Source organism: Miscanthus floridulus, chromosome 2 (assembly GCF_019320115.1).
Source record: "Miscanthus floridulus cultivar M001 chromosome 2, ASM1932011v1, whole genome shotgun sequence".
NCBI lineage: Eukaryota > Viridiplantae > Streptophyta > Magnoliopsida > Poales > Poaceae > Miscanthus > Miscanthus floridulus.
The window spans coordinates 29923473-29995561 of record NC_089581.1 but is presented as its reverse complement, the minus strand read 5'-3'; the positions used below and the strand labels follow the sequence as shown (position 1 = coordinate 29995561).

At 43.5% G+C, this 72089-nt stretch overlaps 2 protein-coding genes across 4 annotated transcripts; one reads left to right on the top strand and one right to left on the bottom strand.

The window, feature by feature from the left end:
* The first annotated feature begins 33767 nt into the window (after positions 1-33767).
* On the top strand, positions 33768-36729 carry LOC136538324 (cyanate hydratase). The gene is made up of 4 exons (XM_066530306.1): positions 33768-34271; positions 35625-35696; positions 36159-36267; positions 36511-36729. The coding sequence occupies exons 1-4, from the start codon at positions 33997-33999 to the stop codon at positions 36553-36555; spliced, it is 501 nt and encodes a 166-aa protein (XP_066386403.1). The 5' UTR covers positions 33768-33996; the 3' UTR covers positions 36556-36729.
* Positions 36730-40680: 3951 nt separating this feature from the next.
* LOC136520881 (DExH-box ATP-dependent RNA helicase DExH1-like) lies at positions 40681-51584 on the bottom strand. 3 transcript variants are annotated; one of them, XM_066514561.1, is made up of 16 exons: positions 51039-51386; positions 50237-50382; positions 49919-50018; positions 49630-49833; positions 49440-49535; positions 48695-48970; positions 47699-47902; positions 47456-47608; positions 47130-47222; positions 46092-46306; positions 45116-45275; positions 44753-45026; positions 44458-44650; positions 42509-42695; positions 41587-41955; positions 40681-41048 (listed from the first exon to the last, which is right to left on the bottom strand). In XM_066514561.1, exons 1-16 carry the CDS (start codon positions 51348-51350, stop codon positions 40884-40886), a joined length of 3147 nt encoding a protein of 1048 aa, XP_066370658.1. In that variant the 5' UTR covers positions 51351-51386; the 3' UTR covers positions 40681-40883. The 3 variants fall into 3 exon arrangements, with proteins under 3 accessions (XP_066370658.1, XP_066370668.1, XP_066370665.1); XM_066514571.1 differs by lacking the exon at positions 51039-51386 and adding an exon at positions 51425-51584 and having other exon boundaries at positions 40682-41048; positions 49919-50022; XM_066514568.1 differs by having other exon boundaries at positions 40682-41048; positions 49919-50022; positions 51039-51171.
* Between the last annotated feature and the right edge of the window lie 20505 nt (positions 51585-72089).

Sequence of the window (72089 nt, the reverse complement as noted above, 5' to 3'; positions counted from 1 at the left end):
CAAAGTCTTCAGATTTTTGTAGTTCATTAGTTTCCTGTATTTTTTTTTTATAAATCTTATTGCACCAATTGCATGTATGAGTAGAGGTTTCTGTGACTCTGTCCCCTGATGACCGATGAGGAGTATATATACTTGGTTAAACCATGGGCCATTCCGCCAGAAACGTCTAGCCGTCTAGGCCGCCGTCACTTAATTAGAGCAAGTATAGTAAACAGTACAAGTAGACTATATGCTGAGGTGGAGAAGAGAGAATAGAAACAGACTGTAAGTTTACAGTCAACTTAGACACTAAACCATGAAACTTTGTGAGAGACAAGTGAACTATGAATTAATAGTGAAGAAGTAACTACTATATGGGTGGTTAGCTGAGAGATGGGCTGCAAAGATCCATAAAGCCAGCAGCATGCTATATTATTAGCCTTGCTCTTAGATGTGTACTGTGATCCGGCTGGTTGCATTCAACCAAAACTTTAACAGCAGAGAAATTCTAGTGTTACAAACATCCGTAGAACACACATGCATTATATGCGTACTTTGTCTCAAAATAAATGCATATCTTGTTTTTGGGGAATCTACTAATTTTAAGTTTGACTAGATTTATAAAAAAATAGTATCAATATTTGTATATCTAAATAAATTCACTATGAAAATATATTGTGTGATTAGTCTAATGATGCTTATTTGGTATCATGAGTATTAATATTTTTTATTTATTTGCTCAAACTTGAGATAGGTTGAGTCCTCTAAATGCGATATGTGTACTTATTTTAAGACGGAAGGCGCGAGTACTCCCTTTGTCCTAAAATAAGTATATAGATAAGTCAACTAATTTTAAATTTAACTAGTTTATGAAAAAATATTATAAACATTTGTATATCTAAATAGGTTTACTATGAAATATATGGCATGATTGATCTAATGATATTTTAAAACATAATTAGTATTTATAATATATTTGGTTAAACTTTAGACTAGTGAACTTCTTAGAATCTTCAAAATATGAGATATGCATTTGTTTTTGGGACAGATGAATTACTCCATCATCCACAGGAATGCAATTGTGGGATCTATGATAGTCAAACTAACTCAAGTTTAATCAAATTTATAGTAAATAGTATTAACATTTATGTCTTTAAATAAAATTATTATAAAAATATGTTCTATAACTAATCTAATGGTATTTATTTTATATTATGAATGTTACTACTTTTTTATACAAATTTAGTTAAAGTTCAAATTGTTTGACTTCTCTAAAAGCGAGAATTGCATTATTTTGTGGATGGATGGAGTATATAGGAAGTTTCTTCTTACGCTATACTCCCTCTGTCGCATAAAAGTGTAATTCTCGTTTTACGAGAAGTCAAATATTTTTTTACTTTGACCAAATATATGTTAAAAATATTAATATTTGTGATACATAATTAGTATTATTAGATAGATTGTTAAATATATTTTCATAAAAACTTATTTAGAGATATAAAATATTGCTAATATTTCCTACAAACCTACTCAAACTTAAGAAAATTTGACCAATACGAATCTCGGGATCCTTTTCATGACACGGAGTAGTACAATGCAAATACACTGTTGAAAGGATGATCCATGAGAGCCCACAGCTGTTGCCAACGGAGCACCAACCACTGAGCATTCCTACAACGCCAGCAATGGCGATAGAAATGGCCGGAATACGCGTCCAGTCGCAGACCGGAGTACGCGTCCAATCTGCGATTCGTGATCCCAAACACACAGCCGTACGTGGGAGTGGGAGTAATGGGGGATGCTGCGGTGCTGCACTGCTGCCCAACCGAAATACGAAACCGATGCCAGCATTATGGGGCTTGGTTGGAGACCTAGAGAACTTGCATGATAAAAAATGTTGTCCGGAAAGTTGATGATTTTTGTCTAGCCAGACAAGTCTGAAGAAGATCTGTTTGGTTGAAAACCTGTGCCTGAAAAGACTAATAAAAGATACAATACATATTTAAAAGTTAATAAAAGATATAATACTATATTTAAACTTATACGGTTATGGTTATAAATAATAATAAATAAATAAATAAAAGCATCCATATTTTCTCAATTAATAATATATTTGAAATTACAATTACAAATAAAGTTAATAGATTTCCTGTTGCCTGTAGAACAACAACAAGAGCAGTAGGTCTGCCGTACTGTCTTTTACGATTTTATAGAAAAAAATATAAATAAGATGACTAGCTTAGCACTGTAACCAACGTCCAGGCCAGGCAACTGAGAGCCAGGCGCTCATTTTTTTATCGCCTGGGAGTGGACTGGATTGCCTGGGTCAGGAAAGTCACCAGGGTCTAATCAAACATGTCACAAGCAGCTTCCAGAAACCTCCTTTCCCAGGCAAAATCTTCCCAGGCTCCAAACCAAACGAGCCCTAGGGTCCCATTCGGATGGGATGGTCCTGAAGGAATTTGAATGGTTTGAAAGAATTCTGAAGGAATTTATAAGAGAAAAATATTGTTCTGAATAAAAAAAAGAAACGAATCAAGTCGGGTTTAAGGCACGCGAACGGGGCTATATGTTTTCACTCGCCGGGTCGACGGGTCCAAGAACACAGGTCCAAGAACCATGACCAGTGGCCAAACTCAACCGTTGCCCGTGCTAGCGCTAGGCAGTCCAGTAACGCAGAGGAAGCAGCCAGTCGCCAGACATGGAATCTGAACCTACCGTACTAGTAGTACTAGTACTGGTACTTGTACAAGTAAACATCATCAGCATCTGCATTTGCATTTACCACGTCACAACTTACAAATATATGGCCCCGTTCGCGTGTCCTTAAATCCGGCTTGATCCGTTTTTTTTTTCATCTAGAACGGTATTTTCCTCTCACAAATTTCTCCAGATTGATTTAAATTCATCCAGATTCTTCTAAATTCCTTCGAGCGAACGGGGCCATAACGACGACTGTCGTTCTCACCCGGCACCAATCGTGGACCTCACTAGGATTTTATAAAAACATGCAATTCCATAAACTCTATTTAGCAACTCAATAAATAGTTATAAAATGTGCTCCACGACACAACCTATAGTGCTGCTCGCTAATACAAGTACGTATAATAACTGTGCACTCTGAATATGTGACACCTGGGTTGGTGCCTCTCGTTGTATTTTTTGTGGGTGGAGGGAGCCATGTTCTGTTGCACTACTTAAACAGTATTTTTCAATGAACAAAATAAATCAGTATAAGCTAAATTTCAGCCAAACAAACAGGACCATACGTCGTCGTCGCTGGTCGGCGAGGCATGCGTATCCATGTGCGTGGAGTTTGCAGCTGGGGTTAGGGGGTCCGGTATACACCATCAGCAATCAGCATCGGATAGGATGCCGCCGGTTAGAGATCTCAGGGAAGAGCAGCGGACGCAACGCCCCAGCCACAAGCCACTAAAGCGAATTTTTCCGGTGCATGCGGACTGCATGCATGATCATCGTCGCAACGCCATCTGCACTCTGCAATTCTGCAGCATCACATCAATCAGCACCAAAACACTAGGAATATCGTTTTTACTATTTCCATGTACTACTAGTAACAGCTAGCCTACCACCGAAATAGTTGTTGAATTGAGCGCGAAACTGAAAAAATTGTTGTTAGCTTGTGCGTGCAGATAATTAAACTGCAACTTTTCACATATGAATTGAGCGCCTAACCGAAAAAATCGAACTGAATGGCCATGTTCGCTTGTTCGAACTGAATGGCCATGTTCGCTTGTCTTATAATATGTACTTTTCAGCTTATTTTTTCAGCCAGAACAACGTTTTTCTCTCACTACAAATCAGCCGGAACAGTTTTTCGACTTATTTTTTTCGGCGAAGCAAACCAAGCCAATGAAGTTACAAACTACAGTACCATCCGTCCACAAAATATCAGCTACAGACTACAGTACGATGCAGGTCAGTATCCTGGCTTCCCAACGAGATCAGCAGGACCACGGTCGCGAACTGCAACAAACGCTCACATCACATGCTACCCGAGAGGCCTCAATTAGTATTACTGTATTAGTAGAGTATTTCGAGTCCACAATCATGCATTTACGGCATTTGTTGCGCCGAGGAGGGACCAAGCTCCCGATTTGCCCATACACACGCTACACCGAGACAGCAAGCTTCTTCGATGCTCCTTGCCGCCCACCGTCACAAAATTCACAAGAGTGCCTCCTCTGAAACAGAAACAGTGGACAGGACAGTCGTGCTGGCAGTGGCAGGACATGAGTACGCGTCCTGTCAGTCGCGCAACGCGGCTGCCCGCCTCAACTAGTCAACTGCGCACGCGGTTCCCGTTGCTCCTGGAAAGTAAGCGGAGCAGGATCCGTCTCTAGTCTCTCCGTATAGCTTGAAGCGAAGGCACTGTAGAACTGTGCGGTTTGGTGCTTCACCGCCGGGCTCCTCGGTAAGGAGTCGTTTGGTTCGATTCTAAATTTAGTCCATTTAATCACTTTTTTTTATCAAACGCCTTGATTAAATGGGGCTAAATGTTATTTAGTCAACTAGTCACCCAAACCTTGCTAGAGGGGACTAAAAGCCCATCCTGGACAAGGGGTGCCCCTCATCATTGCCCTGTCCGAGCCGCTCCACCCTATCCCTTCACTCTCGCTCACTCTCAGCTCGCTCACTCTCTCCCTCTCGCGCTCGTTCTCATCTGCTCCCCCCCCCCCCGCCGCCGCCGCCACTACGCTCCACGCCGCCCCCGCTCCTCCCAACGCCTCCGCCGTCGTACATGCTCCTCCGCTCACTGCTTCCGCCATGGACGGCCACGGGGCCGAGTATCCAGACTATTACTCGCAGTCTTCTTCTCCGGTGGATCCTAATGCCTTTATTCCGTCGTCCCCCCTCCCCCCCAACGCCGACGACTTCGGCCTCTTCTCCCAAGCACCCTCGTATGGTGCGGGCTCCTCTGCTCGGCGCGCCATATGAAAGCATCTAGGCCCCTAGTTGGGTTTCGGTGATTAATGACAATACGAGATTACTATGACTAATGTGTGTTTTACAGAAGCAATTAAGTTAGGTCATGATAATGACAATTGATTGAGCAATCATGGTTGTCATGCCCCTACGATAGAAATCATTTCGGCTTTCAAAGGATGGATGACAAGGTTAAGGATGGACTAGTTCTAAGTGTCGTTTGGTGTTGAAGAGACACTTAGAGTAGTTTAGGACTTTGTTTTTTCCTTTGGCCGTACTATTAAGGGGTATGAACTAGTAGTTTGACCTAGATGAGTCTAGCGAGTTAGGTGTGGTGCACACTTGTTAAATCTAGCACTAGGTAGCTCCAGAGTAGCCCTAAGATCAATTGGAGCAAACTTTATTCACATATGATTTTGAGTTGGAAGTGAATGGAGGGTCAAATGACTGACCAGACGCTGGTCTGGCTGTGACCGGATGCTGAAGGGTGAGTCCGGTCAGTTCATTTGATCAACTGGAGCCGTCTGGTTGTGACCGAATGCTGAGTTAAAAGTGACCGGACGCTGGGTGCCTGCGTCCGGTCAACTCCAGAGAGGTTCCAGAGAGGGAGATTCCTGATCGGACGCGTCCGATCAGTGCTGACCGGACATTGGTCAGGATCCGGTAACTGACCGGACGCTGAACAGCGAAGTGACCGGACTCTGAGCGCCAGCGTCCGGTCAATATCAGTAAGGTTCTGAGAGCAGTTTTTGTGACCGAACGCGTCCGATCAGTGCTGACCGGATGCAGGTCAGAGTCCGGTCAGAACTTCATGGCTCTTTCTGACACAGTGACGAGGATAACTGACCGGAGCGTCCGGTCACCCCGCAGAGTGATGACTCAGCCTCCAAACGTTATGTTTTGAATGAGGGTGTATAAATACTTACTCTACTCGTCCAAGGGAGGTCTCTTGCCTATTTGTTCAGCTGAGAAACGCCCTTGAGAGTGCAAAGAAGAGCAAGAGCCTAGTGAGGTGATTGAGATTTGAGAATCCAAGATTAAGGCCTCATTAGTGCAAGGTGAGTAGCACATGTGCATCCACCCTTCTCATTAGGCTTGTTGTGGTCAAGTGAGAGTTTGTGCTTGTTACTCTTGGTGATCGTCATCACCTAGATGGCTCGGTGGTGATCAGGAGTTTGGTGATCATCTGGCGGAGCTTGTGGATGACCCAACTCAAGTTGTGAGCGGTTGTGGGCGATTCACCGTGATGGAGTATCGAAGAATCAGCCCGTAGAGAGCACTTGATCCTTGCGCGGATCAAGAGGGAGCTACACCCTTGCTCGGGTGTTCCAACGAGGACTAGTGGGGAGTGGCGACTCTCTGATACCTCGGCAAAACATCACCGAGTTCCTTCTCCTCTCTTTACTTTAAGCATTTACATTTGTGCAATTCATTTCTTGTCTTTATATTCTTAGAATTGCCATGCTAGAGTAGGATTGGAACCTAGGATGCAAAACTTTTGTATGGTAGAACAATAGGAACACATTCTAGGCATAAGGGGTGAAGTGGGCTAAGTATAGGGTTTAATTATCACAAAGAATTTTAAAATTAGCCCAATTCACCCCCCCTCTTGGGCATCTTGATTCTTTCAATTAGTATCAGAGCCTCGTGCTCACTAAATTAGGCTTAACTGCCTAGAGAAAGATGTCCCACGGGGATGGACCTTCTCCTATATTTGAGAGAAATAATTTTCCTTATTAGAAAATCTGCATGGAGGCTTATTTAGAAGCTCTAGATGTTGGAATTCTTAGAGCCGCCTCTCAAGGTTTTCCAAAACATAAGGATCCCACACACCTTCAAGGCGATGAAGTCAATTATGAGAAATGGAATGCAAAGGCTAGAAACACCATCTTTAGAGGCCTTTGCAAAGATGTGTTTAACCATGTGCGGAACCACAAGGATGTCCATGCACTATGGTCGGATATTTGTGCGCTCTATGAAGGAACAAAGAGTGAGCGTGAGGAACGCTATCATCTAGTTATGAAAAAGCTTAATTCATTTGAGATGCTTCCTAAAGAAAGTGCTAATAAGATGTACTCACGCTTGAATGTTCTTATAGAGGAAGTCAATGGGCTAGGACTTACACAAATGCAACCCTCCGATGTTGTAAGAAAAATCTTGAGTGTCCTCCCCATTGACAAATATGGGCATACTGTGACTATGCTTCATCAAGGTGATCTTTCCACCGCTACACCAACTCAAATATTGGGAAAGATCAATGTACATGAGATGTATATGCATATCACACCACAAGATGGCTCTTCTTCCACCAAGAAGAAAGACTTAGCATTCAAGGCTAGCCAAGAGAACAATGGCAAAGCAAGAGTTGAATATGAGAGCTCAAGTGATAATGAAATTGATGATGCAAGTCTTGCTCTCCTGGTGAGAAGAACCACCACTATGCTTAAGAAGCTCAACAAGAACGGTGTCAAGTTTGATGGCAAAAAGAAGTTCTTCACTAGCAATAGAAGGAAGCCAATCTCTAAGATGAATTGCTATAATTGTAGAGAACTTGGTCATCTAGCTCATCAATGCCCCAAGCCCAAGAAAGACAAGTACAAGAAGAAGTACAAGGGCAAGAAAGATGACTCAAGTGATGAAGTAATGATGAGAAGAAGAAAAACAAGCCATACAAGAAGAAGGATGGCAAGAAGAAGGATTTCCATAAGAAGAAGAAGAATGGCAAGGCATACATCATCGGTGATTGGCTCACAGATATTGATTCATCAAGTTGCTCATCCGATGATGATAGTGAGAACAAGAAGATGGCCACTATTATGATTGACTCTTCACTATCTTCACCGACACCACTGCCATCATCCTCTACACACCTATGCCTTATGGCCAAGGGTGAACGAAAGGTACAAAGTAATGATGAAAGTAGTGGTGATGATCATGCTAGCAATGATGATAGTGATAGTGATGATGAATTTGAATCACCTTCTTATGATGATCTTGTCAAGTTGCTAAACCAATATACTAAAATTATTAGAAAGACAAGAGCTAAAAATGAAAAGCTAGAACTTAAGAATGACTCACTTTTAGCTAAATGTGACAATGGAAAAAGCTAGTGTTGAGCTTAGAGAAGAAAATGAAGCTATGTCATCCAAACTCAAGGAGCTCAAATTTTCTAAAAAGGAGCTTAAAGAAAAACATGATAAACTTGAGGGGATACATAATGAGCTCATCACTAGCTACAATATGCTAAAAGAAGAATATACCAACCTCAAGGTTAATCATGACAATCTTGTTATCTCTCATGAATTTTTATCCCATGAGCCACATGATGCTACTAACCATGTTGTTAAGATTGATATAGCTACATCATGTGATGATTTGATTATTGAGATCATTGAGCAAGGTTCTAGTAGTAAAGACAAACAAGTGGTTGAGTCCGACACCTATGATGAGTATGTCAAGATCAAGAATGAGAATGAGAAGCTCAAGAAAGATCTTGAAAAGCTATCAACCACCAACACCATCGTGATAGAGAACCTTGACCATGATTGTGATCTAGCTCTTGAGAATGAGAAGCTTAAAAAGAGAACAAGAAACTCAAGTTGGAAAAAGAACATCTCAAGACCGGCTTAAGCAAGTTCATAAGAGGTCAACATCTTCAAAGTGAGCTACTCATGAATACCATAATAAAGATGGATAGAAGTGGTATTGGGTACATGACACATCAAGAGAAGAAGGCTCAAGTTCAACACCATCAACAACACAAGTCAAAGCCAAAGCCAAAGAGGTGTTTTGAGTGTGGACAAGGTCACTTTGCTCATGAGTGTCAAACTCCACCACCACAACCCTTGCCCAAGCATGCTAGACCCTTTGCATTCAATGCTCATTACATGCTTAGAAAGGATTCTAATGGAAAAATGAAAGTCATGTTCTTAGGACCTCCCAACAAGAATAGGCCTAAGAAAATTTGGGTTGCAAAGTCACTTGTTGAGAAATTCAAGGGCCCTCAACAAGTTTGGGTCCCTAAACAAGCTTGATCTCTTGTGTGTAGGTGAACTATAAGACCGGTGGAAATCATTGGGTAATTGATAGTGGTTGCACTCAACATATGACCGGTGATTCTCGTATGTTCACCTCACTAGATGAAGAAGTAGATGGCCAAGAAAGGATAACATTTGGTGATAATTCAAAGGGCAAAGTCCAAAGATTGGGCAAAGTGGCAATATCAAATGATCATTCAATTTCAAATGTGCTATATGTCACTTCATTGAGCTTCAACTTGCTATCCGTTGGTCAATTGTGTGATCTTGGTTTTCAATGCTTGTTCACTGAGAAGGAAGTAGTTGTATCTAAGAAAGATGATGATCAAGTTATATTCAAGGGATTTAGATACAACAACCTATATATAGTGGATTTCACCTCCGAAGATGCTAACTTGAAGACATGCCTATTCACCAAAACATCACTTGGGTGGCTATGGCATAGAAGACTTGCTCATGTTGGGATGAGCTCACTCAAGAAGCCTATAAAGAATGAATTGGTGAGAGGGTTGAAGGATGTGAAATTTGAGAAGGACAAGCTTTGTAGTGCATGTCAAGCTGGCAAACAAGTTGCAAACACTCATCCTACAAAAGCTTACATGTCAACAACAAGAGTGTAGAGATCCTTTACATGGATCTATTTGGACCAACAACCTACAAGAGCTTGGGAGGAAATCTCTATTGTCTTGTGATAGTTGATGACTACTCTAGATATGCATGGGTATTCTTCCTTCATGACAAGACCGAAGTGGCTTCATGTTTTAAGAAGTTTACCAAGAGAGCACAAAATGAGTTTGAAGTGAAGCTCAAGAAGATTAGAAGTGATAATGGAAAAGAGTTTGACAACACAAACATTGAAGCTTATTGTGATGAAGTTGGAATCAAGCATGAGGTCTCCGCAACATATACTCCTCAACAAAATGGTGTAGTTGAGAGAAAGAACTGAACACTTATCACACTTGCAAGAACAATGCTTGATGAGTACAATACACCCAAAGCTCTATGGGCGGAAGCTATCAACACCGCATGTTATGCATCCAACCGCCTATTCCTTTAAAAGTTTCTTGGCAAGACACCTTATGAGTTGCTCAATGGGAAGAAGCCAGACGTCTCATTCTTCTAGGTATTTGGTTGCAAATGCTACATCTACAAGAAGCGGCAACACCTTGGGAAGTTTCAAAGACATTGTGATATTGGCTTTCTTATTGGTTACTCATCAAAGTCCAAAGCATATCGAGTATTTAATCATGACATCGGCTTGGTTGAAGAAATATATGATGTGGAATTTGATGAATCTAACAGCTCCCAAGGAGCACATGAGAATCTTGATGATATAGGTGATGAACCATTGAGGGAGGCTATGAAGAACATTCTGGTTAGAGACATCAAGCCTAAAGATGATAAAGATGATGTACAAGTGATTGATCCACCTTCTTCATCAAATGTGCCACAAGATGATGATAAAGATGGGAGAGTAGAAAATGAAGATACTATCGGTGCGAAAACATGTCAATCGTGTCGAGCACATGAGCAAGCCAGAAGGGTCTGCTCGATGGAGCTAGAGATCCACCTAGCTTCAACGCAGGGATGATCGATCCTGCATACTCCTCCTGAGATGTGCTAGTCAATTTGACCCTGCAATTGACAAGGAGAGAAAGTTTATCAGTAATTTAAGGTGGAACATGCCGGTCTGTGCCCAGACAGTTCCAAGTGTGCCGCTTTAGGGGCAGCCATACAGGAAAAAGCTCCAAGGTTGCCGCCGGTCCTCTTGCTAGTGGTGACTCACAAGTCACACTCTCCCACGTGGAGTGCTTACCACAAGCCCTAGCACTTGACCCAGCCAGACCACCTGTAGCCCTTTGTGTCTCGCTTTACTAGAGTTGCTCTTTGTGGCTCCCGCGGGGCGAGCACAATGCCCCTCACAAAGCTCTTCTCTAGAGCATCGCACAAGCTTCTTACGGGCTTCAACGGAGATAACCACCAAGCCATCTAGGAGGTGGCAACCTCCAAGAGTAACAAGCACCACCTGCTTGCAACTCGATCACCTAGTGCCACTCGATGCAACCACACGATGCAATCATACTAGAATCGCTCTCTCACACAATCGAATGATCACTATCAAGCATATGTGAGATGGAGGGCTCCTAAGCACTCTCAAGCATGGACACAAAGTCCCCCAAGGTGCTCAACACCAGCCATGGCCGAGACACCCTTCTATTTATAGCCCCACGGGCTAAAATAGCTGTTACCCCTTCACTGGGCATTTTTCGGGATGACTGGACGCGCAAGTCGTTTGCACCGGACACGTCCGGTGGTGACCGGACGTGTCCGGTCGTAGCTGACCCACCATGTGTCCCATTCAAACTAGCCATTGCCACCAATGGCTCTCTCTAACATGTCACATCGGACACGCTATTAGGAAATGACGGACGCTGACCCGCAGCGTCTGGTCGAGTCCAGTAAGCTCCTAGGGCCGATCGGACACGTTTGGTCACTCCGGATCGGACGCTCCCAGTGTCCGATCAATTATAGCACTGAAACTTGAGACTGCTGAGTCATACCAGACACGTCTGGTATGGCGACCGGACGCGTCCGGTCACCGTCTGTGAACCTACCTCAGGTTATGTCTCTTTGACCAGACGCTGAACAGTAACTCCTCAGCGTTCGGTCACTCCTCTGAGCTAGAGTTCGGTCACTTTCAGTTAGTCGCTCACCTCGGGTCAAAATATCGGACATGTCCGGTAGCCACACCGGACGTGTCCGGTCACTCCTGTCATACTACCTGAAGTCTAGATAACATACCGGACACATCCGGTATCCACATCGGACGCGTCCAGTCACTCTGTGACCAACGCGACTAACTTCTTTTCTTCACCAACTTCTTCTCCTTTGCAAATGTGCCAACACCACCAAGTGTACACCACCATGTGTATGTGTGTTAGCTTTTCACAAACATTTTCCAAAGGATTAGCCACTCAACTTGCCATGCCACGCGATCCTAGCGATGATGCAAAGTTAGATCACTCGAGTGGCACTAGATGACCGATATGCAATCAAGTTTGCCCCTCTTGATAGTATGGCCATCTATCATAAACCCGGTCATCAACTTCACTACACACCTATGACCGATGAAATGAAATGCCCTAGGTTATACCTTTGCCTTGCACATTCCATTCCATCTCCTCCAATGTCGATGCAACACATGCACTAACACAATCAACAATGATATGATCCACTTCATATCATCAAGTGATCATATTGGTCCATCGATCTTGACTTCACTTGCTTTTCACCGTTGCCTTCGTCCATCGGTGCCAAGTCTTGCTCAAGCTTCACCGCCACACGGTCCATCGCTCCAAAGCCTCCGACTTGCCCTTCACACTTACAATCGGTCCATCAAGCCAAGTCTTGCCTTGATCTTCTCCACCTTGATCACATGACTCAATGTCATGTCTCATGTGCAATGAGCTCCTTCATCATCACATGTATGAGCATTGCAATGTCTCCGAGCCATTTCCACCTTCATGGCATATGTTGCTCACACACATGTATCTGTGGACTAATCACCTGTGTATCTCACATAAACACAATTAGTCCACCTAGGTTGTCACTCAATTACCAAAACCACATAGGGACCTTTCAATCTCCCCATTTTTGGTAATTAATGACAACTCTACAAAGATATGAAAATTAAGCTCTTTTGGATTCATGTTGCTTGCCCAAACAATTTTACCATGTGTAAATGATTTTGGACAAGTACCACAAACCCAAAATGGTAGTATTAGCTCCCCCTACATATGTGCTAGAGTGTTTGGTTTGAAGTTCGCACATATGCATAGATTAGAAATATGGGAGAGTAATTACTACCAAATGATGCTAAGGTGTATAGAGTAAACCTTTAAAGTGTGATACCAATCGGAGTTGTACCTTTAAGTTCATCCTTAGCACCATGGTTAGCTATATAACACTTGGAAATAAAAAGCACTAGATACCTCATGAGATCAACATTAAAAGTAAGGTACTAGCATTACTTGAAAAGCATACCAAGTGTCTAGCTATCATCCTATGCATGCTAGTTTTTATTTCATCAATCAAATTCTACAACTAGCACACATCACACAAGCATGCATATTGAATTTAAGAACTTATGCAATGCAAGCAATCACATGAATATGCACATATCAAATGCAATTAATCAAAGTTCATGAGCTTGCTCCCCCTACTTGTGTGCTTCTCTTGTCCAAGAATTTTGATCCATCTCTTTTCTTCAATGTTGCTCCCTCTTTGTCCATGTCCATGTCCAACCTCTACTTAGCTTTCATATCTTATCTCTCCCCCTTGTACAATCTCAATCTCAAAGCTTTCATATCTTTGTACAATCTCTTCCCCTTTGTCATCAATTTACATAAAAGGTGTGCTTCTCATTGATGCAAAGGTATGCATTTAGGGTAGATGGTTGAGGCCTGAATCTTGCATTTTTTGTGGACATCACTTGATTGTTGGAATGACACCACTTGTAGATACCACTTGTAACTTGTACCACTTGTATCTTGTGTAGGGCTTCTTGAGATACCACACATAGGATCTTTGATCTTGATATCAATTTATGGGACACCTCCCCCTATGTGATAGCATGGGTCATCCATTTGATGCACTTGAGCTCTTGTAGGTGAGGGATGCATTCTTCATTTGATGATCACTTAAAGTTGAGGATCACTTTGTGGAACCATCGTCTTGCATGATTGATACCATGTGTAGATGTGATACCACTTGAAAGAATCTTCTAGTATGGAACCACTTATTAGATTTATCAATTAAAACCATTTCTTGAACATTTGTTATCTTTATGAGTACCACTTATAGGATATCACTTGTCAGTTGATCTAGACATCACTTATGAATTCTTGATGAAATACTTGAGTCTAGATACCACTTGAAACAAACAAACTAGATATCTATTTGCATTATTGTCTTGTGCTTGTACTCTTGTTACTTATCATGAGCTTCTAAGTTGACTTGAACTAAATTGATTTGTCTAAGCTTCCAAGTCCAGTTTGAACCAATGACAAGCTTCTTCACACCTTTCATAAGGGTTATCTTGTCAATGTTGTACTTGTCACTTATTAGCAATCCAAATTAAATCAAGTACTTGGGTTTACTTAGCTCATGAACAAATTCATATACTAACCACTAGATCAAGTAATCATTTAAGCAATAGTGGTAGGTTATGAATTTTAAAACTTTTATTTGTTATGCATGATCCTATGAGGCATGTACTATATGCACTAACCGCATACTAGTAAGGGATGAAATGATCATACACATTACAATGATACCTTTGCTATATTGGAGTAGAGGATAGTCAAATAGATTCCAATTCATTACTCTAATAGCAATGTGAAGTCTAATTATAAGCTTGGTGAAGACCAATAGATACTATTTTGAATTCCATTCTTCACCCATATGAAATGAATACCACTTATGATCAAGTGCACTTTCTTGTTGTGGTTGGCTTGCTTCATCTTTTGATCAATGCTTGCATGAGAGTATCAATGTGAGAATACCACTTGAAATATCATGATTAGCTCTCTTTTGGGTGTTGCTTGCTTTTCTTGGTCAACCCTTTTGATTGCTTCAACTAAGCATCTTAAATATTTCTAGGATCACCACTTCCATGTTAGCCTTCCAAGTACCACACTTGGTTTACCTATACATAGGCGGCAAGCCCCTACACTAGGGAGAAGTGACCTCTCTCCAAGAACCATTCTTGACACTCACTTGAAATGAATTTGTTGATTGATCCAAGTGATGGACTTAACTTGATGGGTAACTTTAAGTCCTTTTCTTTCTACTTGTTTAAGTCCTTTTCTATCTACCAAATGATCTACAATCATCACTTGAACTTAAACTTCATCTTCATTTTAAGTTTGATCTTGATCTTCCAATTTGAGTACCGAATGTGTGCAAAGTATACTCCACAATCAAATGCCTTATACTCTTTGTTTGTCATGCTTCTAGATCATCTCAAAACCAAACTTAGGTACATCAACCACTTCTAAACATGTTTCCAATTTGAGGACCTTCCAATCAAAGTGACTCTTGATCAATCCAATAATTGTCACTTTTCTGGCAGATTCTGTATCCTTCAAAAAAGAATATATATCTCCCAATGTATAGACCCAAATACCATGAAATTTGGTGGAGATGTTTTTCACTAAGTTATCTAGCATCTGTAAAAATTTGAGATTCATTTGACTTCATATGGACTGCCAGGAATCAGATCTTCCAAAAATGCTACATGCTGAAAACTGCTGCACTAGAGCTGACAAACAAACTCCAAAACCAAAGCATTTCTTATCCAATTCTCATAAAATTTTTACAGCATCTTATACCATAAGTATAGAGCATGTACACCAATTTTTATGCCAATCCAAGAAGTTTTGATCACTCAAACATGGCAAAGATCACAGCTAGCTCAGATTTTGCAATATAGGACAGATTTCAATCACTTGAGCTATACTTCATCAAATGTGAATCAAACTTGAAATTAACTTGTTTGAATACTTCCACAAGGCATAAATCCATTCAATCCACTTACTAAAAGTTATCTTATGAATTTATCCAACACAAATCAATCCAAACTTGATTACTAAGCAATTATCCATTCAATCATTTTATAGCAAGCAACATTGCATATTTATCCAATTCAATCAACTCATATGCACCCAAATAAAATAATCAACAAGAGATATACCTTGGTTAGATCATGATCATCCAACTAGCAAGCTTCAACTCAATTATTTGCAAGCCATCAAATAATCCAATAAATTACCACAACTTGAATATGACACTTGTATGTTGTAACACTTTTGAACTTCACTCAATTTGTCATGGCATTGGGATAATGATCATCACTTAGCAATACTTGGCTCAACTACATGATCAACAAGAAGAATACCATTTGAACCAAGCCTCCAATGTCAATGGTACCTACAAATAATCATCCACTTTTTGATGGTACCCAAACAATTTTAGGTCCTCTCAAGTTAGGAGCAACATACTTAGGTAAAGCCTTAGTATGAGTAATGGGATGTTTTGCAATAGCAACCATAGAGGTACCATTACCATCATTCCTAAGCATAGAATCATCATCAATTGAAATAGGCTTAGGAGTGTTACCTAGGGGACATGAATATACCATGTGTCCCCTTTCCTGACATGAGTAGCACTTTCTTTTTGATTGAGCCTTCTCTTCATTGCTCATGTGGTGCTTCTCATTGCCTTGCCTCTCACGAGTTGCTTGAACCTTCTTCTCAAGCTTGGTAGGACACTTAGAGGCAAAGTGTCCCATATTTTCACACTTGAAGCACTTGATGTGAGCATAATCTTTCTTCTCAACTTCATTCTTGCTCATCATCTTGGCATCTTGAGTTTGCATTGGATGCCTTGCCTTTCCACCCCTTCTTGTTTTATTCTTCCTTATCATCAAATCACTACCATCATGGTTAATCTTGATTTGCTCTTGGGGTGTCTTTTCTTGCTCAACTTGTGGCTTTAGTTGAGGCTCTTCTAGTTGCTTCACCAATTGCTTTGTTGGGCACATAGAGGTGAGATGACCCCATGTGCGGCACTTGAAGCACTTAACATGCCTTAGCCTCTCTTCTTCTTTCTTTAACTTGAGCTTTTCTTCATTAGGGCAACCATTTGCAAGATGTCCCACTTCATGGCACTTGAAGCACATGAAATGAGAGAGCTTCTCTTGTTCTTGCTTCTTCATCTCTCTTTCATATCTTCTCTTGCCCCATCTTTTTCCCTTAATCTTGCTCTTATTGAAGCCAATGCCACTCATGTAATTGCGACTTTCTTGATGATTGACTTTGCTAGTCTTGAAGTCGATGCCACTCTTGTCACCAAAGTTTCTTTGAGTCTTCAACATATGCTCAAAGGTGACTTGAGAGTTGTAGCACCTCTCTAACTTGTTGCTCAATTTCTTCACTTGTTCATTGAGCTCATTGTTCTCCTTCAAAAGATTAGTCTCACAAGACATAGAAGTAGAACAAGCATCTATTTGTGAAGAACTTGGCATTTCTAATAAATCATCACAAGAGGTGGATATATGCTTCTTGCCTACATCACAAGGGTTAGCAACATTTTGCAATTTATCATTTGATCCATGTGATGAGCTCTTATTATTTTTAAGTTTCTTTGTAAACACTTTAATGAGATAAGCATGTTGTTCTAATAATTCATCATTAAATGCAAGTAGTGTCTCATGATTCAATTTTAGCTCATCATGTGAAGATTTAAAAGCATCAAGTAATTTCTTATGTTCTTCACAAGAGTTCTTTAGAAATGAGTTTTCATTTTCTAATTTCATTGTTTTAGCTTTCTCATTTTCTAAAGACACAGTCATGCTAGCAAGTCTACTAACAAGCTCATTATATGAATCAACATGATCAACCACATTATTATTTGATACCATAGTGTCACCTTGTGACATGAAACAATGTGGTGTAGTTGGAGAGCTTGTAGTAGCATCATCATCATGGCTTGAGCACGAACCAACATCATCAAGATCACCACCAAGTTGCTTGAGGTAGAATCTTCATGTGCAACACTTGTGGCATCATCATCAACCTTATCAAGTGAACTTGTAGTGGAATGATCATCATCAACATCACTTGACCATGAGGTGGAGCAATCTACCACAATCACCAAATTGTGGTTATGCTCAACACACTCATGTGCCTCCACCTTGCGATCATCCTCCTTCTTGAATTTACCATCATGACTTGTGGAGGAGTCACTGTAGAAGGCTTGGAGTGCCATCCACATATCATGAGCACTCTCCAAGTCCCACACACGTCTAAAAACATCGTCATATAAAGCACATGTTAGATAATAAAGAGCACGATGATCAAGTTGTAAGCAATCCTCTTGTGCTTGGGTTAGGTTGTCCTTATCCAAAGCATCTTGAGAAAAAACAACAACAATGATCCACCATGCCTTGGGACCCAATTCACGGAAATGATCAAGCATATGACGTTTCCACCGTGCATAGTATGTGCCATAAAAAAAGTGAGTCACAAACAACTTCTAGCCCAAAGTTTGCCATCCTCTTGGGTCAGTAAAGACCACAAATGAGAGACCTGGCTCTGATACCAATTGTAAGGTCAAGATGGTGACTAGAGGGGTGGTGAATAGTCATTTCTAAAATTAATTGTGCCGGCTAACCAAAATAAGTACGGAATTAAATCTATCAGTCTAGTGGCAACCTCCAAGAGTAACAAGCACCACTGGCTTGCAACTCGATCACCTAGTGCCACTCGATGCAACCTCACGATGCAATCGCACTAGAATCGCTCTCTCACACAATCGAATGACCACTATCAAGCATATGTGAGATGGAGGGCTCCTAAGCACTCTCAAGCATGGACACAAAGTCCTTCGAGGTGCTCAACACCAGCCATGGCCGAGATACCCTTCTATTTATAGCCCCACGGGCTAAAATAGTCGTTACCCCTTCACTAGGTGTTTTCCGGGACGACCGGATGTGCTGAAACCCGAGACTGCTGAGCCATACTAGACACGTCCAGTATGGCGACCGGACACGTCCGGTCGCTGTCTATGAACCTACCTCAGGCTATGTCTCTTTGACCAGATGCTGAACAGTAACTCCTCAGCGTCCAGTCACTCCTCTGAGCCAGAGTCTGATCACTTTCACTTAGTCGCTCACCTGGGGTCCAAATATCAGACAGTCTGGTAGCCACACTGGACTACCTGAAGTCTAGATAACATACCGGACACGTTCAGTATCCACACCGAATGCGTCCGGTCACTCTATGACCAGCATCACTAACTCCTTTTCTTCACCAACTTCTTCTCCTTTGCAAACGTGCCAACACCACCAAGTGTACACCACCATGTGTATGTGTGTTAGCTTTTCACAAACTGTAGAGGACCATGACGCCTAAGAGGGGGGGGGGTGAATTAGGCAATTTAAAATTCTAACTCTAAACTATGGCCTCTTTTTCTAACCTTAGCAAATCCTATGCAAAAGCTAAACTATCTAAATGTGCAACTACAGTTTTGCTAGTGTGTTGCTATCTCTACTGCAAAAGGAGTAACACAATCAATGTAAATGAAGAAGCTAAAGAGCAAGGTAGAGATATGCAAACTCCCGTCGACGACTTCGGTATTTTTACCGAGGTATCGAGAAGCACGCAAGCTTCCCCCTAATCCTCGTTGGAGCCCCTCGCAAGGAATCCCTCACAAGGGCCAAGCTCCTGGTCGGGTAACTCCGTAGATAGCCTCGGGCCTTCCCCACGCTCAAGTGGGTCTCCGACGTGCCTTTCGGCAAGCCTCTCCTAGATGCTCCCTACCGTCTTCACTATCAAGCTTCTGGCTGAAATGCCGCGGGCCTTGTTCCCTCCGGTACACAGTGACGGCCACACCACAACCGCGGTTGGTGTGATCTTGCAAGACTACAAGCCCCTCCGATATACAACAATGGTGCGCGCAAGCACCGAGTGGTAAGAGGTATGCAAACCTCACTAAACACTAGGCCTAAACCTAGAGCAAGCGCATAAGCGGTGGTCTAATCAACCTAAGCACTTCGCAAAGCACCTACGCTAATCACCTAATGAATCACTAAGCACTATGCAAGTGGAGATCACTAAAATGATGTATCAACACCCTAGATATGTTTCCTTAGCTCCACTCACTTCAAATGGCCGGTTGGGGGTTCTATTCATAAGCCCCACCAAGAAAGTAGCCATTGGGGATGAAATCCTGCTTTTCTGCTACTGACTAGACGTTGATCATGTCCTGACCGGACACGTCTGGTCGTCCCGATTGTTAGAGCCGCGATCAACTGATCGGACGCTGCTAGCGTCCGGTCGCAATTTCGCCATGCTGGAACCTTTCTGTACTCGATCGGACACTGCTGTTCTGCGTCTGGTCGATTTGCTGCCAGCGTCGGGTCAATGCTGAATGTGTTGCCGGGATGATGAACAGTGCCATCGGTGTGTCCGGTCATTTTACTTGTTCAGCGTTCGGTTGCTGCTGTTGACGCCTGCTATAGTCGAGCCTCTTGATCGGAGCGTCCGGTCACTTTCCGCCAGCGTCTGGTCTAGTGTCCGGTCACCTCTGTGAGCTCGTTTCTTCACGATCTTACGTACGGCTTGGTTCCTCTCTTTGTGCTTGGACTTTGCTTGATATCTTGGGTCTTCTCTTGTGCTCCTAGGGTCTTTCTTATGGTGTTGATCATCGAATCATCACATCGCCTTCGTCCAAGTCACATCTTGCACCCTATTGAACTATAAAACAATTACTTACAAATTCATTAGTCCAACTTAGTTGTGTTGGTCATCAAACACCAAAATCCAAAGTAAATGGGCCTAGGGTCCATTTTCCTTATAATGTCCCTCTTTTTGGTGATTGATGACAACACGACCAAAGCAAGCAAATAATAGAATTTTGAAATTTGAAAACTACTTACTTGCTAGGATGCAATGCAATGGGCAAGATTATATGATGCTAAAAGATACTACTTGTAAGACTAAAAGATACCACATAAAAACTTATCTTGCCCTTGCAAATGTCCACATGTGGCATTATGGATTTAAGCCTTGCTTTCTACAAATTCTTCCTATTACATAGACTAATCCATAATCCACTATCCTCCCTTTCTCGGACCATTACCACTTGTAGACCATTACCACTTGTAAATTATTATGATCTAGCTTTTGGTCCTACCAATTAATGCTTGCTTTTGGTCCTCTAAATTCTCCCCTTTTGAAATCAAACACCGAAAAGGAAGACATTAGTAGCACAAGGGAGGGTCAAACTTTGTGATCCTTTGTATGTAGAGTGGAATAGGTCACAAAATTTGACTCTCACATTATATAGACTAAGCTCCCCCTAAATATATGCATACATATGGTAGAAGGCAAAGCATATGCATAATTGGCAAATTATTGCACAAGGGAATTTAATCTATATAATGCATGGAGAGAGCATATAAATATCAAGATGAAATCAACATGATGATATCGGTTTAGAAATACCACATGTGGAAACCAATTTGATTTCTACCACTTGCAATAGGTGGTAGATATTTGAAGTATGATGCTTAACTCCGAGGACTCCATTTTCCTTGCAATGAGACAACTACACACATGATAAGCTTGAAAAGGTGTTAGTCTCAAAGCATCCAACTTGTAGAGTAACCTCCCCCTAAATTTGTGCACACAAGTGTGGAATACTTGTAGAAGACATGCACATTGATTTTAGAATCAATAATACCACTTGAAAGATGACATCACATGAATGTGAGAATCATTTTCAAAGATGATATTCAGGAGAAATTATCTACAATTTGGACTTTGGCACATATTAGATGAACAATTATAAGACAAGCTATGTGTCGTACTCCGAAATAATTTTAAACCATGTAGGTTTGCTCCAAGGGTTAAGAATGACACCGAGCAAGCCTACCATAAGATATACCTAGTGTATGCATGACAAAAGATATAAGCATGCAAATGCAAACCTAGGCATGAAGAGTAACTGGATGCTTAAAGATACCACTTGTAGGAAATTAAATCTATTACCACTTGAAGCAAATTGAATCTAGTTACCTGACATGGGAAGGGGAATTTGGGTCTATAGTATTTACTAACCCACTTGGCAATGATTTTGTCCATCATGATGCACCCCATGAAATGCATCCATACTTTGCCAAGTCTCCAAATTCTTCGAAGTCCATTGGACTTCTCACTTCCCTTTTGGGATCCAAACCTACTTGGTGCTCTTCATATTGGAAATGATCTCCTTTGGCACCCAAAAGCGTTTGACCACATTGTTGGCTTGCTTGTTCACCTTGATGGCCACCACCTTGTCATTTTTCTTCTTCTTCAAGAGATAAGGTGTGGAGGCCTTTTTGGCCACCTTGTTGGTGTAGGTGTTGGAGAGCTTGCTTGTTTGCTTTTTCTCTTTCTTCTTTGCTCCTCCCCCATTCTTCACCTTGCACTCATAGGACTTGTGACCTTTCTTGTGGCACATGTAGCAAACCACGGTTTGTCCTTCATCAAGCTTCTTCACTCCCTTGACGGTGTTATCTTGATGAAGTTGGGCTTGCTTCGCCTTGCCTTTCACTTGAATCAAGTCCTTGGTGAGGCGAGCTACTTCTTGCTTGAGTTGCTCATTCTCCTTTGCAACCTCTTGTGTGCATGTATCTACAACAACTTTCTCAACACAAACTTAGTTGCACAAGGGTGAGTCTAAACATAAATTATTGCAAGAAGTAGAGACATCCTTTTTAGATATGTTAAAGATAGAATTTTTCTTTTTCGATGTCTTGGTGGGGGTTGTACCAATGGCTTCAAGATTAGCAACTTTATTAGCTAGCTCATCACAATGTTTGCACATGGTTTCCATTTTAGCAAGCAAACTTTTATAAGCATCTTGTAAGCTAGCTAACTTTTCTTTTAATTTTTCATTTTTCTTTACAAGTTGCTCATCATTGATTGTGCATGCATTTGTTGTTGCACTAGCCTCAAGTTGCTCAATTTTAGTAGATAGTTCAATATTGAGATTAGCAAATGTCTCATATTGTTCAAGTTTTATATGCTTCTCGTGAACTATCTAGCTTTTCTTTTAATTTTTCGAGCTTCTTTTGTTGACTAGTGCAAACTTTAGCATAATTAAGATTTTGTTGAACAATTTTATCATAAGAAGGCATTTCATCATCACTATCACTCTCACTAGAGGATGAGCTTTCGTTACCTCGTGCCATAAGGCACACATGAGAAGATCTTGATGATGAGTGCTTGCGCCCTCGCCTCTTGTGATGGTCTTCTTCTTCACTTGAAGAATCATCCCATGATCTTATTGATGTGAGGGCTTGGTTCTTGCACGCCTTCTTTGTCTTGGGTGTGGGCTTGTTTGGACAAACTTCCACAAAGTGCCCCAACTCACCGCATCCATAGCATCCTCTCTTTCTTTGCTCATTTCTTTGATTGATGAAGATGATATCTTGAATTTGGATGGGCACACCCTTGACATTGAGCCTTTGGATCATCTTCTCCACCTTGTTGATAAGTTTGATTGATTCTTCATCAAGGTCAGAGGTGGAGGATGAAGATTGGTCATCATCATCATCATCATCATCATCATCATCATCATCATCATCTTCTTCTTCTTCTTCTTCTTCTTCACTTGAGGAGCTTGAGCTTGAGCTTGTCTCAACTTGCTTGCCCTTCATCTTCTTTTTCTCGCTACATGCGAGAGCTTTGCCTTTGCTTGATGAAGAGGCTTCTTCTTGACCCATCTTGTGTGACATTTCAAATGTTACTATCTTGCCAATGACTATGGCCGGGGTCATGGTGCTCAAGTCCTCCATGTTGTGAAGGATGGTGATGATGCTTGCATATTTCTTTTGTGGAAACACGGAGATGATCTTTCTCACGATGTCCGCATCATCTAGCTTTGTTAATCCTATTGAATGGAGCTCATTGATAATTAGATTCAAACGAGAATACATATCACGAACAAGCTCATCATCATTCATTGTAAAGGAATCATAATTTTATTTAGCTAGACAATGTTTTTGCTCACGAACATTAGATGTGCCGTCATGGAGCTCTTGAAGTTTTAACCAAATTTCATGTGCCATATTTAAAGTGAACACTTGGTTAAACACATCCATGCTAAAAGATTCAAACAAGCAATTTTTAGCTCTAGCATTGAAATGCATTTCTTTTTCTTCACTCTTTGTGGGTTTATTAGGATTCTTAATGGGTTTCATCCCGTCATGAGTGACTCTCCAAACACCCAAATCAACCACCTCAAGGTGACAAGCCATTCTATCTTTATAGTAAGGGAAGTTAGTGCCATCAAAGTGCGGAGTCCTAGAGGTATCTATCACAACCACTCTAAATAGCGTCGGCTCAACGGTGGTTAAGTCAAAGGTCCAAATTGAGCCAACTGGCTCTGATACCACTTGTAGAGGACCGTGACAAATAAGAGGGGTGAATTACGCAACTTAAAAGTCTAACTCTAAACTATGGCCTCTTTTTCTAACCTTAGCAAAACCTATGCAAAATATAAACTATCTAAATGTGCAACTATGGTTTTGCTAGTGTGTTGCTATTTCTACCACAAAAGGAGTAATGCAATCAATGTAAATGCGGAAGTTAAAGAGCAAGGTAGAGATATGCAAACTTCTATCAACGACTTTGGTATTTTTACCGAGGTATCGAGAAGCACGCAAGCTTCCCCCTAGTCCTCATTGGAGCCCCTCGCAAGGAATCCCTCGCAAGGGCCAAGCTCCTAGTCGGGTAACTCCGTAGATAGCCTCGGGGCTTCCCCACGCTCAAGTGGGTCTCCGACGTGCCTTTCAGCAAACCTCTCCTGGATGCTCCCCGCCGTCTTCATTATCAAGCTTCCAGCTGAAATGCCGTGGGCCTTGTTCCCTCCGGTACACGGTGGCGGCCACACCACAACCGCGGTTGGTGTGATCTCACAAGACTACAAGCCCCTCCGATGTACAACAATGATGCACGCAAGCACCGAGTGGTAAGAGGTATACAAACCTCACTAAACACTAGGCCTAAACCTAGAGCAAGCGCATAAGCGGTGGTCTAATAAACCTAAGCACTTCATAAAGCACCTACGCTAATCACCTAATGAATCACTAAGCACTATGCAAGTGGAGATCACTAAAATGATATATCAACACCCTAGATATGTTTTCTCAGCTCCACTCACTTCAAATGGCCGGTTGGGGTCCTATTTATAAGCCCCACTAAGAAAGTAGCCGTTGGGGACGAAATCCTGCTTTTCTGCTACTGACCAGACGCTGATCACGTACTGACCGAACGTGTTCGGTTGTCCCAACCATTAGAGCCATGATCAACTAATCGGACGCTGCCAGCGTCCGGTCGCAATTTCGCTGCTCTAGAACCTTTCTATACTCGATCGGACACTGTTGTTCTGCATCCGGTCGATTTGCTGCCAACGTCCGGTCAATGTTGAATGTGTTGTCGGGATGATGAACAGTGCTATCAGTGTGTTTGGTCATTTTACTTGTTTAGCGTCCGGTTGCTACTGCTGACGCCTGTTGTAGTCGTGCCTCTTGATCGCAGCGTCCGGTCACTTTCCGCCAGTGTCTGGTCACCTCTGTGAGCTCATTTCTTCAAGATCTTGCGTACGGCTTGGTTCTTATCTTCGTGCTTGGACTTTTCTTGATATCTTGGGTCTTCTCTTGTGCTCCTAGGGTCTTGCTTATGGTGTTGATCATCGGATCATCATATCGCCTTCGTCCAAGTCACGTCTTGCACCCTATTGAACTATAAAACAATTACTTGCAAATTCATTAGTCCAACTTGGTTGTGTTGGTCATCAAACAACAAAATCCAAAGTAAATGGTCCTAGGGTCCATTTTCCTTACACAAACATTTTCCAAAGGATTAGCCACTCAACATGCCACGCCACTCGATCCTAGCGATGATGCAAAGTTAGATCACTCGAGTGGCACTAGATGACCGATATGCAAACAAGTTTGCCCCTCTTGATAGTATAGCCATCTATCCTAAACCCGGTCATCAACTTCACTATACACCTATGACCGGCGAAATGAAATGCCCTATGTTATACCTTTGCCTTGCGCATTCCATTCCATCTCCTCCAATGTCGATGCAACACATGCATCAACACTATCAACAATGATATGATCCACTTCATATCATCGCATGATCATATTGGTTCATCGATCTTGACTTCACTTACTTTTCACCGTTGCCTTCGTCCATTGGCGCCAAGTCTTGCTCAAGCTTCACCGCCACGTGGTCCATCTCTCCAAAGCCTCCGACTTGCCCTTCACGCTTACAACCGGTCCATCAAGCCAAGCCTTGCCTTGATCTTCTCCACCTTGATCACATGACTCAATGTCATGTCTCATGTGCAATGAGCTCCTTTATTGTCACATGTATGAGCTTTGCAACGTCTCTAAGCCATTTCCACCTTCATGGCATATGTTGCTCACACACATGTACCTGTGGACTAATCACCTGTGTATCTCACATAAACACAATATGTCCACCTAGGTTGTCACTCAATTACCAAAACCACAAAGGGACCTTTCACTAGGGTTGTAGATGGGGGTCGACCCGTTAGTGGAGCCAACACGGGTCTTAGCTGGCCAGAGTGGCCGTCCAATGCCATCGCCGTCGCACCGCCGCGCGCGCAGGTAGCGGAGGACCACGTCGTTGTAAAGGAGGGTGTTTCCAAGGGTTTTGTTGCATAGTTGCTCTCTCTAGGAATAGTGACATGGACTGCGGGTTAGTTTGTCCAGAGTTTAGGGGCATTTTTGCAAGCTAGTGGGAGCGTGCGCAGGCTCCCCGTCGTGGGCCGTTTGCGCGCGTGGGCCACGTCCCGCGTGGGTTGCGTCTGTGGGTCGCGCGTGTGGGCTGCGCGGATGGGCCGCGCAAGGATTTGTTTTCCTTTTTCCAACAAATTAGCAAATATTTTTCTAATTTAGTTTTGAGCTGATCTTTGGAAAATTATAGTAAATTATGCAAGTGTCTAAAAATAGTGAAACAAAATTTATTAGGTTCATAAAAATGTGATCTATTTGTTGGTGTAGTTAGTTTACAGTTATCTATGAGAATATTAAGTTCATTAATTCATTTAGGACAACTTAGCATTATTTAGATTAATATTTATAGTTTGTGGCAAATTTGTAATAACTTTGACCATGAAATTTTTACAGTAGGTTCATTGTATTATTATGTGCTCACTGTAATTTTTGTAGACTTAGAATAGGTTCATAAATAGGGTAGTTAAGTACTCCTTGTTTAAGTATATATGAAATCGTAAATAAAGTCATAAATGCATTTTTATTGCTAAGATAATACTCGAATGTTTCATACATGTTTAGTAGAAATAATGGGTAACTTAGCATCTTAGTCATTAGAGTTAGCTTGATAGATGTATTCTTATTTTAAGAGTTGTTGTTGTGGTATTACTAAGTGTTGCATCATCATTTCATGCATGTAGATAACGAGTTGGCAGAGTTCGTGACCGCGGACGAGCAGGAGTACGAGGAAGTAATTGAAGAGTATGAGGAGGAGATTCTCGTACAGGAGGGAGCCCTGAAGCCACCAGCGACTAACTTTGCTAACACCTCACCTGCCCAAGGCAAGCCCCGGTACATAACCCTTATTTTGAATAATCACTATATATATATATATATATATATATATATATATATATATATATATGATGTGCATTTACGTTATAGGCATTTTATGGAAACTACATGCATATATATAACCTACTTATGAGTCCTACTAGCATAGGTCGAGTAGCTGCTATGTTTAGGATTTTCGGTAGCGTGAGTAACCTGCCGTTACTCACAATAGGTGATTATTATTATCACTCTTATGATAAAAAGGTGAAAGGAAAAATGGAGACCGGACAGGGATATGGTATGGGTATTGGTGGGTGTAAGAGGTTGTGTCCCGCGACCAACGGTGCATAGCTTGGTTACACTGTTTTCCCTGTCCGTGTCGGTTAAGGACCGGTCATTGCATTGGATTCTAGTCAGGTCACAAACTTATTATCCTGAACACATACTTATTTATGGGAGCAGAGAAGGCTCGTTGCTCTCTTGTTGTGGGTTCTGGCTCTTTTCGGACCGACTGATTGGAGGCGGGGATGGTGGAGGTCTAAGCACCACACTGAGTCCGGGACTCAGGTGTGTGGGCTTGGAGTCCAAGTTTGGACGGGGACATGGACCCCTTGATAGGAGAGTGATGGGTTGGTCCTGTTTGTACCTAGGGTACAAGAGGGGCATGTGTTTCGGGGTACCCAGCCGGGCACAATTGATTCGTGAATCGCCGGGTAATCCGGTATGGCTTGTCTACAATCTAGCACCATAGTAAAACTAGAAGATGAAAGTTGGTGAAATGGATCTATTTTGCTCAACTCTTGCTTGAAAGTAGAACAACTGCTTACCTAGAATGGTTAGATAATGAACTAATCATGACTACTAATAAGAAACGTACATAAGGATCCACTACTATTATTGCTTTACGCAAAAGGAAACCCAGCAAACCATAAAGCTTATCATATTCTTTGGAGTTAGGAAATTATTCCCACTAGTCGGGTAAGTCTTGTGAGTACATTGTGTACTCAGAGTTTATTTACCCCTGTTGTAGGTGTAGCTTGAGGAATGGCTGTTGTGTGGAGGATTCTTCTAGTGGGCACAGACGGATCCTTGTATTCTACCGTTAGATGTTTATTGTAATTCCGCTGTTTAAATTTCGCACTCTGAACTTGGTACTGTAATAATGTATTTCTAAGAACTCTGGTTGTATAAAATGGACTAAGTATTGTAAACTTGTTCTCATTATTGGATCCTAGAGGAAAAACGTGGATTATTTGAGTTCTCCCTTAGGGTGTGCTCGACGGAACTGCTCGAAGTATCTTGCTTTTGAGGTGCTTAGTGTCTGGTAGAAGACGAGCGCCTCTGAAGGTGTGTTATTTTGGGTGGTTCTGTCATAGGTGTCATGATGGGGGAGCTGCTGGAGTGGCTGCTGGTGGTGGAGGGGTTGCTGCTGGAGTGCCTACTACCGGTGGAGGGGATGCTGCTGGAGTGGCTGCTGCTGGTGGAGTGCCTGATGATGGCTGGTGGAGGGGCTGCTGCTGGAGTGGCTGCTGCTGGTGAAGGGACTGCTGGTGGAGTGCCTGATGATGGCTGGACTACTACTGATGATGGTGCCACTACTGAAGACTCTGATGACAAGTGGACTACTGATGATGATTGGTCAGATATTGATGATGAAGGGGACTCCACTGAAGATGAGGAATAAGCTCTGATGATGCATGTTGCTAGGTGTCAGCAGAAGAGGAGAATGATTGCTACTGTTGTGCTATTGCTAGGTATGTACCACTGTGACAAGTACATGAACAAGGTTGCTTATAGAGTCCCACTTGAAACTAGATATCAGTGGACTATGAGAACCCTAGGACATAGGACATAGGACACAATGCTATAACATGTTTAGGATGCACAGTGATGTTTTTATAGCCTCCACACTTTGCTTGTTGAGAGATATAGTATGAAGTCCACTAAGAAAATAACATCTATAGAGGCTCTAGCAATGTTTTTGTGGATGTGTGGTGCCTCTCAGTCCATGAGACAAGCTAATAATAGATTTGAGAGGTTACTAGAGACATGTAGCAACAAGTTTAATAAGGTACTATCTAGTGTGATAAAGCTAGCTACTGATATCATTAGGCCAAAGGATCCATAATTTACAACTATTCATAGAAGGTTACAATCTCCTCAGTTTGCTCTGTACTTTGATAATTGCATTGGAGCTATAGATGGGACACATGTACCTGTCACTATGCCAACTAAGAAGGTAGTCTAGTACACAGGAAGGAAAGGAATCACTACTCAGAATGTGTTAGAGTATGTGACTTCGATATGAGATTTACTTTTGTTCTGGCTAGATGGCCAGGCTCAGTTCGTGATATGAGGGTGTTGAATGATGCACTTGAGAAGTTTGGTGACAAGTTTCCACATCCACCTGAAGGTATGCATGGGCTCTTCAATGTGTTCTTTGTCTTAGTTGTAGTATTTGTCATGTTACACAAGTTTTGTGTTGTGTAGACAAATTTTATCTTGTTGACTCGGGATACCCAAATCGACCGGGTTTTCTTGCACCGTACAAAGGTACAAAATACCATGTCCCCGAATGGAGAGAAGGCCCTGTGCCTATAGGTAAAAAAGAGTTGCTTAATTACACATATTCTTCACTTAGAAATGTCATAGAGAGGTCTTTTGGAGTTCTAAAGATGAAGTGGAGAATTTTGTTGGATTTGCCTAGTTTTTCCATGGCAAAGCAAAACAAAATAATAATGGCATGCATGGCACAGTACATTCATTAGACAGAGTGGTATGATGGATGACCTCTTTGACTTGTATGATCAAGATGAAAACTATATCCCAAATGAGGAAGGAACTTCAACTCAAACAACTAGAGGCACCACACGTTACGGAGGCGAAGATGAAAACATGAATCAATTTCGTGATTGGATAGCGAATGGTTTGTTTGCAAGGTCATAGATGCACCATGGTTTGTAATAATAAAGTTTTTTTTAAACAATTTGAACATTGTTTGTGAGTGAGAATGAACATTGCGACAAAGCTAACATAGGCGTCAAGCAGAGCAAGCGTGTGCGCGATGGCGCCAAAGCCACACGCGCGGAAAGCAGGGGAGCGCGCGCGGGAGCCAGCAGCACGGCCTCCGACGCGCCAAAAAGCCAGGTGCAGCAGGTTACCATTAATTAGGAGTGTTTTGGTCATTCTAAGCAGGCACATCTCAGGTTTAGTCCTATTTAGTCCACCTAACTAGACAGAGCCTGACTAAATTTTAGGAGACGGTTTAGCTCACTAGTTTTAGGAGCTGCTCCGGCAACTAACATGCGGCTAGTTTGCAGCAGCAGCCAGCAGCTGCTGTTAGCAGAGTCCTCCTATGTGAGGACTGAGGACTGAGCTAGCTCCAGCTTAAGCAGCCGCTGAAAAAAAAAATACTTGCCGAATGGGAAAATGGACGGATCCTATCCTACAAGGTGTTCTCTTGGAATACTGTACCTTGTTTCCACGGTAAAACAAAGTGGTGTTGAAGTATAATTGAGGCTACATATACAAAGAAGATGATGCCAAACTAATTTAAGATTTTTCTATATAGATGACAAAAGTAAGAACAACTTGAACAGAGCACTCGAGTCTGCGCTAGGTTTAATCATGACGGACCAAAAAGATTTAAAAAAAAGAGGCCGTTATGCATCCAAAAATTACTTGGGCTCTCATGGGCTGTAGACTGTACACCCGGCTTCTCATGGGCCAAACTTCAAGGCTATACAAGTTTAAAAAAAAGGCCCTGCTACTACCCGGACGTTCGGACGGACGTCCGCGTCCGGACGCCGGTGCCTACTGCCTTATTCACGCGCGTCCGCGCGCACGTAGGAGCCCGCACCCCCATCCGCGCTTCCCTGTCCGGACACCCGAGCCCCATCCCACTTCCCATTCGCGCCCCTCCGCTCGCACGCATGTCGCGTGGGGACCGCCTCGCCCTCCCCATCCGCTTCTGATGTAAGTTTCCCATGCCGCCCCAACGTCACTAGCATCGAGAAGAGGAGTAGGGGGGCGGCGGATGCCTAGCCGACGTCCGGAGGAGGAGGAGACACCGAGGCGAGGCAGCAGAAAAGCGACGAGGGAGATGCAACACCCGATTTTTTTTAAAACATTGAGATGTAACACTTACAACATATATCTGAAGACAGATAAAATACTTGAAACATGCTTCTAAAACATTTGAAAAAAAAACACCTAAAAATACTTCAAACCCATTGCAAAACATAAGCAATATCCAGATAAAACACTTGAAACATATGTATGAAACGTATGCAACATCTAGATAACACACTTGCAACATGCATGCGAAAACACATATGAAACATTGGAAACAGACCTTCGCAATATACGTGTATAACAATTCCAACATATGCAACATCTCGATCTACTTTTACAACATCCGCATGAAACAATTGCAATATACCTATGAAACATACGCTTGCAACATGTGTTTTCATATATCGCAACATCTCCTTGTTGTTTGGGAGAATGAAGGCTCGTCGATGTGTGAAATTCACCGGAGACAGCGACCCGGCAGCAGCGGCGCTTGTAGGCTGCTGGCCGGCAACAGCGGCTGCGCGAGGAGGCAGGGAGGCATCAGCCACGCGACGCGGTAGGGAGGCAAAGGGCAGCTGCGGCTCAGAGGCGGACGTGCGCCACCCCCCCTAGCAGGCAGTTCGGTGGCCGAGCGCCGCACCTGGTAGGCAGAGCTGGTGGCCGAGCGCTGCTCCTCAGAGGCAGCAGGCGAGCAGATAGGAGCAATAATCGGATAAGAGCGACGAGCATATTTTTTATTAGAAACAGACGAGGGGATTTGAGAGGGTCGTTGGACCGGTCCACTGCGCATCCGGAAGATGCGTCCGGACGGGCAGGGATGGACGGATGTCTTGACCCTAGCATTACCGAAAAAGTGTACTTTAGACTCCTTGAACTAACATTGTCGTGGTCTGATTTTCCTACTTTAACTTCAAACAAATCAGGCATCTTGGTCCCTTAATTTTAAAAGCCAATTAAATTACCTTCCTATCCGGTAGAAGTGGTTTTCAAGATGGTTTCGTTCTTTTACAAAAATCAATAAATACCTGATAAAGGTTCTTAAACCATAAAAAATATCTCTAGACTTATAAAAATTTTACAAAAACTCCTTAAAAATTGACTGAGACACAACAAATCTAAGTAAAATATTCACATCCTCATGAAAGTATCTCTAGAAGTTTCAAAAAAATAGATTTGACACTGTGAAAAATGGGATAATGTTAAACAAACTAGAAATTCTCAAAACATTTTTATCGATGTCTAAGCATATTTTGGAAAAAAATTCATAGCATAAACACGAGATGCAACTGCAAGAATGCAACATACATTTAGTGTTAAATGCATTCGTGCTGGTTGCATCTCATCCTTTTGTCGTGGAATGTTTTTGAAACACATTTAGACATCAATCAGATGTTTTCGGGAGTTTTCTATTTTCCTAGAGCTAAATCAATACTTTTGAAGCTTCTATAGATATTTTCATGATACCTAAATAATTTATTTGTTCCTTTTATTGTCCGAATCTATTTCTAGAATTTGTTTTGGATGGATTTTTTAAAGCTTAGAGTCAATTTTTGTTATAAAAACCTTATAAGGTATTTACTGAATTTTGTAACTAAAGATATTAAAAATCACTTTGAAAACAGATTCTATCGTGGACTTGGAGGTAATTTAAATTGTTTTATTTAAAACAGTGTGGCCTAAGTTTTCTTATTCCTGCACCCCGTAACCTAAGAGAAAATTAGTTCCTTAATCCTAAAAAAGACGTGCTTAGTTTCTTGGCCCTTATTTGATTGAACTTGCTTATTTGGCCCTAAAACGAATTTCGTTTTTGGTTCTCAGCCCTTCCATTAGTTTGACAAGGTAACGGTGTTAAAAGCAACGCGAAATGACTCTTTTACCCCAGGCGCCAAATACACCACTACATAAGCCTACAGTAGAGTCATACAAGCCTTTTAGGCTGTCTACTATCAATAATTTCCTAAAATAAGGTATAATATTTTTTTCAAACATGAAATTATTATATATATTTTTATGCATAAAATTATTATTATTTATATATTTTTGGGAAATTATTTTATAAATATATATGATAATAATTTCATTCTTGAAAAAAAAATTGTATCTTGTTTTGGGAAATTATTGATAGTAGCTAGGCTGAAAGGCCTAAATGACTCTGTTGTAGGCTGTTTGTAGTGGTGTATTCGGCGCCAGGAGTAAAAGAGTTATTTCGCGTTACTTTTAACACCGTTACCTTATCAAACTAGCGGAAGGGCTAAGAACTAAAACGAAATTCGTTTTAGGGCCAAATAAACAAGTTTAATAAAAAAAAAAGCCCCTGAAACTAATCAAACGGAAGTTCCATTCCGGCCCGAGCTTTTTCCTTCATGGGCGGGCTCAACTCCCATCGATGGATAAGCCCACTTTTTTTTTGGATGGATCAGCCTATCTGACACCACGTGAAACTGGCCACAGCCCACCGACGCCCCTCGGTTCCCCCGTCAGAGAGTCGTGTCTGAGTGTCTCAGTTGAAGTTCGCGAGCTCCATCCGGTCCGGCGTGCGGCACCCAAGAGCCACAGCCACCCACCTGGCCGGTGGCCGCTACACGCCGCGCTGCACAGATCACCACCCGTGCCTCTGCCTCCCTGACACCCTGCCCACTTCTGACTTCCCCAGTACCTACCCACCCCCACTAGCTGCGGCGCCGCGCCCCCTTCCTCCCTCCGAGCACCTATTGGGCAGCGCGGTGGGCAGTCGAGCGAGCGAGCGAACTCACGGAAGGGTCGGGCATGGAGGCGAGCGGCGAGAGGGCTGAGGTGGTGCGGAGCCTGATGGAGGCGAAGGAGGAGTCCGGGAAGACCTTCTCGGAAATCGCCGCCGAGACGGGTCTCACCAACGTCTACGTGGCGCAGCTGCTGCGGCGCCAGGCGCATCTCAAGGCCGACACGGTGCCCGCGCTGAGGGCGGCGCTGCCCACGCTCACCGACGACCTCGTCCAACTCATGATGCAGCCGCCCTTCCGGTCCTACAACCCCGACATCGTCCACGAGCCCGCCATTTACAGGTGCGCCGCTCCCCAATCCCCTGTGCAAATGACGATGACGATGCCTCTTGCACTCCTTCAATTTGGTCCGGAATGTGATTCGTCAAGTGGGCACAGCGAAATCTTTGTTTAATCGGCTACTCCAAGCGCTAGTAGGGTCTAGGTCTAGTTAGAAAAGGATATACTAGTTTTGCTCCAGGACCAGGACTTATTGCGATTTAGTGAAGTTTGAAGTTTGAACTACTCTGTCTCAATCTCAAGGATTTGGGCACAGCTTTCCTATGTTTAAACAGACTTTTGTCATTTCAGAAGACTGACTCGGATTAAAGACGAGAGAAGCCAAAAAATTTTTACCAAAATGCCCTGACAACAAAATGGACTTTGCTTAAAACTCTTGCACTAGTAGTCTTAAGATGTTCTCCGTATTGAGTTAGGAATTGCTGAATTTGTGTAAAAAAATGTCTGCAGTCCAGAATCCACATACTAGGTAACTCCTAGTCTTAAGACAATGCCTTCCATCCTTGGTTTGGAATTTTCAGATTCTGCAAGTTCGCATGTTGAGCTTGGCAGTCTTCAATATTATTCTTTTCGATAGCCTGATAACTAGAAACTGGTTCCAAATTGTAGTTCACCTTGGCCTTTTGGGTTTAGGATAACTTATTAACTTTAATCAAGTTTACAGGAATTTACACCAATATCTACAACATCAAATTTGTGTCATTAAGAGGCTGTTTGGTTCTAAGCCATAATTTTCCATAACTAACCTTAGGCAAGTGTGGCAAGCCACAAAAAATGTTGCTAGAAAATTTGGAGCCATAATTTGCCGTGCCTAAGGGAATCCTGCCACACTTTTTTACTCTATGACATGTGGAGCACAAAAAAAAAATCTTATAATCTTACCTAAGTTTAGTTGCCAACCGAATACTTGCCGATTTGGTCAAACTTGCTTAAGCCCTAAGGTGAAGTACGGCAAAGTGTGGTTGGCAATCGAACACCCCCTAAATTCTCCATGAAATATATTTTGGAAGTGCATTTATTTGAACCTATTGATGTCAGTATAATTTTCTAAAAACAGCCTGATCGGAATTGCTGCTTGCAGCAGCACTGCTGCAGCCAGCCTGCCTGCAAGTATTGTGCTTTGTAGAACAAAATAAGCAGCCACAACCGCTGCAGCGTCATGAAAATCACAGCCGAGTGGACCCAAACTTGGTCAAAGTTAATGAGCTTTGACTTAGGAAAAAGACAAAGTGAATTATAATTTGAAATGGAGGGAGTAGCTTTTATCTAGAACTTCATTCGTTTATTCCAGTTTATCAGTACTAATCAGATATGAGAATAACCTTCCTATCAACATTGTTACTATATTGCACACAGATTGAATGAAGCTGTTATGCATTTTGGAGAGAGCATCAAGGAAATCATCAATGAGGAGTTTGGTGATGGAATGTAAGAGATACCAGTGCTTCATTTTTGCATAAATTCCCGTTCTTGGTAGTCTGACATGAACTATTGTGTGATATAGTTGGTATGTCCATTAGTTATGATTACGAGTGGATAATCCTTTAAAAACATGGACGCCTGGATTCACAATCGAAGTTTTTTTTTTTGGGTGCTATGTATGATGTTGCTGTGGTGTTTGCTTGTAGATATTTGTTAGGACGTGGAATCCTTAGAATTTTGTGCAACTTCATTTAAGCCTGAGCCTGACAAAGCCTCCATAAACACACACTTGAGTATGTCCAGTTTGCAAATATATTAGTGGAAAACTGGAAATCCTGTCATGAAGCTCCATTGAATTATCTATCCCTTTTCTAAAAATTTTTTGAATCATCTGTCAAATGTTGAAAAAAATTTATCATCTTTGCAAAAATGACTGTATTATCGTATTACCATTGCTTCTTATTGCAGCATGTCAGCCATAGATTTCTACTGTTCAGTTGACAAGGTTCAAGGGGCTGACGGAAAAGATCGTGTGGTGGTCACGTTTGATGGAAAGTATCTGCCGTACACTGAACAGGTTTGTGTCTTCTTCCTGTTTTTCAGCTGCCACTCTGTTACTTGTTAGCTCATGGTGCTGAACTGCTGATCTGCTTGCTACCTGTATAATACCAAACATTTAGTTCTTTTCAGACTGTTAATATATATGCTACCAATTGAAATTGTACCAAATAAGTAGTCCTTGATTTAATTAGAATAGTCAACAATATATGTCGATAATATTATCACCTGACTGGCCCATCTGAATGCTTCACATCTGCAGAAATCTGAACATATGATGTCAAGGCCAACCCGCAAGACATCTTGATATGGCTGGTGACGAGGAGAAACATGGTGTAGCTTGCCTTCGTATTGTTTGGGTACATTAAAGTCATGGTTCTACCATTACCCTTACGGGGTCTCCGACAATAATAATACCATGATTGTTGAACTGCGTTGGATGACGCGGAGATAAATAAAAAGACAAGATAAGTGAAACAAACCGAATTCCCGAAAGGAATTCTGCCTCTGATAGCTTAGTCCTAGAAAAACATCTACCGTGTACCGGCTCCAGAAGATATCACATCACCTGCCATTGCTGGGTACCAACTACCAAGTCATTCATTCTTCAGAGTTTATTAGGGTTTAGTGTGGTTGAAAGTACGAAATCCCTAAGCTATCAGTGACCATCGCTGTGGTTCTTGCTGGGCTCAAATTCTGAAAGTAGCGTCAAGAGTATGCCAACACGTAGAGGTGTTGGGCCATGTTGTGCTTGCTTGTCTCGGCCTCTTGTGCTTTGTGTACCTTCAGACCTTACTTCTAGTCATACGAGGCGCATTGGGCTGTGCTATGCCGTAACAAGTCTTTCCTTTTAGCACAAATAATCATGTTCGCTTGCTCGTATACGATCATGGATTATAAGCTGGAATAATATTTTTTTTTCACACCAAACCAGCCAGCAGTAAATAATTCACGATCGTTTACGGCCTGCCGAACACCTCTACAGCCAGCAGTCCATGGCCCGCCGGCCACCTCTATGCCATTTCGGCCCAAACACGTTCTCATGATATTTTTGCTTGTTTTGTTCGTGTACTCGTAACTTAAAAAGTATATTTTGTATGCACCACTTTTTATTAAAAGTTCCAATGATTTTCATACCCATTCAAGAATTTGAGTAAATATATGATAATAATTCTAGGCAATTGCATTATAACATTATAGACGTGCTTATATGCCATTTTCGTGTTGTGCAGGTTCAATCACGGTCTAAAATATGGGTCTTGTCACGTCACCCATTCGTGTTGAGTTTCTAAGTAAAGCACGACCTAAAATTATTCCCGATGTGCCATACCAAAAGATTGTGCCACAACCTGACTCAAGTGGCATGGTCCGAATCCTATCTCTACCAACACGTGATTACATAAAACCGCAAAAAATACGATAAACAAACAACGATAAGGGTTAGAAAAGTAGATATTCAGAAAAAGGGTAAAAAGGTACAGTCCCGATTGTTTTTTTTTAATTGGATATCCCCAATTAACCATCGCTATTTATATTTATTTATTGAGAAGGGAGGGCTTGTTCCATGTTGGATTGAAATTAAAAAAAAAGCAGCATCTCAAATCGACCTAAACCAAACCAAAAAGAACTAGTCCAGAGAAGAGAGCAATGCCCCGACTTGTCCTGCAACCAGGGTGTACGGTCCTCGAACGACACTCAAGCGAGCTATGCCACCCGAAATGTGAAGAAATAAGGTGTCAAGAACTTACAAGATAAGGTGTGTGATGTATGCTAGGATTGATCTTGATACATATGTGAAGCACATAGTAGACAAAAGAGAAGTTATTGAAACTAACTTTGCTCAACTTTACTCATATTCAGCATGACTCGATTTCACAGAAATCAACAATAATTGTATCTTGAGTTATGCTCCAGTAGACCTCCCAAAAGAACTTGCACGGATCTTAAAGCAATCTAGTTTTAAATAAATTCTTTTTAATTAATTAACCCACGGGTCTCGTATAGGCCTGGCCCATCCATACCCATCTGAGCCCGGCCATGTCCACCAGTTCAGATTATCGTGGTCCGTTACTATTTCGTGTTTGTTCTTCGTCTAATAGGAACCCGGAGCAGGTGGGGCACACAGAGAGGCGGCGAGTCGGCAATAGAGCGGCCGCATCGGCGTTGCGGCAGGGTGACAGCATGCGCTGGGAGTGGCCGGTCAGCTTAGCGCCGCCGCTAGCTCCTACTACCCAGGCGGCACCATTTGGAGGCTTGGAGCGCCCTCTCGACATAGGCGGCGATAGCCAGGGAGAGGTCCATGCCTCCGCATCGACCTACACACGGCAACCTCAAGATCCCACCAAGATTGTGTACTTCAGAGTTCAGATGCAAATCAGGAAAAGGTGGTAGAAGCAAGTGGCCTCGCTTCGATCATAGAATGGCAGCACGAGCGATTGCTATAGCCTATCAGCGTCAAAGAATGCAGCGGCCAACGCCGCCCTGTCGAGAGGGCGTTCGGAATGGCGTTGTGTCCCAACCCACGAAATGTAGTCGCCGCCGTACGTCCGACTCTGAACGTTGAACGCAGAACGCTCATACCTTGCCACCATGGTGGTACTGCCGCCGCCTCCGCGTGCCGTGCCGTGCCATGCTGTCGATTGGACGAAAGAAGAATCAGGCTATACATCAAAGTAGTGAGATCATGTGATCCACAATAATCGGAATGGGTGGGCATGGGCCGGATTCGATGGATAGGTTTGGGCCCTACAAGACCGTGGGTTAATCAATTAAGAAGGATTTAATTAATATTAAGTTACTTTAAGATGCGTGCAATTTTTTTAGAGGTCCACCGGAGCAAAACTCTTGTATCTTTCTGAAACTTATTACAATCTACCTTCAATTCTAATGTTTTGTCTATACCTTAAATAAAGAAAATGCTTTGTCTATATGGCTTTTTGGTTGCTGTTATGTGCAATTAGGGAAAACATATTATTGGAGTTGGCTGGAAGGAGAGAAGACCAAAGAAAATGTAATCTGAATCCACATGAAGTCAGCATAGTAGAAGTTTCATTTGATCCCATAATCTGAAAACGTATTATTAGAGTTCCGGCTTTAATTTGTTCGTTTTTCATCGATCTGGTAATCTCGCTCTAGTACTTGAGATTTATTCTGTGCACGACACGTGCGCCGCTCTTTTGTTTAATGATGATAACCTACCTATGCTACTAGATTATTTCATTCCGCTTATCAATTTGTGCATGTGCGCAGGGCGAGTACCGCTGTCGAGGAGCGCTTCAACATGTCGCATGGTGGCTCCCAATGGCGGCCAAGCCTACGCGGCACTTCTACCGGACCTGGACTTCCACGTCAACGTGACTACAGGTCGCTGGATCCAGCACCATCCCATCCTCGATACGGCGGCAACCATGTTCAAGATCACTGCCACCGTCGAGCCCGACGATCGCGTCTACGATCCTTCTTCGTCAGGTCAGACAACTTCTACGTGACTAGTTTCTCAAACAAGTACGTCAGGTTGTTCTCCTTGAAGGGATATTAGTATAGCTTGGCCTCTCCTATGCTCACCGGCAATAGGGGGCTTGAGCCACCCCCCCCCCCCCCCCCCCCCCCTACCCACAGGTAGATCCGCCCCTGCACAGGATGCCCTATCCATTGAGATCACACGGTCTGGTGTCATCACGGCACAGGGCGCCATGTCTGCTGTTAACCCCATCCTTCAGCCCGCGCCCTATCCACTATCAACCCATCCTTCAGCCCGGAACATGCAACTAGTACTGTTGTGACCAATGCAAGCCGGTATGCCGGCATATGTTTGTGCGAACTCTTGGGAGCGAATGATGAATAAAATAAAATAAAGTGGAGACTTGAACCAAGCATTCTCTCTGTTAATTTGGCCCTGTTTGTTTCGCTAAAATTTAGCTTTATGCTGATTTGGTGTGAGATAAAAACAATGTTCATTCGCTGAAAAGTACAGCTAAAATAGTTCACCATGCTCAAGCCCATCTCTCATGGAGTCCCCACACCCATGAGGAGAGAGAAAGAGGGGGGGAGGGAGATGGGGGAGAGAAGAGAGATCAAGATTGAAGAGGATGGAAGGATCACTTTGAGAGAGGCATTGTAACACAAATGTTTATTTAGTTGTTTGAACAGCCCCATATGTCCAAATCCTGGCTCTGCCCCCAAAGAATTTTAATCTCTCAGGACTGCTTTTGAATAACATTGACTGGATTTTAGCTTTTGACTATTGGCTTTTGGAATAAGTTTTTAGCTTCTCAACATACCAAAAGACAGTTTCAGCTTTTAATTTAGAGTAAATATTTATCTGCTCAGATACCATGTTTTCAAAAAATAACTCAACAGCTAGGCTGAAGCTTAATCAAACAGGCCCTTAAAAGGTTGAGAGCTTCAAGAGGCTAGGCCTTAGAATTTTTGAAGGCACACAAACTGGGTGTTAAAAACAATGAAGCTGCGGGTTCGGTATCAAATATCAAAATTTGTTGATATACCTCCTCTGGTGTTATGGCAATGTCTCAAACATCTTAGGAACCAAACTGCAACAGATATTAACAAAACAATACGCTGGTATCGCTTTCGTTTAGTGTGAAACTTGTCCTAATAACGTGTAATATTTGGCATCTAATGGTTGAAATTTTGACTGTGTAACAGTTCTACAGCTGCCGCCACGACACCCTTTCCTTGTGAAAAGATGTCCGCCACGACACCCTTTCCTTGTGAAAAGATGTCAAGTCCGGGTTCCTCAATCTTTTTCTGAAGGAGTATGTCCAATTCACCTCTTAATTTCTGTTAAATGCAAATAAGTCCCAAGTTAGAAGAATATATAGCTATATAATCTAATCCTAAACTACTTAATGCGGCGATCAATTTTCGTTGAAGACCAGGGTATAAATCAAGTATGTGCATGCACAGGTACATGTGTTAACTAAAATGAATGGTAGCATCTTACTACATTCACTAGAATGAACTTGGGATACTAAAAATGTCATGATATCAGTAAATGCAAACACACACACACACACACACAAAGGAAACTTCACAGTTGGAGGGCAGTGTTTCCAACAGAATAAAGAATTTAGACACTTAGCGAGCACCAACAATATTTAAACAAAAAGCATAAGGGCATGTTTGGGTGAGAGGGGTTGCAACAGAATATTTAAGATTCAATTCAAAAGGATTTGAACCTAAATAGACAGTATCCAAACAGGGCCAAGAATTGTAAAGTGCGAGGTAGAAAAACAACTTTTTTAGCAAAAATAACACAATCAATTAAAGATTTTTTTTTCAAAGTTGAGACAATATGTTGGAGCGGAGCTGGCTATACCTGAATCAACTCTATGGTACGCTTTGGAGCTGAGAAATGAAGATAACCCCCAAGCATCTCAATGCCTTCTCCAGTTTTGCTCGGACTAAGCGAACCACCAAAAAGTAGAAGGGCATAGTCCGATATATTTGTCGAGTCCCTTACATAAATGCTAGCAGTCTTCACCTTCTCACTATAAACCAAGAAAGGTAATGGGAATTGGTTTACGAATGCATTGACTGATGATGGATGAATATCCACTTTCCCCACATCTTTGGTGTAGAAAGCAGTCCTCTTGCCTCGCCTTTTGCATTGCACAACATTTGGGTAAAGCCCCGCGCATAAAACAGCGCAAATCATCTCCAGATCATTACCATAGTGGTTATATGCCTGAAGTTATAGCATGGAAGTAAGAAGCCACCCTGAACTATTTCAAAAATGTAGAGAATTATATGTCCCATAATTCACAAATATTTTATAGATTTAGTTATTAGGCAACAATCAAAATATTGCGATATTCAAGTAGGTGGTAACAGAGGATGCACATAATAACACATAAAACACCTAGATGCACCAGGAATTAAAATATCAGAAAATAAGGTTTTGGTCCATGAAAGAGATTCCAGTTGGGGGTGGTTGTGGTGGTGGTGTGTGGGTGGGTGGGGTACGCCTCCGATCCCAAATATAAGTCCCTCTACATTTCTCTCAAATGCACAAAATACAAGTCCATGATAACTCCAATGCACTTTTCGCTTCATTCCTTCATGTCTACCTCAGGCATGATATGCTACTAGTGTTCATGAACTACATGTTTGAAATAAAATAGAAGTGCATGGCAAAACAAGCTAACATAGTTATATAATTTGATCAACTACATGTTTCAAATGAATACAGCTGTACAATTAGATCAATGACATGTTTGAAATGAAAGAGGGCACATAACCTTCACTCCTGTTGCCTTGCTAACAAACCCAATATCAGATAGTAGATCAAAAAATTGATTTCGCATGTCATCCATCATCTTCAGGGTCATGGAGGACAGAAAATTTTCCCAACAGAAAGTGCGCTCTCTACCACTCCTTTTAGCCTCCTTCCATGCTACAAACGCCTTAAGAAGAGCAATGTGGTCACTGGAAAAGAATTTGCAAGAAGTTATCAGCCAGACATAAGCAACTTTTGCATGAAATTGGTAATGAATGTCATCGAATAGCTCCCAGCTATCTACATCTGCATGTTTGTCTCTAGCAACCAGCGTCCGAAAAAAACGTCATTAAATGCTCCCTTAGGAACTAGGCAGAGACCTAGCACGTCGCCTAGGCCATAGGCGTCCAATTAAACATAGCATAACTGTCAGAACCCATGGATGATGAAGGAAGAGAAGAGACGAGATTATGATGGCAAAATGGTTTGTTGTTGTGATTCCATCTATGCTCGATTTCGCTTACCCTCTGTTCAATTTAGCCCATTTTGCTCGATTTCTCCAAAGGGTCATGTGTGGCTGTGTGCAGCCAAAGGGGGTGCCACGAAAGGGAGAGAGGACGAGGTGCGCACAGACAGAGTAGAGGTGGGGTGCATGGAGGAGCAGACAGAGCGCAGGAGAAGAGGTGGTGTGCCATGGAGAGGTGGAGAGATGGATGGGGGTGCACAGGCAGAGGAGAGGCGGCGTGGCTGCGTGAGAATGGGGATTGTCTACTGACTGGAAATCTGTGGTGGTAGGGCATCGCTGGGTGTTATGGTGTTCAGATGGGCTAGTGAGCTTCCTCCCCTAGTGGGCTCAGTGCGCTATTATGGCATTGCTCTTCCTTTTCTATTTATTGTCACATTTATGCAACTATAAATCTCTTGATATGTAGCTAGTGTATAAACGCTTAATCATGTTTAATCTACGTTTAGATGTCCTAGGCGCTAATCAGTGGCTTAGAGCCTAGCTCCTTTTTGAACCTTGCTAGCAATCAAAGGAACTATCCTACAGGTGCTATAAGTGAAGAAGCATCAGCAGTACTCAGTAAAGCATGCTGGCAATATACAAGAATCACTTGGGATCTGCCCCTTCCTTTCCTTGACATGGTGAATCAAGCAAAGCAGAATTTCGAGGACTCCATGGAAAATTTCATGATTTCATCATAAGACGCTGGGAATACTTGGAACCAACACAATGATACTTCCAAATTGTAGGTATTTTGATTGAGTTTGTCCTAGTCAAACTAGTCTAACTTTGACCAAGTTTATTGGAGAATGGATCAACATCTAGCACATCAAAATAGTTTCATTAAACCAAACTTGAAATATGCATTGATAATACATTTATTTAGTTTTGTAAATACATATTTGACTATAAACTTGGTCAAAGTTAGAGAAGCTTGACTTGGCACAAAACTAAAACAACTTATACAATTTGGAACAGAGAGAGTAATAAGCAGCCCATCCTTGTCTTGGAAGAAAGGCTTCTCTGATGACATAGATTGATAGATACTTCTAGAACCTTAGGCATGGCTTGGCTAGATAGCCTCCCCTATTATCCTTTGTATCTATACAGCATCTTGTACAGTTTTTTTGTACATACAATAATATAGCTACCACAGTAGGTGTTTACCCTACTTTACCCTACTGTTCCACTCAAGAAAATGGTACGCCCTCCGTTCCAAATTGTAAGTCGTTCTAGCTTTTCTATAGATATGTAGCTTTTACTATGTATCTAGACATAATGTATACCTAGGTGCGTAGAATAAGCTATGAATCTAGAAAAGTTAACTACTTATTACAATTTGAAATGGAGGGAATAGTAAACAAATTAGAAATACCAACTAATTGGGTACCTCAAAAAACATCCTTATACGTTCCTTCAATCCTTAATATTAATATCAAAGTGGCAGAATTGTTTACAATAATTACCTGCAGGAGTCACCAGCAAATGATCTTTTGACAGCATCAGCTTCTTCTTTTCTATCTATTGGGAGCACAAATGGATTACGATATGCGAGAGCAGCAGCAATTGTCAATACTGGATCCAAGCACTGGAATACAGATCCCATAAGCAGCATTTTCCCAATGCTTGGGTCCAGTGGGAGAGTACAGAGATGTCTCCCTGCACAAAACCGAAGTAGATTTGAGAGGTTTATGTAAACAGCTGGAATAAAATCAAATAGACAAAAACTCTTATATGCAGGTTAGCTGAAAATTTTCATACCAAGAGAAGTGAGTTCCTCCGTATCATCCAGTGCACCAATGGTTTTAAGAAGCTCAATTGCATTCTTAACAGAAAGTGGATCTGGTGGCTGCAGTGACTTGGCTAAAAAGGAGGATACTGCTCCAAGCTGTAAGCTTTTGATGGTAAGGCATAGTTCTTGCAAAGGAGTCCTGAGAATTTCAGGCAACTGAAACTGTGGCATTGCATCATGAATGGTCTTTGGATAGAGCCGATAGCAAAAGCCTGGCTGAACGCGGCCTGCGCGACCTCTCCTCTGTGAACAAAATAAAGAGAGAGAACATCTGTTAATGGACTTTTCATGTCTGCAAAGAACCTAGTTATATATTGTCAGCAGTAAGGTACCTGATGAGCAGAAGCTTTTGATATCCATGACGGAAGAAGGCATGCCAGCTTATTCAAGGCATCATAGCTTGTCTCCTTGGCCTTACCACAATCAATCACATAGACAACATCATCTACAGTGATACTACTCTCCGCAATGTTGGTTGCCAAAACAATTTTTCTGAAATTACAAACAAATCGTTAATAGACAATAAGAAAAGTAAAAGAATCTAAAATTACTCAACAAGAACATCACTGTCTCAAAGGAATTGCTAACCATTTATAAAGAGCTGCAATTAGTTCAAATAAAGAGAAAACATTCAGAAATCAGAACAAACAGAATAGCTATTTAGCAAAACCCAGAAATAATGAGAAATGAAAAAAAACAAATATTGTAGAAAAGAACAAATACTTTGAAGCAGCACACATTGCTCAAAAGGATAGTGGAAGGGACATGGCAGAAGTCAATTCTTGCTTAGTGACAAAAAAAGAAAGTAGTTTTGTAACTTCAACTCTATCTATGAGCTACATATGCGGCATAACAACATTTTATAATCGAACGTACTAACAATGATAAGGATCACAAACCCAGTAGTCTTCATATAGTGGTGGAAAGATGCCAAAGGTATGCAGATAAAAAAAAGAAAACCTTGTCTAAAACACATTAAGGATATGTAGCATGATCATATCCAGAACACACTGAAGATTCTAGCATGTGTTTGGTTTGGGGACTAGTGGGGATGGGATCTTCCCAGCCTGTGTTCTGGATTACCCCGAGACAGAAGACAACGGCGTCGAAAAGGGATTACCCCATCCGCTTGTTTTCAGGGGATGGGGAGAACCCGAATCTAAGGGGAATATTCCCCTAGGAGACAGACTCATCCCTTGTCGCCCCTCAACCAAACACTTGCTGAAAGGGGATCGACCCGTCCCATTCCTCATCATCCCAGGAACCTAACACATGACTATTTTCTCAATGAGTAGCTAAGTGGCTCACCTCATACTAGCTGGTGGTCTGTCAAAAATTTCACGTTGATTCACAGTTGGCATAGAACCATGTAAAGGAAGAACAAGAAATCTATTAGGACTGCCAAGGAAATTATTCCCTTTAATCTTGTCCAGAAGCTTTGAAATTTCATCCCAGCCAGTAAGGAACACAAGGATTGCACCTTCTGCTTCATAACGGCAAATATACTCGATTGTACTTTCCACCTAAAATGTCAACATAGAGGTGTTAGCAGCAACTATTTTTCCTGGATATGGTTGGCAGTGTATTAGGTTTAAATAATAATTCATGTGCACAAATGTGAACACAGTACAGCCATGCAGTTAACTAATGTGACAAGGAAAAACATGAAATAAATTAACTCGGAACAACAGAAATTACTGTTTAGGCACAGGACAATACTTGGATGGGAACTTATTGACATGGTGCTATGGTAACACCATAAAAAGGGCGTACCCAGTGCAGAGAGCTCCCGCTCTGTGTGGGGTCTGGGGAATGGTGTCAGTGGCAAGCCTTACCCTCGCTTGTGCAATGCGAGGAGACCGCGACTCGAACCCGGGACCTTCCGGTCACAGGCGGTAAGACTCTACCGCTTGCACCAGGCCCGCCCTTCTGCTATGGTAACACCATACTATAATGTATTACGTCAGAGCAAGACTGGATGAAATAACGAAGCAGGAAATCAGAAATATCCTCAATGATGAAGAGAAGGGACGTCTATGGTTCTCTAATGAATCATGTAAAGCAAAAGGTGAAAAAATTAAGCATGGAGGGTGTACAGAAAGCTTCTTCACCAATTACTCCAGTATTTCTCACAAACATCTGACAAACATACAGTCTATTAACTGTTTGGTGAATGGCCCCATGATATTTTGAACAATAATAACTATGACGTATATTCACTTGAATGCAATTTTACATGTGTGAAGCAAGTGTAGCAACAAGAATTATACAAAAAAAACATGACTTCCAACTACTTGAGGAATTAATAGATGCATTTCAATTATATAAAAAATGCACAGTACTTACAAGGCTCAAATCTAGTTCAGCAGCAGACCAAGCTTCAAGGGACTGCCTTATTGTAATGTTGTAATTTCCATACTCCTTATTAATGTCAATGTTCTGGAAAAAAAACACAGTGAGCAACCAAAATGCACTTTGTGTGAAAACTAAGCAAAATGATTTCTGAAAGGATTGTTTTCACAGTTTAGATTTTTTTATCTACCTGTACTTGCAGCTGAAGTGCTGAATCAGTGTGCCACAATGCATATATCATAAGTACGCAGCTAGACTTATCCATGCTCAGTACTAAATTGACTAATTGAGGGGAAAAGAAGTTCAAAATCGAAGTTTACCTCAAAAACATCAGACAGTGGATCACTCTTAACTGATGCAAACCTCTTTCTCCTTGAACTACCTGCAAAATTATCACGTTCGGAATTGATCCTGTAACGAGTCTTTTCTAGAACATCTTCCAGAAACAACTCAGCAACAGGAAAAGTGAACCCCTGCTCAAAACACCTCAATGTAAATATATAACATCCAGACACAATCAATCATGTCTTCAATTTGATGTTGTTCATGAAACATTACAGTACCGGGATGTGCATCACTGGAGCATCTCCAAAGTACTTGGAAAATAGTTCAGCATTTATAGTTGCACTCATCAGTACAAGGCAAAGATCTGGACGTCTTGGTAGAAGGTCACGCAGTATTATGATGAGAAAATCTTCATTCATGCCGCGTTCATGAATTTCGTCAACTAGTAAATGACTCACCCCAATTAAGTCAGGCTCTTGAACCTGCAATTTATATACTGTTTGCAGTAAATTCAAACCTAACGATACTAAAATGAAAGCATACAAAAAAAACAATCACATGCATTAAATTGCATCAGCAAGTGTTAAGGTAGGCAGAACTGAGCAAAATATTCCAGCAATGGTATTCCTAGGTATGGAGATCTGTCAGGTAACTAAAAGACAGTACATGGGCGTAAATTACAAAATCAGCTACTGCAAGAGATGAGTCACAGTGCTAGAGTGCGCAGAATATTTTCACTCGTAGTTACAAAGAAACTTAGTCCTGCAACTTCTGCAAGAAAGTTTATACTATCAATTCTGGAGCTGCCTCCAAGTAAGTTATTTAGAACAAAACTACCAGTGCTCCTACACAACAAAGAGCAACAATCTCTATCCACTACTCCCACCATTCCTGTATACTTGTCCACAGCACATCATGCGCACAGACCAAAGAAATACTAGTTCCAAAAAAATCAATGTGAAATGACCATCTATAACCCTATTAAATCTAATAATATAGCCACTTTTCTTCTACTGGAGCATTTAATCAGGGGTAGAGAGTGGAAATACTAGAATGGCTACACTCTTAATATCCTCAATGACAAGTATTGTGGAGCGTTTTCTCCCAAAGCCATGGACAAGTATACGAGAATGGAGGGAGTAACAAATAAAGAAAAAGGAAAGATTTACTTCAATTTTAATTCTGAAAGCGGATAAATGAAAACAAGCAGTGATCATGTGGCCAAGTCATCTCAAGATGTGAATATGCAAACTATTCTACCAATGAAGGCATACCAGTCTTCTAAGCAAAACTCCGGTAGTGCAGAACAGCAACCGTGTTTGTGCAGATCGTTTTGATTCAAGGCGAATCTGGTATCCAACAGCCTCGCCAAGTTCTTCACCTCTCTCAGCAGCTACTCTTGCTGCTACTGAAACAGCAGATATACGGCGGGGCTGAGTACAAATTATGCTGCAGTCAGAACCGCGGAGGTTATTTATTTCTTCTTCTAGTATGAACTGTGGAAGCTGGGTTGTTTTACCGCAGCCTGTCTCGCCAGAAATGACCAGAACCTGATACAGGAAAGCTCAACAAGTTAAGAGTGGAAAAAAAAGGAACCAAATGGACAAACTAATAAGAGCAATTCGTTCACAAAAAAAATAAGAGCAATTCTAGAATTATACAGATACACAACCTAAATGTGCAATCAGTATCACAGCAAGCATGGATAATCACAACTTGTGTCAGCAGTTGTGCATAAGAAATGCTGAGAACACATGTCAATTATGTGATTATGTCCATCAATTCACAAATTATTTCACATGTCAATTGTGTGATTATGTCCATCAATTCACAAATTACTTTTTGAACAAAGGGGAAACAAATAACCACTAAGAACAACAGAGCATAAAATGGAAGATGCTGGCTACTAAGGCTATAAACCACGAGTTGTACAGATAGAACGTTCAGATCATGGATACAACAGCAAAAATACAACATTGGAGCAACGGCGAAGTAGAACAAACATTGGAGACAACTTACCTGATTGGCTGCCACCGCTTTCAGAAATTCCTCTCTCATGCTGAATGCAGGTAATTTCTCCCTGAAAGATTGCATTGATCTAGCACTTGCTGTCGTCTGAAATAAAATACAGATGGTGGGATCCCTGAAGAATGCTCACGGATGTTTTTAAGGGACGGAAACGGAGGGGGTCCATGGTCACAGGCAATACCTTCCATGAATTCTGCAAATCCCTAAGCTGAGAACTGAGCTTTTCTTTATCAATTGGTGCTGCTGGTTCAACAACAGACGAGGATGCGCTAGGCAAAAAATGTCTCATTGAGACAGTAGATGTGCTTGCAGAATTGTTGGTGTTCCACTTTGACCTGGACAAAAGGTCTTCGACTCGCACCTCTGTCTGATTAGACATCTTAATCTGCCCCAGTAAAAATATAAACAGTGATCAGGAAGATGACACATAAAATCATGTTATTATAAAGTGTCAATCAGACGCACAGTACCTCTTTTTGTGTTGACCCATGCCTGTCGTCCAGATCTGCTCGATAATCAGGTAAGGGTACCTTGCTGAAAACAAGTGTCTTCCCTCTGTTGTATGCATTACTATCTTCCCCAGGTTAAAATGCAAACCAGGTAAAGTAGAATTTGTCAGCTTTGAAGTGTGGTTCATAGGCAAAACAGTATGTATCAAATGGTGCAAAAAATAGATTGAACTACCAAACTTTAAGAGCAGAGATCAAAGCCAGGCATTGCATCTATTCTTGTGAATGAAGAATGATCATAAAGATGTGAAGTGACGAACAGGCATGATTGATCCTTACAAGTAAAGCCCTTGTCTCTGAGCCATGTTTGCAAGTATATTCTGTCCATCCCGTCCAAAATTCTGCTTGACTACTAGCTCCTGCTGGGACCCTTCTCTTAATTGCCCAATCTTGTTCCACCATTCATTCTCATCAACCTTTTCCACCTGAAGATTGTGAGCACGCAAAACTTTGTAAGTAACTACTACAAGGTGAGCAAGAGCTTATTTGATGTGTACAACAAGTGGAGCAAATTTACTGAAACCATGGCCAACTGCACAGCACAATAGGCGAAGTTTACCAAAGTGGGCAGAGAGAATAGCAGTATGACATGCTCAACTGATGATATCCCTAACATCATATTAGAGCTAATAAATAGGTTGTATAAGAAGAGATGTAACCAAATCGTGTTTTATGATGGATCCAACTGGCAGTTCCACCAGTGCATCAAAGCAAGCAGCAATCAGAGTTTGAAACTGTGGAAGTAGGACTACAAAGTGTGGGGAAACTACAGGACTGCACACATTAACTTGGTCGTTAAAAGGTCAAAAAATATTAAGGAGACACGGAACTCGGGTAAAAAGAGCCAAATCAAATCGACCTATAGAATGGACCGGAGGTAATACTATCTAGGAAACTTGACCGGTAGTATTAATCAAAGGTGCTGCTAAAGTCTGTAATGCAGAATTCGGAACATATATAAATTAAAAAAAATAGCATCATCGTGGCATCGCGATCCATGAATTCCGTCAGCAGGGCGGCAACATATAACAACGAAACAACCAATCCCATCACCACGCGAGGCACGGGAGAGTGTCCTTACATCCCCATTCATCTGCCGGAGGCGCTCGGCGCGCCACTCCGGGTCCCACCACCTCTGCTCCCCGCGTCCCCCGCCGCCGCCGCCGCGGCCTCCCCTGCCTCCGCCACCGCCGCGCCCGCGCCCGCGCCCGCGCCCGCGGTGAGAGTTGGGCCCTCCGCGGTACGACATGACAGCTAGGGTCCTGAGCGTACCTAGGGTTTTGAGGGGGGTGGACGCGAAGCGGGAGGGGAGGAACTGGCTGCTGCCGCCGCTGCTGCTGCAAGAGGAGGAGAGGACGCGGCTGCCGCGGCAGGCAGAAGAGTGGAGGAGCATCCGGGTCGCCCCAAGGAGAAGCGGAAATAAACCGGGCAAAAAATATTGAGTGCAAACTGGGTTCTCAGTGCAACCTTGCGAACTCAGATGTGCAACGTCCGATCCGAAATGTGCGGCACACGTGAATCGCTCTTGCTACATGGAACACCCTGTTCGAAGGAACATTTGTACAACAGTCCTCCCATCTCCAGCAGCTCCAAACCTCCGGTTCTCCACCATGGCTCGGCCCAGGCTCCAGGTCCACCGTACTGCTTTAGCTAGGGTTTAGGCCAGGGTGACGGTTCCTCACCATTCCACTCTGCTCCACCAGACATGATAGATATAGTTTTTTTTTTTTGGTTGATACCGTTATCTCTACTCTACTCTACGACTAAAACATTCATAACTATTCCGTCCACAAATGCGACACCAAAGCCGCTCGCTCCCATGTATCCCCAGGTGCAACATCAAAGCCGCTCGCTCTCATGCATCCACCCATGTGGCAACCTCCGTGATCTCGTGCGCCTCCAATCACACTTCCTCCGATCAGGCTCCTTCCAAATCACGACCATCACGCGAAATCAGGAACCCGCTATGACAAAAGGAAATTACCCTGATCAACACAATCAATCCCATCACCATCGCTCACAGGACCAATCACGCAAGCATTAATACACATACGATCACCTCAACCTCGTGTGCAGCCCTCGCCACTTGCCCCGGCCCCCTTGAGCGCCGCCCTCACCTACCGCCTGCCACTCGTCCTCAGCAATTGCATCGCCCTGAACCAGAAGCCCACGATCCGGCGCTGCCTCGTCCGACATCGCTGTCGTTCTCGAGCCAGCATCCACAGCCACAACCGAATCAAGGACGTCGCCGCTTCGACGTCCCTGCACTACGGTCTGCGCCACCAACCATCCGTGGCCACGACACCTTGCTCCGTCGCTGTCGTCCTCAAGCCGCCCTCCACGACCACGACCACCACGCGGAAAGCGAGGACGCCGCTCAGACGTCCCTGCTCTGCTTCACGGCGTTCTACATCCTTCACGGCAACGGTGAGCAGTCCAAACCCCAGAACCTCGTGTCCCCATCACAGACGTCACGGAACCACCAGCACATACACGGTTTTCCTTGCCACCGTCGACACCACCGCGCGTGGGAAGAACAACTGCGCCGCCGTTTTACCGGCCGCGGGAAGCACGGCCGAGTCGTGGGCTCGCCAGCGCCTCTGATGCTCCGCACGAGGCGCAAAGGGCACCACCGCAGTGCCGCTCGATGGCGCCTCGCGCAGCTCCGGCCGCACGCGTGCACCGACGAAGGGCGCCACGGCCGCACCACCACCTCCTCGTCGTGTCGGCTCTCGAGTTCGGCTGCGTTGGCTCTTAGGTGCGGCGAAGGCAGAGAACGGGAGGGAAGAAATGGGTGCTAGGGTTTCATGGGGAGCCACGACCAGGGTTTTGATCTTTCGAGATGGATGCTCGATCGTCGGATGCAAATCGACGGCCGCCGTTGCTCCGGGCCAGAACAGGCCAAGGCGGGGAGCGAGATTGCTGGCCTAGGCCCATGTTGCGGCCATAGGTCGTTTTTGCCAACTGGGCCATCGGCGCAGTGGAGAGGGGCATTTGCTCCTGGGCCGCGGAGAATGAGCGCGCGCATGGTTGAAGAGCAGGCCATGGGCCGCGTTTTTTAGCTGCTGGGCTCAATGACAACAGTTTGATTGTTTAGGTACATATGAGTTCATAGGTATATGCATAAAATATTATCTCTAATTTAGCATAATAGGGTATATCATCATTTTGTTTATCGTTTGAGAAAATATGTTATCCTTTTGTTTAACTTGCTAGCATGAAATAATTTATAGCCGCTTTGGTTTCACAATTTAATGTTTACAACTGTAAGAACGGCCACATTTTTAGAAGATCATTATTTCTATAACTAAAAGTGTTGGGTTCATAAACCTGGGGTCCCTCATGGACCTACTTTCGAGCAAAAGCTCGGCCTAGCAGACGATGTTGCAAACAACGCACAACTCCTGGACCGGCCCAAATACCTAACGACAGGCCAGAAGGGTGATCTAATCTCTGACCGGAAGGCCTGGCCAAGGAGGAACGGCGCCCGCTTCCGAATCTGGCCCGACTCTCTGACTGGAAGGTCTGGCCAGGAGGAATGGAGCTCGCTTCTGACTCTGGCCCGCCTCTCCGACCGGAAGGCTCTAGCCCGTCTCTCCGACCGGAAGGCCTCGCTTCTGACTCCGACCCACCTCTTTGACCAGAAGGCCTGGCCGAGGAGGAACAGCACTCGCTTCCGACTCTGGCCCACTTCTCTGATCGAAAGGCCTGGCCAACGTCGCTTCTGACTCTGATCCGCGTCTCCGATCGGGGATGCACTGAACCTCTGCTTACAACTCTTCTCCGACTGGCGTAGTTGGAGCCGACTGGGACCAATTGACCAGGGGCTTCCGCTCGGTGAGGACCTAGGAAATAAGCAGAGCAAGTAAAGCAGGGCACACAAGTCAACCGCAATACCAAGAACTGTACCCTATACACCTGCAAGATAGTACCGACAAGGCATGTTAGAAGGGTGCCCTGCAACCTTCCAGGTATGTCAGAACCCAAGCAGTGCTGTGGGCGCCGATGTTTGTCCTACAGTGTTGTGGGCGCAATCAATTCCCATACCAGGCGAACACGGTAAAACCCCCCACATGCCTCTGGGCATCGATAGTGTTGTGGGCGCCGTCATTTGCCATACATAGTGAATGCGGTAAAACCTCCCACATGCGTGTGACACAAACAGTGTTATGGGCGCCTACAATCATCTTGTACCCGATGGCGTGGGCAACAAGACTCAGTAGCATATGTATGCTCTCTCTCCCTCTCTCTTGTAAGGTCGTCCCCTTCATTTATAAAAGGGGATGCACTCTCTCCCAATACAGAGGATCCATTCACGATCAATCTCACAAACACGGAGCACTCGCTCGAATACTTAGCGCACGTAGGAGCTCCCGTCACTCTCAGCCCTTTAGTCTAGAGTCCGATCGGACCTCTTGCACCCCCCATCTTACTCCCTTCCGTTTGTAACCCCACAACAAACTTCGAGCACCTGGCTCAGGAATAAAGTCATCAACCGACTCAAACTAGATGTACGACACGTTGCCTGAACCAGTATAAACCCTATGTCATTGAGTGCGAGGCTATATCCGATCACAACGTACGGCAAAACTACAAATATTTATGTGTTGGTCACTTTCTGCACCGACAGTTGGCACCGTCCGTGGGGAAGACGCCGTACGTTCACGCTTTTGGTCATCGGATAGCCCACCTTTCCACCATCTTCGCCATGGCAGGCCCAAGTGATACGACTCGCTTTGGCTCACTAGAGTCTCCCGCACTCCCACCTATTGGGATGTAGGTTCCACCCGTCTTCAAGCCATTCGAGGCCTTCCTCTTTAGAAGCCTGGACTTCATCGCCGATAGGCTTGGCGTGCTGCACCTCCGTGAGGAGGTACTTGTTCCGACACCCGTCGGAGGAGGCATGTCCTCTGTTGGCTTCGGGACTCCTGGTGACTTCAACGACGAGGCACCTACGCTTCGCTTCGAGCCCACGCAGGGCTCAAACCCAACTGTGAGTAACATACGCTTTGTTATTTACTCGTTATTTACTGTCTTTCACCGATTCTCTTGAGGGATCCTATTGTCCCTATCACGACCGCCATGTGACCAGTTCCCCTATGGCCTTATGTCCCCCGCAGACACGTATGCCCAGGGGCTCCAAAGGAGGCTGGCACCGCCCCCTCTCACATCCGAATTCATGGGGATGGCGGGCTATGCTCCTGCCTCTTTTTACGACCTCATGGATGACGATGTTGAGAGCGACGGCTCTAGCATTGGCGATGTCATAGCACCTAGCCACCCTCTATCCTAGGAGTACACTATGGCGGACGCTCTGGGATAGACGCCGGTGGTGGTGGAGTCTCTACAGACCCATACCCCTCTAGACCCTCACGTGGATGCCCTCACATGTGCTCGGGAGCACAGCGAGGAGCTACAACAAAGGCGGCAGAACCAGCCGCCACCTACGTCGGTGCGCTCGGTGCAGCACGCTGCGCCCCGTGCGAATAACCCGGCGAGCGGCGCCTGGGGTCATGCCTGCTAGGTTCAGCGCAACATCATCGATGGGGGGATGATCCTCCATAGTTTGCTCGGGTTGGTCAGAACATCGCCACGGCGGCGATGCTTCTATGTGGCCTTCTCGAGCCCGTCGACCCACAGGAATAGGTGGTCCACCGGAATCTTCGGGCACTGGTGGAGACCGTCGCCGTTCAATAGGCGGAGAGCTCTACGCCGTGACACCAACTCACAGCCTCTCTCCCCACTAGGGGAGTGGGGATGCACCAGATGAATCGCTCCATCCGCTCGCTGCTGTAGCCACCAAGCACAGAACAGAAGGCCACAGCTGCACCATGGCCTGACCTGGCACCATCCCCACTCTAGCCGTCTATGCGCGAATGTCTTGGGCCGAACCGAGATGCTCGCAGCATTATCTGCAACCGATGTCAGGTCTAGCATGATGATGACGTCCATCGAGTGGCAGTGAGGGCAGGCGACATGGACCCTGGTGGGACCATCGAGGGGAGTGGTGAAACACACCCTAGGCATGGTCGCTGGCCAGACGACCGGAGTCCTAACCCATATGGCTTGGGACCATGGGCCTTTGGCCAACGCATCCAGAGAGCATCGTTCCCACAGCGCTTTCGATCACCTACCAACATCGCCAAATATACCAGGGAGATGAATCCCGATATATGGCTCGAAGACTTTTGGCTCGCCTATCGAGCCGGAGGAATGGATGATGATCACTTCATCATTCAGTACCTCCCCATTTGCGTGGGGGAACATGTTCAAGCGTGGCTCGAATTCCTCCCGCATGACAGCATCCGTGACTGGGCAGACCTCAAGAGGGTCTTCATCGAAAACTTTCAGGGGACGTATGTCTGCCCTGGGAACTCCTAGGATCTCAAAAGCTGCCAGCATGAGCCCAATGAGTCCCTGTGGGATTACATCCGTAGGTTCTCGAAGCGGTGCAACTCCCTTACTGATTTCATCGATGCGAACGTCATCAGCGTATTCCTCTCTGAGACAACCTACGAGTCCTTGATCCATAAGCTTGGCTGCCTGAGGCCCTGTACCACCCATGACATGCTCGACATCGCCACGAACCACGCCTTCGGCGAGGAGGCGATTGGAGCAGTCTTCAATGGAGGCCGAGATAAGGGCAAGACCAAACACAAGGACCAAGACAAGGGCCCCTCCACACAGGGGGCAAGAAGAACAAGAAGGATCGGCGCCGATAGGCCAACTCCGCGTTGGTCGCCGCAGTTGATCACGCGGGCAAGCAGCCCTAGTAGGGCCTGTCTGACCACTTCGATAAGCTCATTGATAGCCCATGCACCAACCATGCTTACCACGTCAAGCACCTCTACAAGGACTGTGAGCTCCTCAAGCGCTTCCTGCGATAGGCCAGCGGGCCAAAAGAAGGAAAGGGCAAGGAGGCAACAGCTAAGAAAAGGAGGTGCGGTGGGCAAGGATGGGGACAGCTTCCCCGACCCCGAGGAATGAATCATGATCTTTGGGGGATCCGATGCCGTCTACTCCAAGTGCCAGCACAAAGTGCGCTACCAAGAGGCGTGCGTCGCCGAAACTGTCGTCCCCTCATTTCTTCGCTGGTTGGAATCTCCGATCACTTTTGATCGGAAGGACCATCCATCCTATGTCGCTAGATCGGGACGCTACCCGCTCGTCGTCGACCCCATCGTCCACAAGAAGCACCTCACTAAGGTGCTAATGGACGGACGCAGCGGCCTCAACATCCTCTACGTCGACACCCTCGACACCATGTGCATCCCCCGCTTGGAGCTCCGACCAGCAAGATCTCCCTTCCATGACGTGATCTCGGGAGCGCAGGCATACCTGTTTGGGCAGATCAACCTACCCATCATGTTTGGCAACCAAGCCAACTTCTGCTCGAAGGTGCTTACCTTTGAGGTGGTGGACTTCCTAGGGTCTTACCACACCATCTTGGGGCAGCCATGCTACGCCAAGTTCATGGCGATCCCCAACTACACCTACCTAAAGCTGAAGATGCCAGGACCGAATGGCGTCATCACTGTGGGTAGCACCTTCTCGCACGCCTTCATGTGCGACCATGAGCATTACGAGCTCGCCACTATCGTCATCAACTCTTCTGAGATCCCGCGGCTCAGGGAGTCGTCGACCCCAGTAGTCCCAGACTACAACAAGCCAACCCCCTCGATGGCCTTCTGCCCACTCGAGGAAACTAAGGCTGTGGGGATCGAGCCTATACGGTGACCAAAGTGATCCGACTAGATGCCTACCGACTGAAGGACGACAACGACAACATTCTCACCAACACTTGGAACATCGAACAGTTACGTTGTTTCTTCCCTAAAAAAATTCAGTCTTACCATTTTTCATTTAATGTTCGCTCCTACAGAGCACCCCGGCCCGAACACTTTTGGCTCGGGTCACTCGGGGGCTCCACGGAGGTGCGGTACCACCTCTCTCTTTTGTTTACTATCATATGGTAAATACCTTTCTACCTGAACTAAAGGGTAGTCCATTTCTTTAATTACCTTATGTAACTTTGCTTTAATATTCCGATCGATCGCACCCTACCTCTACCTACGTGTCAACAAAAAATTTCGTCCCGTGCTGAGGGCACACGAGCAAGCCAGAAGGGTCCGCTCGATAGAACTAGAGATCCACCTAGCTTCAGCGCAGGAATAGTCGATCCTACGCACTCCTCCCGAGATGTGCTAGTCAATTTGACCCTATAATTGACAAGGAGAGAAAGTTTATCAGTAATTAAGGGCGGAACAGGTCGGTGTGGCCACATAGTCCTGAATGTGTAGCTCTGAGAGCCAATATGAAAGAAGATTGACTAAATAGTCGATTCCAGCATATCTATAAGAATAAATCAGTTAAAGCTCATAGGGTTATGTAAGAAGAATCGATTATCGTTCAGGATGAAGATCATTCTTTAGATAAATATTAGTCAATAGCAATAAGATGTCAACAATAATTAATTCATGCTAAGCCAATGACTGCAAGCAACCGAACTCCTTTATAAAAGAAACAGTTCATCAACATTCAACCATTTAATAGAAATAAATCTAATAAACATGTTAGATCTCCTCTATCGCTATAACCAGTGGAGCATGAGGAAGAATCATGCAGGCCATAAAAACAACAATAGACTCGACGGCCCTAACTTATTACTAATATCAGTAGGGCAAGAGGCAGAATCATATAGGCCATAATACAATAATAAGATCATGGGGCTAACACATCTTTCAACTATCGCTACTTCAATGATCTCGTGATGCGAACTATTCGTGAAAGCGCTTGATATCGGTTAAAATAGCTGATTCAGGCATAGCACACAGTTAAGATCATGCCCTCTCAGGAATAGATCTACCAAATAATGATCCCCACTCTACGGTGCTAATAGTGGGGTGTGAGGTAGAATCACACAGGCCGTGATAACGGGCCATAGAACAGTTTTTGCCAGCCAATAGATCTACTCAAGATCAAACATGCCTTAACCGCATGTTATGCACGATCAAGATTGACGTAAAATAACCGATAAAATATAACTCATCGTTTAAAGTGCAGATTAGATCAGTTTAGATTAACAAACGATGGGTTAAAAAAGATGTAAGGCCGATCTAGATCAATCCCAATCGGGCGAAGTGATATTGCTGTAATTAAATAAATAATGGAAGCAATAAGCAATATCGGTAACTTAATGAATCTATCCGAAGGATGGCCACCCTTAGATAGAGCCGATAATTTGACCTTAATCTAGTTCGAGCAGTGGAGGTCGACTAGATCGATGCAGCCGTACTTGAACTAGACAAAAGTCGATAACTAACTTATACCAGAGTCACAGTGGAGATCGACCGGATCGATGCAGCCGTACGAACAGAGGTATAAGCCATGACGGTACTTATAGACAAGCAGTGGAGGTTGACCGGATCGATGCAGCCATACTTACTAAAGAATTCGCCGAGATCTACTCTACTCCTACTCCTAAGGGGTGGCTAGAGCCAAAAAAGTAAATAACTGGTATTTGATTGATTATGTGTCCTTTACAATAGTCGAGGTTTGATATTTATACCCGGGACCTACGCATGACTCCTGTCTAAGCATGACTCATCACAATTTTTGACCCTAGAGAAAACATTCCTAATTTAAGATAACTTAGACTCTAATCTTTCCCTTTTTGTAGAGTCCAACATGTCTCGTCCTGGCGTCGATCATAGCCTTTGTCGTTATCCGCTGGCGGTATCTGAAGAAAGCTGATTCTAGTTTTACATTCGAATCAGTTGGTTCCGATCTGTACGCAATTGATTCCTTGATGACATGATCTTGGGAGTTTTCGAGTTTCTATGACTCTTCTTCCAAGTTTTGGTGTAAACACATGCCCCCCAATTTTGGGATAAAAGTAATTTTATTCCAAAATTATCACGTCTGTGCCCCCGATAGGTCCATAGTCATGGGTAAAGAATCTTGATCTAGGGTCTACTATTTGTCACCGTCTATGTTAGCTCATGATCCCATGCTTCAAAACTTTTATGAGAGCATCATTGCTTCACGGGCTCTTGGATTCATCCTTCCAGGCCGGTTATAAAAATGTCTATCCGACTCTGGCGAGAGCAACTCAACAATTCAGCCATGTTTCTCTTCTATCTTCCTCCTCAAGTGCTCCCGACTTTGTTGGACCCTCCATGGTCTATCCTTTTGCTATGAAGATCTTGAGCGGTTAGAAGAATTCTTGTGCATAGTGTGATTGTGTCTCCCATCTTAGCACCTTGTCGAGCAAGAGAATCAGCTACTACGGTTAGAAGAATCCTTGGGATATCGCCTAGGTCTTCTCTCCATGCTTGCAGAGCTATTCTATTGTTTGCAAGGGCCAAAATGCGTAGACACTTTCCCCTTGTTTGCTCAATCAAATGCACATTGGGAAAGCCACAAGCTTCTTTTCAGCGGCTTCCCAATCACCAAGAAATCAGCTAGGCATCTGTTAGATAGGCGACTTTCTCCCTCCTCCGTCGCAATTTTATCAACGGGTGAAAGGTCGAGATGGCGGACTAGAGGGGGGGTGAATAGTCCTTTCTAAAATTAATTGTGTCGGCTAACCGAAACAAGTGCGGAATTAAGATTATCGGTCTAGCCAAGACTACACCCCTCTATCTATGTTCTCTAGCACCTTCCAAAGATATTAATTAAGCAACAAAGGTGTCGGGCTAGCTAGAGCTCACCTAACCAATTCTAGAAGCAAGGTCACACAAACCTATGCCACTAGTACTTTAAGCAACAGGGGAGCTCCTACACATGCTAGTAAGCAAAAGCACAAAGCCACCTAATGCTCACTAACAATGCTCAATAACAAGACAACCAATGCCAAATTAGAAAGTACAATTACTTAGCTACACAAACTAAGCAATGTGACTAACAAAGTCACACAAACCAAATTAGCCACGCAAGGGAGCTACTTCTATGCTACACAAGCAAGAAGGTAACTAGTAAGCTACACAAGCTAACTAATTACAAAAGCAACTACACAAGCACAATGTATGCAAAAGTAATTACAAGCTTGTGTAACGAGGATGCAAACCAACGGGAAGAACAAGGTTGGCATGGTGATTTTTCTCCCAAGGTTCACGTGTTTGCCAACACGCTAGTCCCCGTTGTGTCGACCGCTCACTTGGTGGTTCGGCGGCTAATTGGCATCACCTGCCAAGCCCGCACGTCGGGCACCGCAAGAACCTACCCCGAAAGTGAGGGTAGCTCAATGACACGCTCAACTAGAGTTGCTCTTCGCGGCTCCCACGGGGCGAGCACAATGCCCCTCATAAAGCTCTTCTCCTGAGCACCGCACAAGCTTCTTGTGGGCTTCGACGAAGACCACCACTAAGCCATCTAGGAGGTGGCAACCTTTAAGAGTAACAAGCACCACCGGCTTGCAACTCGATCACCTAGTGCCACTCGATGCAACCTCACAATGCAACTATACTAGAATCACTCTCTCACACAATCGGATGATCACTATCAAGCATATGTGAGATGGAGGGCTCCCAAGCACTCTAAAGCATGGACACAAAGTCCCCTGAGGTGCTCAGCACCAGCCATGCCCAAGGCTACCTTCTATTTATAGCCCCACAGGCTAACTAGCCGTTACCCCTCCACTAGGCAAAACTCAGGACGACCGGACGCTCCGGTCGTATCGACCGGACGCAGGACCTCAGCGTCCGGTCAATGGATGCTCGCTATGTGTCACCTCCATTCAACCCCAATCACTTGATCTCAACGGTCAAGTGATGACCGGACGTAGCTGCTCAAACTGACCGGATGCAGCAACCCCAGCGTCCGGTCGTTTCCAGTAAGCACCCAGACGTGACCGGACGTGTCCGGTCGGTCACGATCGATCGAACGCAGCATCAGCGTCTGGTCCTTCTCCAACTTCTCTGCATCACCTACATCACCATACGTCAGCCTAACCGGACGCACCCTGCCAGCGTCCGGTCGAAGACCGATGCCTGCACGCTCTCTGCTGCCACTGACCGGACATAGGACCCCAGCGTCGGTCACCATGTGACCAGTGTCCGGTCCACTCTGTGAGACCCTATATTTTCTATATAGGGCACTGGTGGCACTATTGAACTATCCGCACTCTACGGGCGGACACTCCGCCGGTGGAGTTTCAAACCCTTCTCGCCTCCGTTTCATCGTCGAGTTGATCCACACCAACTCCAACTTCATCTCCTTTGTAAATGTGCCAACACCACCAAGTGTACACCATCATGTGTATGTGTGTTATCATTTTCACAATCATTTTCCAAAGGATTAGCCACTCAACTTGCCATGCCACTCAATCCTAGCAACGATGCAAAGTTAGATCACTCGAGTGGCACTAGATGACCGATATGCAAACAAGTTTGCCCCTCTTGATAGTATGGCCATCTATCCTAAACTCGGTCATCAACTTCTCAACACACCTATGACCGGTGAAATAAAATGCCCTAAGTTATACCTTTGCCTTGCGCATTCCATTCCATCTCCTCCAATGTCGATGCAACACATGCACCAACATGATCAACAATGATATGATCCACTTCATATCATCACGTGATCACATTGGTTCATCGATCTTGACTTCACTTGCTTTTCACCGTTGCATTCATCCATCAGCGCCAAGTCTTGCTCAAGCTTCACCGCCACATGGTCTATCGCTCCAAAGCCTCCGACTTGCCCTTCACGCTTGCAACTGATCTATCAAGCCAAGTCTTGTCATGATCTTCTCCACCTTGATCACATGACTCAATGTCATGTCTCATGTGCAATAAGCTCCTTCATCATCACATGTGTGAGCTTTGCAACATCTCCAAACCATTTTCACCTTCATGGCATATGTTGCTCACACATATGTACCTATGGACTAATCACATGTATATCTCACATAAACATAATTAGTCCACCTAGGTTGTCACTCAATTACCAAAACCACACAAGGACCTTTCAATCTCCCCCTTTTTGGTAATTGATGACAACTCTATAGAGATATGGAAATTAAGCTCTTTTGGATTCATGTTGCTTGCCCAAGCAATTTTACCATGTGAAAATGATTTTTGGACAAGTACCACAAACCCAAGATAGTAGTATTAGCTCCCCCTACATATATGCTAGAGTGTTTGATTTGAAGCTCGCACATATGCATAGATTAAAATTATGGGAGAGTAATTACTACTAAATGATGCTAAGGTGTATAGAATAAACCTTTGAAGCGTGTACCAATAGGAGTTGCACCTTTAAGTTCATCCTTAGCACCATGGTTAGCTAGATATCACTTGGAAATAAAAGCACTAGATACCTTGTGAGATTAACATTAAAAGCAAGGTACTAGCATTTCTTGAAAAGCATACCAAGTGTCTAGCTATCATCCTATGCATGCTAGTTATCAAATCATCATTCAAGTTCAACAACTAGCATATACCACACAAGCATGCATATTGAATTTGAAAGCTTATGCAATGCAAGAAAGCACATGAATATGCACATATCAAATGCAATCAATCAAAGTTCATGAGCTCGCTCCCCCTACTTGTGTGCTTCTCTTGTCCAAGAACTTTGATCTATCTCTTTTTTCAATGTTGCTCCCTCTTTGTCCATGTCCATGTCCAACCTCTACTTCTTTGAGCTTTTATATCTTATCTCTCCTCCTTGTACAATCTCAATCTCAAAGCTTTCATATCTTTATACAATCTCTCCCCCTTTGTCATCAATTTCCATAAAAGGTGTGCTTCTGATTGATGCAAAGGTTGGCATTTGGGGTAGATGGTTGAGGCTTTAATCTTGCATTTTTTATGGACATCGCTTGATTATTGGAATGACACCACTTGAAGATACCACTTGTAACTTGTATAGGGCTTCTTGAGATACCACACATAGGATCTTTGATCCTGATATCAATTTGTGGTACACCTCCCCCTATGTGATAGCATGTGTCATCAATTTGATACACTTGAGCTCTTGTAGGTGAGGGGTGCATTCTTCATTTGATGATCACTTAAAGTTGAGGATCACTTGTGGAACCATCATCTTGCATGATTGATACCATGTGTACATGTGATACCACTTGAAAGAATCTTTTAGTATGGAACCACTTGTTGGATTTATCAATAAAAATCATTTCTTGAACATTTGTCATCTTCATGAGTACCACTTATAGGATATCATTTGTGAGTTGATCTAGACATCACTTGTAGATTCTTGATGACACACTTGAGTCTAGATACCACTTGAAACAAACAAACTAGATATCCATTTGCATTGTTGGCTTGTGCTTGTAATCTTATCCCTATCATGAGCTTCTATGATTGACTTGAATTAAATTGATTTGCCTAAGCTTCCAAGTCTGGTTTGAACCAATGACAAGCTTCTTCACACCTCTTGCAAGGGTTATCTTGCCAATATTGTACTTGTCACTTGTTAGCAATCCAAATTGAGTCAAGTACTTGGGTTCACTAGCTCATGAACAAATTCATATACTAACCACTAGATCAATTAATCATTCAAGCAATAGTGGTATGCTATGAATTTAAACATTTAATTTGTTATGCATGATCTTATGAAGCATGTACTATATGCACTAACCGCATACTAGTAAGGGATGAAATGATCATGCATATTACAATGATACCTTTGCTATGTTGGAGTAGAGGATAGTCACATAGATTTCAATTCATAACTCCAATAGCAATGTGAAGTCCAATTATAAGCTTGGTGAAGACCAATAGATACCATTTTGAATTCCATTCTTCACCCATATGAAATGAATACCACTTATGATTAAGTGCACTTTCTTGTTATGGTTGGCTTGCTTCATCCTTTGATCAATGCTTGCATGAGAGCATCAATGTGAGAATACCACTTGAAATACCACGATTAGCTCTCTTTTTGGGTGTTGCTTGTTTTTCTTGATCAATCCTTTTGATTGCTTCAACTGAGCATCTCAAATGTCCCTTGAATCACCACTTCCATGTTAGCCTTCTAAGTACCACACTTGGTTTACCTACTCATAGGCGGCAAGCCCCTACACTAGGGAGAAGTGACCTCTCTCCAAGAACCATCTTTGACACTCACTTGAAATAACTTGATTGATTGATCCAAGTGATGGACTTAACTTGATGAGTAACCTTGATTCCTTCTTTAAGTCCTTTTCTTTCTACCAAATGATCTCCAATCATATCTAGAACTTAAACTTCATCTTCAACTTGAGTTTGATCTTAATCTTTATCTTGAGTACCAAAAGTGTGCAAAGTACACTCCATAATCAAATGGCCTTATAATCTTTGTTTATCATGCTTCTAGATCATCTCAAAACCAAACTTAGGTGCCTTAATTACTTATAAACATGTTTCCAATTTGAGGACCTTTCAATCAAAGTGACTTTAAATCAATCCAACATTTGTCACTTTTCTGGTAGATTTTATACTCTTCAAAGAAATATGCATATCTCCCAAAGTATAAATCCAAATACCATGAAATTTGGTGCAGATGTGCATCACTAAGTTATCTAGCATCTGTAAAAATTTGAGCTTCATTTGACTTCTAGATTACTACCAGATTTCAATTATTCCACCACTGCTACATGCTGAAAACTGTTGCACTATAGCTTACAAGTTTCACTCCAAAACTGAGGCATCTCTTATCCAATTCTCATAAAATTTCTACAGCATCTCATAACATAAGTTTAGAGCATGTACACCAATTTTTATGCTAATCCAATAAGTTTTCATCACTCAAACATGGCTAAGATCACAGCTAGCTCAGATTTTCAATATAGGACAGATTTCAATCACTTGAGCTATACTTCATCAAGTATGAATCAAACTTGAAACCAACTTGTTTGAATACTTTCACAAGACATAAATCCATTCAATCCACTTACTAAATGGCATCTCATGAATTTATCCAACACAAATCAATCCAAACTTGATTACTAAGCAATTATCCATTCAATCAACTTATAGCAAGCAACATTGCATATTTATCCAATTCAATCAACTCATATGTACCCAAATGAAATGATCAACATGAGATATACCTTGGTTAGCTCATGATCATCCAATTAGCAAGTTTCAACTCAAATATTTTTGCAAGCCATCAAATATTCCAATAAATCACCCCAACTTGAATATGACACTTGTATGTTGATAGCACTTGGACTTCACTCAATTTTCACTTGGCATTGGGTTTGGATGTGCACTAGGCTTCATATATTGACTCAACATATAATGATCAATATGAAATCAATTGAATCAAGTCTCCAATGCCAATGGTACCTACAATCAATCATCCACTTTTTGATGGTACCCAAATAATTTTGGGTCCTCTCAAGTTAGGAGCAACATACTTAGGCAAAGCCTTAGTATGAGTAGCAGAATGTTTTGCAATAGCAACCATAGAGGTACCATTACCATCCTTCCTAAGCATAGAATCATCATTAATTGAAATAATCTTAGGAGTGTTACCTAGGGGACATGAATGTGCCATGTGTCCCCTTTCCCAGCATGAGTAGCACTTTCTCTTTGCTTGAGCCTTTTCTTCCTTGCTCATGCTGTGCTTCTCATTGTGTCGGTGTTTCGTATGAGCACCAGCAAGTAAATTTATAGTAATGCGCATTAGGCTCGGATGGTGCGCTAAAGGACACAAGATTTATACTAGTTCGGGCCAAATGTCCCTACGTCCAGTTTATTGCTGCTCGTGTTATTAGCACCGTGAATGGTCTGTAGTAAGGGGTACAAACGACCGAGAGAGGGACTGGTCCCAAGTCTCTGATGGAAGGGTTGAAAGGAGATCAAGAGCTTCGTAGCAACTTGACTATGTGTATGTGTGTCTTCCTGTTTGGTTCAAAGTCCGTCCTCCTTGATGGAGGAAGCGCATCCCCTTTTATAGAGGAAGGGGCTGGCTTTTACAAGGGCGAGGGTTTAGGATGTATACTCTACTTAGTCTTGTGGCTCACGTCTACCTGGCTTCGTTCTTCATTCTGATGAGTACGAAGGAAGATAAGCGCCTACAATACTGTTGATGTCTCTGTAGAATGTCAGGTTGATTACAGAATACTGCCCTACGCAGGGTGTGGGCTGTAGTATAGTGGTTTTGACTTATTGGCCTCTCCCAGCCTTGCTCCGCACGCCTTCTGGTTCCTGTGAGTCTTTGTCGGAGGGACAAGGGGTCGGGGTCCGGAGCGACGTCGTGGTCAAGGCCTTCTGACTTGGCGGACCTGAGGGGTCGGGAAGCGGGTGCCGCTCCCTCGGGTCCATAGCATGGTGACGGAATGTCCGTCGTGCGTGGAGATAGGAAATCCTTTTCTGGAGCATAGCGGTTGTCATATATCTTCATCGGGTTCCATGTCCTAGGGCTGAAGGCGGCGCCTACAACTCTATAGGGCGAGGAGCATGCACCTGTACAACCTTTCGGGCTCTGCGGTGCCCGGAAGGGTCTAAAGCACCTATCCCATCATCCCCTAGCAGTACTTTTCCTGCCAGGGCGCAGGGTATGGTCCTTGGAGCCATAGTTGACCCAAACGTCTTGTCTTGCCCTGTACCTATCATCTTGAGGGAACGGGGAGAAGTTGTCAGGTAAGATGAATCCGGTCTTCAGATATGGAGTAGGGTGAGGCTCGTTCCTTACCGTCGGGCGAAATGGAGACCAATCCTTATCTCTAGGGCGAGACCGTCCCTGCCCCTCTAGGGTCGGGTGAGGCGGAATTTATCCCTCAGCCCTCGGGCGAGACCGAGCCCGCCCTAAAGGCGTCGGGTGAGACGGAGACTAGCCCTGAGCCCTCGGGCAAGGCAGAGCCACCTCAAAGGCATCGGGCAAGATGGAGACTAACCCTGAGCCCTCGGGCGAGGCAGAGCCACCTCAAAGGCATCGGGCGAGATGGAGACTAACCCTGAGCCCTCGGGCGAGGCAGAGCTATCTCAAAAAGGCATCGGGCGAGGCGGAACCAAACCCCTATCATTCGAACAAGGGACAAAACGGCACTCTTGTGCATCCAGAAGTTTTTAACGTTCGGTGGTGTTTGGTTCCACCTTCTGGGGTACCCCGGTATTAGGTCCTCAACACATTGCCTTGCTTCTCCTTGTTTGCTTGAGCCTTCTTCTTAAGCTTGTTTGGACAACCTGAAGCTAGGTGGCCCAATGTGTCATAACTATAGCATCTCATGTGAGCAATCTTCTCCATTTTCTCTTCTTCATTCTTGCTCACTTGCTTTGCATCTTGATTCATTCTTGGACGCATTGCTCTTTCTCTTGCTTTTCCACCTCTTCTAGTTTTCTTCTTCTTTATCATCAAATCACCACCATCTTCATGGTTGATCTTGATTTGCTCTAGAGGTGTCTTCTCTTGCTCAACTTGTGGCTTTGGTTGGGGCTTCACTTGTTGCTTTACCAATTGCTTGGTTGGGCACATTGAGGTAAGATGACCCCAAGTGTGGCACTTGAAGCACTTCACATGCCTTAGCCTCTCTTCTTCTTTCTTCAACTTGAGCTTTTCTTCATTGGGGCAACCATTTGTAAAATGTCCCACTTCATGGCACTTGAAGCACATGAAATGAGAGAGCTTCTCTTGTTCTTGCTTCTTCATCTCTCTTTCATATCTTCTCTTGCCCCATCTTTTGCCCTTGATCTTGCTCTTGTTGAAGCCAATGCCACCTATGTCATTTTGGATTTCTTGATGATTGACTTTGCTAGTCTTGAAGCAGACTCCACTCTTGTCACCAAAGTTTCTTTGAGTCTTCAACATATGCTCAAAGGTGACTTGAGAGTTGTAACACCTCTCTAACTTGTTGCTAAATTTTTTCACTTGTTCATTGAGCTCATTGTTCTCCTTCAAAAGGTTAGTCTCATAAGACATAGAAGTAGAACAAGCATCTATATGCGAAGAACATGGCATTTCTAATAAATCATCACAAGAGGTGGATACATGCTTCTTGCCTACATCACAAGGGTCAGCAACAATTTATGATTGATCAATTGATCCATGTGATGAGCTCTCACTATTTTAAAGTTTCTTTGTTAACACTTTAACGAGAGAAGCATGTTGTTCTAATAATTCATCATGAGATGCAAGTAGTGTCTCATGATTCAATTTTAGCTCATCATGTGAAGATTTGAAAGCATCAAGTAATTTCTTATGTTCTTCACAAGAGTTCTTTAGAAATGAGTTTTTGTTTTCCAATTTCAATGTTTTAGCTTTCTCATTTTCTAAAGACATGGTCATGCTAGCAAGTCTACTAACAAGCTCATCATATGAATCAACATGATCAACCACATTATCATTTGATACCTTGGTGTCACCTTGTGACATGAAGCAATGTGGTGAAGTAGGAGAGCTTATAGTAGCAATGTCATCCAGGCATGATCCATCATCATAACCATCAAGTGTGCATGGGGTAGCATCATCATTTGCAACACTTGTGGCATCATCCATCTTGCCAAGTGAACTTGTAGTGGATTGATTATCATCATCACTTGACCATGAGGTGGAGCAATCTTCCACAATCATAGAGTTGTGGTCATGCTCAACATCCTCATGTGCCTCCTTCTTGGGCTCCTCCTTCTTGAACTTGCCATCATCCCATGTGGAGGAATCACCGAAGGTGCGCTTGATGGACTCCCATATCTCACGAGCGGTTCCCGTGTAGTTTACTTGTTTCATCAAATCAAAACTCAATGCATCCATTAGAAAACAACAAGCATGTGCATCAAGTTTATAGAGAACTCTTTGAGCTTTGGTGAGATTTCTATGGTCCAAGATATGAGTGAGACCACTAGTGACAATCCACCAAAATTTAGGTCCATTTGCACAAAAATGATCAAGCATGTGATTTTTCCAAAGTGCAAAGTTTATGCCATAAAAAATGTGTGTTTCACAAACATCTAGCCCACTAGACGCCATCCTCTTAGGTCGGTGAAGACCACAAATGAGAGACCTAGCTCTGATACCACTTGAAAGGTCGAGATGGCGGACTAGAGGAGGGTGAATAGTTCTTTCTAAAATTAATTACGTCGGCTAACCGAAATAAGTGCGGAATTAAGACTATCGGTCTAGCCAACACTACACCCATCTATCTATGTTCTCTAGCACCTTCCAAAGATACTAATTAAGCAATAAAGGTGCCGGGCTAGCTAGAGCTCACCTAACCAATTCTAGAAATAATGTCACACAAACCTATGCCACTAGTACTTTAAGCAACAGGGGAGCTCCTACACATGCTAGTAAGCAAAAGCACAAAGCCACCTAATGCTCAATAACAAGGCAACCAATGCCAAATTAGAAAGCGCAATTACTTAGCTACACAAACTAAGCAATGTGACTAACAAAGTCACACAAACCAAATTAGCCACGCAAGGGAGCTACTTCTATGCTACACAAGCAAGAAGGTAACTAGTAAGCTACACAAGCTAACTAATTACAAAAGCAACTACACAAGCACAATGTATGCAAAAGTAATTACAAGCTTGTGTAACAAGGATACAAACCAACGGGAAGAACAAGGTTGACACGGTGATTTTTCTCCTGAGGTTCACGTGTTTGCCAACACGCTAGTCCCCATTGTGTTGACCGCTAACTTGGTGGTTCGGCGGCTATTTGGCATCACCCGCCAAGCCCGCACATTGGGCACCACAAGAACCTACCCCAAAAGTGAGGGTAGCTCAATGACACGCTCAACTAGAGTTGCTCTTCGCTGCTCCCGCAGGGCGAGCACAATGCCCCTCACAAAGCTCTTCTCCAGAGCACCACACAAGCTTCTTGCGGGCTTCGACGGAGACCACCACTAAGCCGTCTAGGAGGTGGCAACCTCTAAGAGTAACAAGCACCACTAGCTTACAACTCGATCACCTAGTGCCACTCGATGCAACCTCACGATGCAATTGCACTAGAATCGTCCTCTCACACAATCGGATGATCACTATCAAGCATATATGAGATGGAGGGCTCCCAAGCACTCTCAAGCATGGACACAAAGTCCCCTAAGGTGCTCAGCACCAGCCATGGCTGAGGACACCTTCTATTTATGGCCCCACGGGCTAAACTAGCCATTACCCCTTCACTGGGCAAAACTCAGGACGACTAGACGCTCCGGTCGTATCGACCAGACGTAGGACCTCAGCGTCTGGTCAACGGATGCTCACCACGTGTCACCTCCATTCAACCTCAGTCACTTGATCTCAACGGTCAAGTGATGACTGGACATAGCTGCTCAAACTGACTAGACGCAGCAACCCCAGCGTCCAATCGTTTCTAGTAAGCACCCAGACACGACCGGACGCGTCCGATCGGGCATGATCAGACGCAACATCAGCGTCCGGTCCTTCTCCAACTTCTCTGCGTCACCTACATCCTCATACGTCAACCTGATCAGACGCACCTTGTTAGCGTCCGGTCACTTCTAGCGCCAGTGTTCGGTCGAAGACCGACACCTGCACGCTCTCTGCCACCACTGATCGGACGTAGGACCCCAACGTCCGGTCACCATGTGACCAGCGTCTGGTCCACTCTATGAGACCCTATCTTTTCTATATAGGGTGCTAGTGGCACCGTCGGACTGTCCACACTCTACGGGCGGACACTCCGCCGGTGGAGTTTCAAACCCTTCTCGCCTCTATTTCATCGCCAAGTTGATCCACATCAACTCCAACTTCATCTCCTTTGTAAATGTGCCAACACCACCAAGTGTACACCATCATGTTTATGTGTGTTAGCATTTTCACAATCATTTTCTAAAGGATTAGCCACTCAACTTGCCACGCTACTCAATCCTAGCGAAGATGCAAAGTTAGATCACTCGAGTGGCACTAGATGACCGATATGCAAACAAGTTTGCCCCTCTTGATAGTACAGTCATCTATCCTAAACCCGGTCATCAACTTCTCTACACACCTATGACCGGTGAAATGAAATGCCCTAAGCTATACCTTTGCCTTGTGCATTCTATTCCATCTCCTCCAATGTCGATGCAACACATGCACCAACATGATCAACAATGATATGATCCACTTCATGTCATCACGTGATCATATTGGTTCATCGATCTTGACTTCACTTGCTTTTCACTGTTGCATTCGTCCATTAGCGCCAAGTCTTGCTGAAGCTTCACCGCCACACGGTCCAT

Coding starts and splice junctions, on each gene's coding strand:
- LOC136538324 (XM_066530306.1), top strand. CDS start 33,997: ATGGAGGCGAGCGGCGAGAGGGCTGAGGTGGTGCGGAGCCTGATGGAG. Junction 34,272..35,624: donor CACGAGCCCGCCATTTACAG/GTGCGCCGCTCC, acceptor TATTGCACACAG/ATTGAATGAAGCTGTTATGC. Junction 35,697..36,158: donor GAGGAGTTTGGTGATGGAAT/GTAAGAGATACC, acceptor TTCTTATTGCAG/CATGTCAGCCATAGATTTCT.
- LOC136520881 (XM_066514561.1), bottom strand. CDS start 51,350: ATGCTCCTCCACTCTTCTGCCTGCCGCGGCAGCCGCGTCCTCTCCTCC. Junction 46,307..47,129: donor CTGAACTAGATTTGAGCCTT/GTAAGTACTGTG, acceptor TTGACATTTTAG/GTGGAAAGTACAATCGAGTA. Junction 41,956..42,508: donor GCAAGGCAACAGGAGTGAAG/GTTATGTGCCCT, acceptor CTATAACTTCAG/GCATATAACCACTATGGTAA.